We start from the raw sequence: 60,948 nt of genomic DNA, 5'->3' as shown, positions 1-60,948 counted from the left end.
AGCGTAATAGGTCTCCAATGATTGAACCAATAGTAAGCAAAAGCGATGCACAAAAGTGGGATTGTGGCACATTGCTAGTATTCCCACAAATGCCAAATCCATGTGAAGCTTGTATGATGAAACACCAAATCCATGTGGACAAGTAAAACTGGTAGACATTTTTGCAAGAGGCCAGCTATAGAGCTAAGTCTCCACTTCAACCTCTAATGTTGATCTTTGTAGAAAGATGCCAACAACTGTGGGTGGTTCTTCCTAGTTCGTCTCATCCACAACTGTAATAGAGAGATGTGGATATATTTTAAAAAGTTTTAAATTGATTGTTATGGGGATTTCACTTCAAATACAATTCATAGCCTACTATAAGGAGTGAATGAGGGATGTGGATTAGGTTATATTCAAGAAAAATAGATTCACTAATATCTTCTAGATTAAGTAGTTAATACTAAGGTGCATATTTTTAACAAGAGTTACAGCAAACTAATCAAGGGAATGGATCCCCAATAGGCCTACTTTGGTAAGAGACATTCAATAGAGTATTTTAAAACTTTTAAAAAAGCTTGTTCTATAATCAAACAAGACCAAGTGGTATCTTAAAAGTTATAAATACATCTTTGGGGTATAAAATCATGAGGCAAGAAAGATTGTGGTGAGTTGTGATATGATATTCTTGGAACACTCCTGTCGAACGAATGATGTTGTCTCCGTGTTATATCCAATAGCGAAAGGATTGTGTGCACCCGTTCCACACAAGAGATTGAATATGAGGATGAAGACGATAAACGAACATATAGTTAAAGAGTTCCACTACCCAAGTGGGTAAATTAGCTACACTGACTATCCTTGATGTGCCACCCAAAGGAAGCGGTTCAAAGAGATAAAAGAGTAGGCAATTACCCCCAAAGGAAGTCGTTCAAAGGGAAAAAAGAGTAGGCAACTAACTCCAAAGGAATTCGTTCAAAGGGATAAAAGAGTAGGCAGTTAACTCCAAAGGAATTCATTCAAAGGGATAAAAGAGTAGACAATTACCCCCAACAAAGGAAGTCGTTCAAAGGGATAAAAGATTAGACAATTATCCCCAACAAAGGAAGTCGGCCCAAATCTCACATGCCACAATTTACTTATGCCCACATTAGCTTGGACAACATCATTTGTTGGCATCTAAGATGATTGCACCGTCCCAATCAAAGTAAACTCTCAAGTCATGGTTAGTGTTTTGTTGTGATGGAGAGCAAATTCCTTTTAATGTCTTGTACATAGAGAACATATAAAATATTTTTACTAACATAAAATAAAAGAGATAGTACATGTGCCCTTGGTTAGAAAAACTCTCGTAATGACATATCCTACAACTTGTAGAGATATATACAAGTTTTTCTAGTTAGTTACATGTGGAGATGCTCCATTGTTGATAATCCATTATCCATCAAGTGCAGCTAAATAGTTAGTCTTTACACATATTTCTTAAATTACCATAAACAGCTCTTCATCAACTTCAACACTATTACTAGAGTCCTTCTTAGTGGGATTCAGAGTGTCATCTTTCTCATATGCTTATCTCTTCTTTCATTCATTTTGGATATGACTAGGTTTATCATAGATGACCTTCTTCTTCTTGTTTTCCTTTGAAGAAAAAGGATTACACAGCCTTTAGCCTTGTCTTTCTTTGTGCTGGCAACGAACGTTGTCTCCCCATCATCTCGCATCTTATCCTCTAAAAGAATCACCCTAAAATTATTTAAGGTAAGGGGAGTGTCCGTGATCTAATTATTTATAATGTAGTAATAACACCATCATGCTTTTGGGACAAGACCCTTATATACCTATATAAGGGAGTGTCCGTGATATAATTATTTATAATGTAGTAATAACACCATCATGCTTTTGGGACAAGACCCTTATCATGCTTTTGGGACAAGACACTTATATACCTATATGGAAGCTCTTGGTTCGTTGTGATTTCAATAGCTGCCATCTAATCACATAGGTTCTTAGTCCTCATTGAATTGCTTTGCTGCTTTTGCATTAGATAGCTTCTATGAGGTAAGATAATCTCAATGTTTTAAATCCTTGTCTCATTATTCATATTATGGTCCTACTGATACATCAACTCAAACAATTCCATGGAACACATTTTGGCATAGAGGAGAAGGGATGCACAATTGAATCATCATGGAACACAAACTATATGTACCCCTTATCCTCTATGCCAAAATGTGGTTCAATGAAATTGTTGGAGTTGATGTATCAGCAAGATCATATATTGTAACCAACATCCTAGCTATCTCCTCCAACTAATATGGAGACAAGGTTTCCTTTATCTTAAATGTTCAAAAGTTGTAGTTGGTTCCATAGAGATTTCCTTTATTTCTTCACATGGAATATGATTTAGCGAGAGAAAATACTATTACAAACCAAGCTAACAACTCATGGGAGCTTTTGTGTGAGAGCTTAGATGGCAATTTTGAAAGACATTGCGATGGATGGTATATGCATTGTGAAATAAAGGACAAAATGCAATGAAGGTAGACCTCAAAGTGATGATTTGAATATGATGAATGCTATTAAGCTCATTTATATATACTACCTAGAGCTAGTAAATATAGAGAAAGTAACTTGCCAAAGATATTTGTCTATAGCCCAAGCTCTGATACCAAATTGCAACTAGTATGAACATAAACAGCAAAAGGTTCACATGGAAAAAGATTCATAAAGATAGATAGATGGAAAATAAGGTAATTATCATTGCAAACCAAACTTACAATTGATGGCAAGTTCTCATCCATACATGATTAGATATCTAAAAAGATGTTGAGTCTAACTGGACCTAAATGACCACATCACTCAACTAGACTAGAGTGAACAAGAGATCTATGGTCTAGAGGTAGCTTTAAGCCTAGTCAAGGTCATCAAGGTACGTGTTTTGAGTTCCACAAGAAGATTTCCCTCTTAGTACAATCTGATATGGTTATATTAGTCTACATTTGTATTTAGCTTATTAAGCATGACATTAAACCTACCAAAAGCCATCTCTTAACCATCCAAATAAATAACGTTCATACTACTCGTACTTCAAGAAAATTCTCCTCATAAAAGAAGCTTCACAATGTAGAGCTAGCAACTACCCACATAATCAAGATGATGAGAATAGAGCATTGATTTCCAACACATATGTCCGGATTTTAAAAAGAGGTATGGGGAGAAAGGTGTTCTTTGCTTGCAAGCACATATACTATATTTTCTTCCATATTTCAAAGCTCCATCAAAATGGGAATATGTTCATGCATTAGACTATTGTGTCAAATACTTATGTTTGTTTATACATAGGCCAGAGTAGGAGCTATGCTTGAGGATGTATATACACGCCTATCCTTTCTTCTTCAAATGTTTAGACTTTTTTGGCCTATAGCTATACTAGAAGGTATGTGTTAGGATGCATATACCTCTACCCTTTCTTTTTTTGATTGTTTACAGATTTTGTGGCTAGGAATTGCACATTGATTAAGTGTTACTGAATTTCAAAAACATGCTTCCGACTAAAAAGGCTCATCTACTTGTGACTCAATCTCACTTAAAAGCCTACAAGGAACTCTCCCATGGAATAAAGATTGATACACCTCAAGCTTTCTTGTTCTTTAAATAACTATCTAATGTATTTTTCTTAATGTTAACTACTATCGGCGGCGGGGCGGGGGCGGGGGCGGGGGCGGGAGGGGATATACCGGATTCTCCAAAACAATTTGAATGGAATGCTCATAAAAAATATCCCCTTTAGCCATGACATAAGCTTAACTTTATTTTTACTGATCACAATGTTAAGGCTAACACTCTACTGGCTGAAGCTCTCAAATTGGCCGTTTATCAAAGTTGGGCCGAAGAATTTGGGAGAAGTACAAGACATGGACAAAAGACACACTGAAAGTAGCTCCTCAAGGAATGAGACAAAAGTCATGGCTTTAAATAAATTTCATGCATCCAACATAAGATGAGGAAGCTGAAGAGGAGGATCACGTTGAGCTTTTCTATGCAACTCGGTCTTTCTTTACAAAAGTGCATGTTATATATAGGTTCACTTGTGGGCCTCTCCATTCTCTCTCTTACTGCCTCCAATGAGGAGTAGGAGGTGGTAATAAGACAGACTTATATTTGTTGATTTGTATACATATTAATACAAACTTTCTCCATAGTTATAACCACTTAGCTTTCAGACATCAACATAGGTATCAAGACAACTACATTTCACTTGGACTTTGCAAAAATACAAAACAAAAATACACAACTGTTGACTTAAATCATATGCCTTTGAGAGGGGGGGGCACACTCCCTAAGGCATGTTTTATAAACTCAGAGGGCCCTTGGGAGTAGTGAGATATGCTTTAAAGCCCCAGACACAGATAAGTTAACTCTAGACCCTCATAGAAAGGCCTTAAGGCCAACTTTTGAATGCAGGGTCATGACTCATAATACACGTGGGCCAACTGAAATATTACTGTCTCCTACACATTTTTGCATACTCTGAATTATTGAAAATGATAAATGCATATAAGTCTCAACTCGTGGTTTAATGTAAGAGCCACATGAAAACTTTCACAAATCCAAAATGGTAAACAAGTTCAAAAAACAAAGGTGAAACTAGAGTTCAAAACCTGGACCTGCGTGTTGGCAAGCCAGGGCATTGCCACTCGCCCCACCAGCATATGTAATAATATTCATCTCATTTTTTTAAAAAAAAAGTGATAAAACACAAAGGGGCACACCGCGGGCGCATGTGGGGTGGGACTGGTACCATCACGGCCATGACCTGTAGAACTCGGATGAGCAATCTTGCCATCCAAACCCTTGCTACCACCCTAAAATGCCAGGACTTATGTATATCCAGCCTATGACTGGCCTGCAATGTCATGAAGAATGCCAATCAATGAGTCAAGGCCTCGAAGAAAGTTATCATCCAAAGCTCCTTGCCCTGTGAGCACATGTGCAAAGTCGACGAGTTTCACAGATGCACACATATTTGCTTGAGAACCACAATGAGTGCAGTCACTCTCATACATCAGGAGGATAGAGCTCGAGTAGAAGTGGTACATGGTCTGCAAACCAAACCTGTATATACACCCACATGAAAAACAAAGGAGGTTAGATGGAAATGAGGAAAAAGCGTGCAAGGATTGAGAGTAGAGAATGGCCTTAACCCGAGTCGTGCTTACCAGCTTCTCAACTCACTGAGCTGATTGATTATACCTTCTAGACCACCATACACTGCAGATGCATAAGCTGAATCTGGCTGCATGTCATCTGTAGGATTCAAAGACACAAACTGCTTCAACACAGTTTGAACTGAATCAACAGTCAGCATTTTGCACCATAAATGACCGGGCTTCCATGTCTTTGTGGTGCTTGCATCATAAACCTGCAGAAGTGCAGTTAAACTGCTCAGCCTCCTGTTATCACCTTCTCTTATCTGACACCCCACTTGAAAGATGACACACCTGCAAACCAGACACCCGAAAACCCAGAGCTTTGGAAGTGGTCTCCGCATCTTTCTCCCTACACTCATAGGCACTTGAGTCAGATTAAGGATATTACACAAAAAATTTATAAGATTGATAAATTCTAAGGGAGAATGTCCGCAATTTTCATCTCCAGAAGATGCAGATTCTTGAACCAAAAAAAAAGGAGGTCTGGGTTATTGATGTTGCATCCAAAGAGAGAAGAAAGGTGGAGGTAGGTGCATGCATGCGTGTATATGTGTTGGGTTTGTGCCGTCCATGCCTGTGTTGTCAATTTGCAAGTAAACTCACATGCACTTCGCAACGTACTGGTCGCTTGCTCCAGGATACCATGTGTGCGCTCCCATCTGCACAGAAAGATAACACAGCAGAGCACTCAGTTTTTTTAGAAACTTTCTAGCAGATCTTCTAGGGTTTATACAGACATCTCCCCCACCCACTGGACAGGCAAGAGCAGCTCCCAACCCATAAGTGATAGGCGGGTAAATCTCCCCTTTGATCAGGTGAGAGTCATGTCTGTAAAGACCCTAAGTAAGATGTAATTTTAATATGGCCTATGAGGTTTGCCCATATCATAGCCATGCTAGCCAAGTCAGTTAAGACAAGACTCTGTAGTTTTACAATCACATTTTCATCAGCATAATAAAAGTCTTCCACAAAACTTTCCGAAAAAGATTGTAACTTTCCAGAGAAAGTAACCTTAATATCTATCACACAAGGTCGATGAAATCGGTGGGTCAAATCCTCCAACACGACATGATGTGCTGTGAATGTTAAGAAAAAAAAAGCTGACACAAACAGCATTGCTGCAAGAACAAAGATTCTCTTAGGCTGTTTACAGCTGAAAGGCACATCAGACTGGAAAACTTTCAACCAAACTGTGTTTTCGTGCATTTAGGATATCAATAAGTCCACTGCCATCAGAGGCCTCAATTTCCACTGTGCCATAGAAGCAAGCGAAAAATGCCTTCACACTGCTAGGCACACCTTCATCCGCCCAGAACTGCTCATAGAACTGCCTTTCCCTCTCTCCTCTTTCACCAGCCTGCAATGGTTTATAGAATCTTCCAGCACCATCTACGAGTGGCCCAACTTTTCCAACTGTGTAACATAACAGCAGTCTTAGAGCTGGAAGGACCCAATTCAATAAATTCAACAATCCACATATATCCTAAGAGTTAATGACTACTTAGAAAGAGAATTACCTCCAGCTTGGTGGCCAGCAACTTGATTAGCTGCTGGTCTAAGCATTATACTGCACATGGCGTGAACCCAAGCACAGTAACATCACATACAATACTGTAAGTAATCCATCACAGCTATTGATACTTATTTTTAAATTTTAGTAGTATCGAATCAGATTAATTATCTCATGGAGCTCACCCTCCTTGTGTTTTGGCTTTTTTGGTGGACCTTTTTGTGCTGACCCACCGGCTTCAGACACTCGCACAAATTCAGTTGCTTTCGCTTTTTTCCTCTTTTTCTTCTTGTTCTTCACCTCCACAACCTTAGCTTCTTCTGGCCCTTCACCTTCAGTCTCCTACAATGTTTAACAGCATATGTGAGAGGAGAGTTAGATTCACAAATGTTACTTCATTTTGATTAAGAATGCTTATAGTGAATAAATGCGTATGCGAGTCATGAATGACGAGAATGAATTCAGAATACCTTGTCACTCTCAGAAAACGTCTCCACATGCCGTACTTTCAAAGGGGTTGAAGAAATGCCTACAATGAAAGTTCGTTTCCCAAGCCATTAGTATAGTCTGGTAATCCTATGATAAAACTGAACAAATCTGAGACTAACATTAAATAGTTCATGGCCCCAATAAGTACCATGCAATGTAGCTTTTGCGTTCTTGACTGCTGCTTCGACAAGAACTGGATTCAAACTTGTTGTCCCCGATGATTTCTCGAGCTTTCTTTGTAAAAATTTGGCCAATGCAGCAGCCTTGTTAGTTGCAACAGGCCCACCAGGATGCGGAACTCTTCATACAACCGTTTAAAATCAGTTTCGTAATTCAAATACATTGCCCTAAATTGCAATCTTTAGTTCCCAGTCCCCCCCCCCCCCCCCTCTTCAATGAATCGGGAGTTAAATCTCCTAATCCTGATTTCACTCATATGCGGCCCGCACACCCTACTTCAGCCAATAGACTACTGCCTGCAAGATCTGTGTGTCTAGTTTACGAGCCCTACACCCTCTAGTAAACTATACACGTAAATCTGTATTCTGATCTAGCTTGTGGGTTTTAAACAACAGGCGGTAAGTGTGACTCCAACACTTGGTTTATTTTTGCAAGAATTATTGATTATTTTCTGTTTTGCAAGTACACACTTCATTAAAGTGTGGGCAGACACTTTAAAATTGAGTTTGGCATTTTATTAATTCCGGCGCTTGGGATCTTTTAAATAGGCTCCCTTTTATCTATTGTGGTGTGGCACTCTCCTATGGGCACCCTCCCACTTATTCACGTATGGGAGAAGTGTGGCCATAGGCAAGGTGGCCCAATGAGCACCACCTTCCCAGACTATGCATGACTCCTCTCTCCCGCAGTATGGTGTGCATCTCTATAGGAGAAGAAATGAAGACATCGCCTGCTAAAGAACAGTCCATAGATGCTGTTCGTACCTCATCCTGAGCACATCCATACTATCGTACACCCGTGCCAGCATTCTGTACATGCGTACACTAGCGCCTTGCTGTATGTACAGTTGTACAGTCCGTACAGCTATGCAATACCAGCTTCATTGTTCCCTAAAGTCGACCAAAACCTCCTGTACCGGCGGTCTGGCTGTGTGTACTTCCGTACAACGATGACATTGTCAACTTATGATGATGTTGATTGGAACCTGAAAATCTGATCGTTTTACGTGAGCCAACTGTCCGAGTGGAAGCGAAGCTCATCCAGTACATCCTTGCTTGCATCCAAAAGAGTGAAAATTCTCCTCCAAAAAGTTTTGCCACTTCATCCTCAGAATCGTCCAACACGTGCTCCGATGTAACGCTCCCTCCATAAGGTCACCTGATACACAAGCTAAACACACAAGGTTAGAACACATAGAAGGGTGCATGCAAGCTCACCACCCAACCATAGGTCTCATCCGCAACCACCCCCAAGCCAGGGGCTAAGGTTCCACTCCCCACAGAGGCCAAGCCAGTCAGCCAACCATAGGTCCGATGTAAAGCTCCCTCCATAAGGTCACCTAATACACAAGCTAAACACACAAGGTTAGAACACATAGAAGGGTGCAGGCAAGCTCACCACCTGACCATAGGTCTCATCCGCAACCACCCCTGAGCCAGGGGCTAAGGTTCCACTCCCCACAGGCCAAGCCAGTCAGCCCTCGCATCCCATACCACCAGAGCCTGTCCTAAGGGACCCTCGGCAAGACTACCCATGATCGTGGTCTAGGTCCAAACCACACTGAATCAATAATGACCCAAGACTCACTTATATAGCGCTTACTACTGCTATTTATTAAATCTGAACCTTCGCAACTTGAATCCGCCTGCATTTCCTAATCCCAGGGCTCTCCTAACCCTACTGGATTAGTCCCTAGCCCCAAGGGTTAGTGTTAGGTACGTAACATTCCTCCCCACTCAAGACATTTCCACTCTTGGAAATAAATAAAGGAGAATCTAGCTACCTGCATCAATTGTCTCTGAAACCTACCTGTCTATCAAATCCACGTAGCCATATATCAAGGAACCATCTCAACTGAAGCTGATGTTCCTCTAGCATATGACCGTGGAAACAAGACCAAAAAAAACAAAATCGTCTCAGGTCCTTGAAGAACATAAACCATCCTTCAATCCTCCAACTCCTCTGGAATTGGAGGCCTAAAATCACCGAGACAGCAATCTCCTAGCTAGCTGCAACATCATACCCATCCTTTCCACGATCTGGTATATCCTCGTACCTAGGGGAGAACATACCTCCCAATCAAAGACTCCTAAAACTATCAGGCACAACAAACTATGTCTCCATCAAGCTATCAGAGTCTCACGGAATGTGGGTCTGTCCTTATTTATGTGTGTGCGTGCGTGTGTGTGTGTGAACCACCTCTAGAGATAAATTGTGTATAAAATGACGTCATTAGCTGTGCCATGTGTGTCACTGCAAGAGTCAAAGATAAAGTTCTCCACAGCCTACAAAAAAGCATGTACTTGTGAAGTTGGTCATCAATCAAATCAACTTTATTTGAGTCATGAAACACATTCTCTCTCTCTCTCTCTCTCTCTCTCTCTCTCTCTCTCTCATAGCTCTTATCTTTGTTTTCTTTTGTACCATGATGAGATTGCATGGACACTATTGTATCACTTTTGGTCTCATAGACCCACTGTGTTAAAACCCTGAGATCTCTCTAGGTAATTGTTATGCATAAACATGCATAAATCAAGCGTAAACTCATCCACCCAATCATCCCCGAGCCCAAGGGATACACACATGAATTATAAATGAAATACATCATACCTCTACCTTGATGTCCCATTCCATCAAGAGGTATAACTCCAATCCAATAGCATGTAGCTATAGTGTGAAATGGTAGGTGAGTAGATATGGACCTCTACACAAGAGACCATAGCCTAAGCCTCCAAGCTCCCAAGCCTCCCTTGAGTGTGCCCCATGCCCCTATTATATAGGAGGGTCCTTAAGTGACTCTTGACTCTCCATTTCCCATGTGTGACCCTTGGATGCCTGACCCTAACCTTAACCCTTAAGGTTAGTCCTAACCCATGCTCCACTAGAGCTTGTTCCTATGCTCCCAAGCTCACAAGCCTAATGTAGGTTAGTCTCCTAGTATATGCACACATAATGTATATATAACATACTTCCTCTCTCAAAACATTGCACTCTTGCAATGAAAAGAAGGAGAACTGCGCTGAACAATCTCAACTGACTCCCAAGTCGAATCCTCAATTTCCCTATCTTTCCACTTAATTTTAACCTCAGGGATTAGTCAACTAGAAAGTTTCCTTTCCCTGAATTCAAGTACCTTATCAAGTTCATGTATGGAACATAGGATAAATCTTCGACTTCAACAAGTTCTTGAGGAGTAACTGTGTTATCCTCACCTCCCAGTTTCCCTTTCAATCTATTGATATGAAAGACCGGATGAACTCTAACATGTGGAGGTAGTTTTAAGTTCAAACGCAACCGTGCCAATCCGATGTATAACTCGAAAATGAACCACAATATCTAGGAGATAAATTCGAGCATTTTTCTATTGACAAAGTCTGAGAATCTTTAGGAACATTAAAATAAACCAACGCTCTTGGTTCAAAAGACCGAGATGAGTGTGATCTAGGCAAAACCTGATGAGTCCATATAAAACTTGAAAAACATCCAATAAAATCCACCAAAACAAATCGATCAACTAACCCATGATAGAATTTGTCTTAGGCTTAAGAAATTAAGCACAAACCACACTTAAACAAGTGCAAAATAAATTATCATGAAAAAGTGTCAAAGGTGAAACACACTTTCAACTTAGATTATAGCCATTAAAAGAAATTAAGGAACATGTCCAAAAAGAATGGCTAAACAATGGTAAAAAATCATGAAAACATCGTTTAAAATTAATCCAAACAGAAATAACTACTAATACGAGATACAATTATATTAATAATATGCGAATAACCCGCATCTATCTAATGTCAATACGAAAAAACGTACTTTAATATTAAATAACCCTCGAAAATATTAAATTCTTAAGAAAAAAATTATCATAATTTTTTTTTATTTTTTCCTAAGTTTCTAGGACCTCAAAATATAATAATTTTGAATTCCACCAAACCTATCTTATGGCATTCCAAACCTATATTTTTTTTTAAAAAAAATTAGCAATTTAATTTGTCAAAATACCATTGATATTTTATAAATATCAAATTTTAGGATTTCTAAAAATAATTTCTAGAATATTCCTAATTTTTCCTGAGAATCACATCTTTCACCAAATTTTCAATTCCATCCGACAATTCTCAAATCCAATGAAAATTTATAATTTTACTGGATTTTTTAATTTTTTGGGTTAAAAAATATATTTTTAAAGAAATTTGAATGGTCACGGGCGTCCGAATGGACACACCACATGCCAAACACCAATCCCATATTTTTTCGAATTTTAAAATAACCTTTGTCTAATTTTTTAGTAATTTTCATGAATTTTTTAAACTTTTTAATTAACCCCAAACGCATAAGAATACGAACGGTCAAAAAATTTCGAAATTCCAATGGTTTTCCCGGAATACGGAAAGCCAACAGTTTCGAAAAAATGAAAAGACAAAAAAAAATCGAAATGTGAAAGATCAAAAGTTTCGGGAATACGGAAGGTCAAAAGATTTTCCAGAATTCGGAAAGGGAACAGGTTTCGGGAAAACAAAAAGCCAAAAGGTTTTAAGAAAATAAATTCTAAAAATTTTCAGAGAAATTTTTTTCTCAAAATTCAGATTTTTCTCTCTTTTTTAGGCTTTTTTTAATATTTTTTTAAAACAATTTAAAAAGGTTCTTTTTTTAAATAAAAAAACTCATTTTTAAAAAAATAATAATAATAAATTTTAATAAGCTTAATAAAAAGCTTATTAAAAAAAAATTTAGGGAGGGTGGCGATTTTTTTCGCCGCCTGCAGCGAAACCCTCTCCCCCCCGCGGTCTGCGGAAAAGATTGAGAGAAGGAGAGAGTGAGAAGACTCCCTCTCTCTTCTCCCCTCTTTTCTCTTCCTTCTTCTCTCTTTCATTCTCTCTCCTCCCTTTCTTCTCTCTGTTAATCAGAGAGGTTAATTTTTAATTAATTTTCTTAATCATAATTAATCATAATTATAATTAATATTAATAAAAAATATAATTTTTTAAGAGGTGGTTTATAAATGCGAGAGAAAATAGAAGAAAATTCAGAATTGAGAGACAAAGAGAGTCCCACGCACACGGGAGAGCATTTCATGCATCAACATGCTGCCCTCTACTGCATTTCAGTAGAAAATCGACAGAAATTTGATCGCATACCCGCGGAAAAACCTGCAAAAATATATAAAAAATGTATTTTTTATCATAAAAATGCTCTAAAAATTTCTTAAAAATTCTAAAAAATTCTAAAAATTTAGGAAATCCATTCTACCAAAAATATCCACATAAAATATGTGGTATTTTCGTAAAAATTTCCATTAATGCTTATTTTAAACCATAAAAAATAGAAAAAAATAGCGTTAAACTCACAGAATTCTCAACAACGTCGATTCGTCCATTGAATAGTAGTAACACGCGTTCCAATCGCCATATCGACGATCCACGTGCAAATCATCAACACAAATCAACAAAATAATATTTTTATTAGTAAATATTAAAATTTACTTCAAAAAAAATCAACAACAATTAACTAGACATTGCTTTGATATCACTGTTAAAACCCTAAGATCTCTCTAGGTAATTGTTATGCATAAACATGCATAAATCAAGCATAAACTCATCCACCCAACCACCCCCGAGCCCAAGGAATGTACACATGAATTATAAATGAAATACATCATACCTCTACCTTGATGTCTCATACCATCAAGAGGTATAACTCCAATCCAATAGCATGTAGCTATAGTGTGAAATGGTAGGTGAGTAGATATGGACCTCTACACAAGAGACCATAGCCTAAGCCTCCAAGTCCCCCAAGCCTCCCTTGAGTGTGCCCCATGCCCCTATTATATAGGAGGGCCCTCAAGTGACTCTTGACTCTCCATTTTCTATGTGTAACCCTTGGATGCCTGACCCTAACCTTAACCCTTAAGGTTAGTCCTAACCCATGCTCCACTAGAGCTTGTTCCCATGCTCCCATGCTCACAAGCCTAATGTGGGTTAGGCTCCTAGTATATACACACATAATGTGCATATAACACACTGGGTCTTTTGAAGACGTTTAATATAACTTTCTTTCTTCCCTCCCCCACCCCCCCCCTCCCTCCTTCGCGCTATCTCTATATCATCAAACTTGGATCTTGGGACACATCCAAGGTAGACTTGCAAGAGAGCAAGGGCGCCATGAGAGGCGCCGTCTAGTGAGTCTTGAGCCTTGAGTGTGTACGAGGCCCTTGAACACTTAGCTTGAAGGCTTTTGAAGACAAAGATCAACGGTTAAGGCTTTGAGAAGGGCTCGTGATGAAGAAGACATGGGGTAAGGCTTGCTAAGCACTCATTTGGAAGACCTGGGTGAAACTACAAGGGATCCTATTGGTGGAGGATTCTACAAGTTGTACTTTGTACTCAAATTTGATTAAATTAAAGAAATACCGCAAGGGGCACCACTGCGATTTGGGGCCAATCGGTGTCTATGTACTATTTGCAGGAGCACTCTAGCTCCCCCTATTTGTTTTCCTTTTCGAGGTCCTCAAAGGTGTTGAAGTGTTTTGTGTGCGAGTGTTTGTTTCACCGCTCGTCAAGTTTCTGAAGGCCGGTTTCAAAAACTCCCCCACCTACCGATGCTCCACGCACCAAAGAGGGAAACCATGTTGTGAATCCATGCAACAGACCGTCTCCAAAGTCTTTCGTCATGCCCAAAGTAAGATAAGTGTGGGTTAAACACCCCGAACTTGTTTTTACAAGTGAAAAAAACACAATATGTGCTTTTCTCTAAAAAACAATAAGGTGCTTTGTTTAAAAGAGGTGCCTAGATTCCCGAGAAAAAAAAAGAGGCACCTGGACAAAATTAGTCCCCCGTTCCACGTTTTATTTAAAAAAATGAACACATGCTTTTTTGCTTTAAAAAACGTGGAGCTGTTGCATTCAAACCCTAGGCAACTATTGTTTAATAACTAGCCGCCCTGCACTTCCACATGTGTCAATTTTTGTCCACCAAATGCACACCTACTACTTTTCAAGTCCCTACACGCTCCATCTGTTGTACGGCCAGGTACAACCTCTGTACAGCCTCCTGTACTAGTGTTGCACGTCCCTGTACAGTCCATGCCTGTCCTGCAGTCCTGCCCGACCATGTGCATGTCACCATTTGGCCGCCCAAGTGGACTTTCCCTGTTTTGCGCCAAGGTACGGAATGCCAAGGAGCTTCGTGTCACCTGTACTAAGGCCAGAATTCGTGTCACCCATGGGAGGCCAGTAGTGTGGCCAAGACATGGATCCCACTGTCAGGGACCCAGTTTAGGCGGCTGGACCTGTTTCTGCACCGCCTGCCGTACGTGCTGTACCTACTGTACGCTGATGTACCTATATCCATACTAGCTACTGTGTGCTGCTGTACCTGATCCTGCACCGTTTGCTGTACCCATATTGCACCTAGCTGCTCTCTACTGCCGCACTGTACACGACCAGTATCTACAGCACCCAACTACTTTTGATGTGTACGTGTTGAACACAACCAGCAACCACAGCACCCGACTGCCTTTGAGCAGAAATTAGTTTAGACTGGAGTTAACCAGATTTGACATACCAACTATTTGATTGAGATTGGAAACACAAAAATAAAAGTCAATGTTGAAGCACTATGTAAACGGAAAGTTTTTTTTTTAATAACTACAAAGGAGTGTCACAGATAAGTACCTTGCGACAACCTTCACTTCATTAGAGACACATGTAGGTAATGGGGCAAAGCGGCTGCCTCGAAGTGCTCGACGCTCGTCTTCTGAAAGATTATCAAGTTGGGCAGAGGCATCATCAAGCTTGATTTCCCTCATCTAAAAAATAGAAACACGACAGAAAAACAAGAATTTAAATGGCCTAAAAGTAGTCTCATTCCACCTCATTAAACAGAACACAAATTCAAAATAACAACAAGGCTTAATAGAGGACAAGGAAGAACCAAAAAAAAAGCTATCCAATATATGTAATTACCACATATAAGAAAATTAGAATTATAATTTATAAATGATTGTTGAAATGAATATGCATACGTTTCAACAAATGCACTTCTTAAAATGCTACTAAAATTGCAAAAGCTTTAAAAAAAAGAAAAATTGCTTCAACATGTGAAGACAGCCCAACATCCTCAGACTTTGAATAAAGCTAAAGTTGGTGAAATTGTTGAAGAAGGATACAAATTGTACCAGGCCCATGCCCCTTTCTTCCTTCCTTTCACACTCTCTTGCTTTCGTTCCTTGTTTCTTTACTTTCTTTCTTCCTTCCTTTCTTCTTTTCACGTGCACCCACTGTATTAAAGTGCCACGTGTCACCACTTGGCTTCCTAATCATTCCCATTGGGATGCAAGACATAATGTGCATCCAAAAGCTATGTATGCAAGACATCTTGAGGTGCTGGTATGACTAGCCATGGTGTTCTTTGATGCCAACATAACTAGTAGGCACTCACTAGAGTTGGGGAAATTGTTGAAGAAGGATACAAATTGTACCAGGCCGATGCCCCTTTCTTCCTTCCTTTCACACTCTCTTGCTTTCGTTCCTTGTTTCTTTTCTTTCTTTCTTCCTTCCTTTCTTCTTTTCACGTGCACCCACTGTATTAAAGTGCCACGTGTCACCACTTGGCTTCCTAATCATCCCCATTGGGATGCAAGACATAATGTGCATCCAAAAGGTATGTATGCAGGACATCTTGAGGTGCTGGTATGACTAGCCATGGTGTTCTTTGATGCCAACATAACTAGTAGGCACTCACTAGAGTTGGGGACTCTGCTGGTATGACCAGTATTCCCTTGGGCTCTCCTAGTATGACTATAGTACTCCCATGTCCAGTATGACTGGATTTTGCTAGTATGACTAGCATGCTCTCTACCTAGTATGACTAGATGTCTGATGGCAGGAGTGGTGTCCCACCAATATTACTGGGAGCATACCTATTCAGGTACCCTAGTATTACTAGAGCCCTATGATTTGGTACAAGTTCAAAGAACGGGAGATTTCCAATGTGTGCATTTGCATCACTCATGTTTGTGTGATGACTTACTAGATTTCATAAATGAATGCCTTGTTTTCATAAGCTCCATGAGATGTTTTGGGTCGGTCTTGTAGCATCGGGGATGCTGAATTACTAGCTACAAAACCATGTGGGTGCCTTATCTCTTGACAAGTAGTTGGTATTTTGCAGGGCTCCAAAGTGAAGCCAGAATTCAGCCAAGAAGCCATATTTGGGACTTGGTCAAATTTTTCAGTCTTTTGTGTTCACAAACATTAATAAATGAGTGTGGGAAAGGCTCTTGCCTTCATTTGACAATTTGAAATGGCTTTTCTTGAGGAGGACTACACCAAAAAGTCCAAACTCAGACAGGTTAGTCACCATCTTAAGGCCACTGCTAGCTCTTGGTGGTTAGCGGAGAAGCTTCTTGGTATTGCTCCCAAGACCTAGGAAGGCTTCAAAGCCACATTCCGAAAGCAATTTTTGCCTCCCAACTTTGAGAAGAACATTATCAAAGAGTGGGACATAGGGAACATGAGAAAGTGCAAGTATATCATACCCACTTTTAGAAAGTTTTCCTCAAGGTTTTACCTTTTATGTAAATCTCGGAAGTGGAGAAAATGCACGAGTTTGACGCTGGATTGCAACCAATCTTCCACGATGAACTTGAGCTCTATCACATGCCACTGTTCAGGAACTTGAAGCCTCATCTATGGCTGTAGAAAAGGTACATGTAAAGTACCTTACAGAGAAGATAAATGCATGCCTTTAGAAGGACAAGAAGGCTGGTCTCTATCTACGTAAGTCCCGACAACAAAAGAGGCATGACGTGTAGGCTGTAAGAGCCAAATAAGGCTGAAAATGCCCTCATAAGGCAAGACAAGCTTGCTCTTGTATCCAATATTCAAATTAAAAAAATAATGAAGAAGGGTGTCTCCTCGTACTTGATTTTTGTTAGAGATATAGTAATGTGCATGTGGATCCACTAGATGTTAAGCGGCTGAATTTTCTACATAGTTATTGCAAAGTCTTTGCCGGCCAACTTGCCTCTAGCTAGGCTGGAAGATCACACCAAAGAGTTGATTCTTGGTAGCTCACCTCCTAACCAACTAGACTATCGGGTTAGCACGAGTCAAAATTTACTAGCACATTCTTTGATGACATCTTAGTCTTTTCAAAGCATGAGGAAGAACATGCAAAGCATCTGGCTATTGTCTTTGAGAAGCTTTGGAAGCACAAGCTCTATATCAATGGCAAGAAGAGTGAGTTCTCTCTCTCGGAGATCCAACACCTTGACATGGTCAATAGATTGATGGGCCTCATCTTTAGAGATGCATAGAAAATTTACTAGCACATTCTTTGATGACATCTTAGGCTTTTCAAAGAATGAGGAAGAACATGCAAAGCATTTGGCTATTGTCTTTGAGGAGCTTCGGAAGCACAAGCTCTATATCAATAGCTAGAAGAGTGAGTTTTCTCTCTCAGAGATCCAGTACCTTGACAAAGTCTCCAAGAAGGGTGTGCACATGGCTTCATTGGGTTATACCCGTACTACAAAAGGTTTATTTGGCATTTTGCTCATGTGGCCTCTCCTTTACATCCATTGACAAAGAAGAGGGCTGTTCACAAATGGGGCTAAACTGAAAATGATGCTTTCATTGCATTGAAAGATGCCATTGTCATAGGGCCGGTACTCTTTGTACCCGATCTCCACAAGCCTTTTTCAGTGGAATGTGACGCATCCGGGGATTGCATAGGGGCTGTCCTAAACCAAGGGCATGTTCTTGCATTTGAAACAAGAAGGCTACAAGGAGTTGAGAAGCATATGGGTGTTTATGAGCAAGAGCTCATGGCTGTAATTCATGTCACGATTGTGAATTAATCTCTCTTAATTACTCTTAATCATTGAAGAGACACCAGTGAAGGGTCACACCATGTCACATGGCTCATCACCAAAGGACACGTCTATTCAAAGAGACGCATCTATTGATTAAAGGACACATCTCTACGTCCAAAGGACATGACTATTCATTCAAGAGTCACACCCTTTCATCAAGGCTGTGCCTCCCTTTTCAAGCCCTATTTAACAAGGCCTTGTGTCTCAATGCAACTTTGCGCTCTAAGCATCTTACTTTTCAATGTTATGTCTTTTAATCATGTCTTATAGATCGCTAATAGGCTGAGAAGTCCTCACAATGGTATCAGAACAAACAAACTCCAACCTGTAGGATGCCCACAGCCAAACCCTAACCCTAAGAAAAATCAGCCAGCCTTAACCCTAAAATTAGCCTTAGCAGGGTTTGTATGGAAGAGCAGGAGAGAATGCCCCGTGCAATTTTGGCCCCTTTGCCCAATTTTGCCTGATTTATGAAATCCCCCAATTTCCTATAACACCAAAAAAAAAAATGATGGCAAGTTGAAGCCTCACCAAGGTACTCAAAGCATAATATTGGCTCTTCTCTCCCATCTTTTCAAGCGCCGGTTGGTGATGGTGGCTCTTCCAGGCTGAATCGTCATTTTTCAACAGTTGCCTCCTTTCGAAGTGAAGCGCCATGATTATTGAAATTAACAAACAATATTTAAAGTCTTTTTTTTTAAGACTTTAAAGGCTTTAAGCCTAACGCCTTTAAGCCTTATAATTTAAGGCTTTTAAAAGCCTTCCAAGCCACATAAGTCAGCCCACCATTAGGCCCGACCAGCGACTCACATTTTTTTAAAAAAAGAAAAAAATGATGGATGCCCAACGCCAGCCATCCGGTTAACGGCTAGCCTCTCAACAAAACAAAAAAAGCGAACCAAACAGCAACCCAGCAAATCAACCACCTTTCGCCTACAGCCCGCAAACACATAACAGGGGAAAAAAATAAAAAAAGAGCAAATGATGCTGCTCTTGCCTCCTTCTGCAGCATGACACCCCTTGGTCTTCTCCCTTCGGTGGAATTTTCAGGTGTTTTCGTTCAAAGTATTGAAAAAAAAAAATTAAAAATCCCACACAACAATGTGGTCTTGCTTTATCTTAGAAACCCATCACTTTATAGTTTTACAGGCACAGCACACCTCAAGCTGCAACATTACTCTTTATGGGCTGAAGACACCTGCCTGCATTCGCTAGACGCATCTCACCATTTGGCAATAAAATCTCCGTCTCCGATGGCTTATGGCCGAGGAGATTTATGACCTGAGCTATCTTCACGACCACCCTCCTTGGGCACCCTCTATGTGAAAATGGCCTTTTTTCCAGCACTTAAAAGGGCCTAAAAAGGGAATTTTTTTGGATTTATTTGGGTTTTTTTTCGTTTTTAGGTCTTGTGCTGCTGGCCGCCGACTACCCCTTTACTAGGCCGACCAACAGCCCACCTCGTATATATAGCATAGCCTCATCATTTAGTCTTCCACCACCTCAGTCACCTCTAGTGACCACATCATATACCACCATCTGCTGCTGCTGCTGCCGGCACCTGCTCTACATCAGCATATCATCGTCGGTGTCAGGTCAGCTCCAGCGTTTTACCTCAGCTTATGGGACAAAAGCCCTCTCTGCTACAGTAGAGTACTTCAGCGTTTTACCTCAGCTCATGGGACAGTAGCCCTCTCTGCTACAGTAGAGCACTTCAGAGTTTTACCTCAGCTCATGGGACAGTAGCCCTCTCTATTACAGTAGAGCACTTCAGCGTTTTACATCAGCTCACACCTTGGAACAGTAGCCCACTCTCTGCTACAGTACAGCATATCAGCGTTTTATCATCAGTTCATATCTTGGGACAGCAGCCCACTCTCTCCTACAGCACATATGCGTTTTTCTTCTACAGTTATCCTCGAGACAGCCCTCTCTGCTCACCATCTCACATCATCATGACGGCAGCCCTCTCTGCTTATCTTCATCGACACCACTCCGAACAGCAGCCCTCTCTGCTCCTCACCACCACTCAGGTATTGCAGCACCCTCGTCACCGAGCCTGCACCACTCAGGACGGCAGCCCTCTCTGCTCTTCATCACCCCTCAGGTACCGCAGCACCCTTGTCACTAGAGTCTGCATCACTTCACCTCCCGTTGCCCACTACCATCTCGGAGTGCCTCTGCATCCATCAACAAGAGCCTTCGACACCGACCACCACACGGAGTGCCTTTGCCTCACATTGACACGAGCCTTTGTCACCGACCCTGCTTCAGCTCCAACCTTGTCCCGGTCTTCTTCTCAAAGTCCCCCCATTCAAAGGACCTCTTGTACATATTTTCACTCACCATAATATATATACTCACTCACCCATTTCATGCTGTGTTGATTTGCTCTAATCTCTTGTACATATGGTCCTTTCGTCCTTTTCGCCTCACATGGTATCAGAGCAATTGTGAGCAAAGGGATTGAAGACCTCAAGAGAACACAGCATGGATCGTCTACCCGCACTCCCAGAGGACCAATTTTTCTCACCAGAAGTTGTTTCTCCTTACTCTGATCTAGACCATATGGTGGATGTGTAATATGCAGCGGAAGTCTTCGTATTGGAGGATCCTGTCACACAAATGCTCACACCGTCTTCTGTATCCTGAGTTTCGTGAGTTTAGCAATCCACTTTAATACTTCAAACTTTAGAGAGATATGAGAGAGATAGGAGAACTGTACACCGTATGGGGTCCCGAATTACCGACTGAAGGGCCCCCTATCCCGTTACCGAGATAGTATTTGCTTTATTATCTTTAAAGAGACTGACGGTGTGACTGACGATAAACAAACGCAAGACCTCTGAAGACCAAGTGTTGGACTGAACTGTGCACTGCTGTAGAAGTACCAAAGATGTCCAATCTCGAGCCTATGCACTCTTCCCAGTGGTATGAGGGAGGAATGCAAAGCTAGGGCTGAGCGAGGGGCTGTTTGGGACTGTTCTAGACTGTATATGAATGCTGTAAATGAATGAGAATGCTGCGTTTTACCTTCACCAAGTGGCTGGAGCAAAACGATGAATGAATGAATGCTGAAAATTGTATGGATGCAGAAAACGCAAGATGGACTGAAGGCTGAATGCTAAACTGCTGCGTTTTACTAATGTAGATGGCTGAATGCTCATGCGTTTGAGGCGCCTAGGGTTGTAGGAGACAAACGCTAAAGAGAGATGGCTGAAACTGCAATCGCCTATGCTCCTGGGGCTAAGGATGGTAAGCGCTTGATGGCTCTCTTGCTGAATATGATGAATGACTAAATGATTATGCAAGGGCTCTATTTATATGGGTTGCATGAGCCAGTCGGCTAGCTACAGAGCTGGCCGACTGCTCATGTCCATAAATAATGCATAAATGATGTGAAAAATGCCCCTTAGGGAGTGGATCCTTACGGTCCTAGTTAGGGACACTTTTTGGTGATGTTCACCTTTTCCAAGAGAGCAACCAAGGACTGTAGATTAGGAGTACCTTTTTGTACTATATGAATATAACTGAATTTCCAGCATCTCTCTCTCTCTCTATTCTCTCTTCATGTCTGCGTTTTGCATCAGATTGTTTCCAGTGGTATTTAGGGCTGAAAGAAGACCCCCAGAGCTTCCGCGTGTTACAGCATGTGACATCCCCTTCTGCTTAACTTGACGGAAGCTGCATAGCCTCCAAATAATCCGTCAATAACGCCGGATAGTCTTCGAAAAACTCTTTGTCGGATAGTCTTCGAAAAACTCTTTGTCGAGCCATACCGCTTCGTGGGTCCCTCGGTCCTGAAACTTCGTGAGGAACTGTCTTTGTCTTTGGCCTGTTGTCTTTGGCCTGTTGTCTTCGGCCTGAGCCATGCTTGAAACGGTGCAGAAGGATCTATTCTCGAACCATAACTTCTGCTTCATCAACAATATCTGGTTCAGCTTCGTCTTTGACTTCTGAAGGGATTGGACCTGCATATGGCTTTAACCAACTGAGGTGAAACACATCATGCATAGTCCAACTCGGAGGTAGCTTTAACTGCATAGACACCTCATTAATCTTCTTCTTGATGGGAAAAGGTCCGAAGCTCTTGAAAGACAACTGACCGATAATGGCGAGAGCTTGATTGCTTTTGTCGCTCCAAGCTATTACTACCAGAAGTGTGTCCGTTCCTTCCAGTTTGGGTTCAGAGCCTTTGACTAATCTCCAAACGTTGTAGTGCATGAAAATGAGGCAAATTTTAGTTCGCCAAGTCGTGAAGTTGGTGCCATTGAACTTCTAGATGGCTGTGAATGTCGAGGCAGGTCGAGGCTAATCCATGAGAGATTGAAGGCACTGTAGAGGCGTAGATAGTGATTGGAGAACAAGTGCTGCAAGAAACCCCAAATTTCTACATGCACAAAACTTTAATTGTCATGTAGATGAAAAGCCCCAAGGTTATGGTATGCTGGAATGCCTAATTGTGCAAGAAATTGAAAAACCCCACTTTTTGAAATTAGGGTTTCAGTTGTGAAATTGGGAATTTCGGCAGAGTATTAGGCAAAAAGAAAAAAAAGGCAATCAACATATTTGCAAGAAAAAAAATTAGGGTTTGCTTGACCTAGCTCTTGTGCTTGTGCAGCAACAGCAGCATCGTATATGCCCAGGATGTCGTCCCAACAATAGGTGCAGACTGAGCAGCGACGGTAGAAGAGGCAAGTGGCGAGGCGAGGCAAAATTGGAGGGTCGGAGCAGTCGGGGACGAAAAACCAGCACGGACGAGGTGAAAAAGGAGGCCAGCCCGCCAAGGCGTGTGGTCTCCCAGCACCGCCCGGTCGGATGGGTGGCTCAGCCAAGGTCCTTGCCCCCCCGCTCCCCGATCTGCCCACTGCCCAGTCGTGTCAGGTCCCCACGGATCTCCTCGTAGAGCAAGACTTAAACCTACAAAACAAAGCCAAACAACGTGAAGGGGATGCAGGCCTGACTCACCACCCAACCATGACAGTCGTGGACAAAACCCACAAGTCCTGGCTGTCCCCACCGAGCCACGAGCTAAGCTGACTAGCAAGATACACCGACCAATCTCTACCCTGTGACATCCCATACCGCCACACGGAGCTACTCTCGCGGGTCTCGAGACTACTGTCGGCCTCGGCTGCATGAAGCAGGTGCACGTCTGCACTAGATCCAGACTCCTAACCGTAGAAAAGACTCGCGAGACTCTATGACCAACTGACTAACCTTGGCCACCCTTTTATAGGCTCTTGGTCGGTCACCGGGCGTCCACACTTGGATGCCCGTCCGTCCACACTTGGGTGCCTGCCCATTAGTCTCCGGCTCGCCAATCAACCTGCCTAGCTCCAAGCTTCCCCAAGCCTCGAAGCTAGTCTTGTGTGCGTGTTGCACACACGGTAGATACACGATGTGCACATGACATACTCCCCTTCCTCTAAGAGCTCACTCCTGAGCTCAGTAAAAACCCAGGATAGTCCCTTTGAAGGATAGTCAATGTCTCCCATGTAGCGTCCTTCTCAACACGATCCTTCCACTTGATCTTGTATTCCATGAGTAGTATATGATGCAATCGTCTTTCACGAAATCCAAGAATCTTTTCCGGTTCGTGTGGTACAAATGTCATATCCTCGACATCTATGATTTCTTGAGGAGTAACTAACTAGTCTGCTCCACCCAGTACTTCCTTAAGTCTATTGACATGAAATATAGAATAAACTTTCACATGAGAAGACAAATGCAATTCATATGCAATTGAACCAATCCAGTGTATAACCCGAAATGGTCCGCAGTATCTAGGGGATAATTTCGGTGATTAACATGTCCGTAAAGTCTCGAAATCTTTTGGAACTTGCAAATACACCATCGTTCCTTCAGAGAACTCTCTTGGTGAACGATGTTTATTAGAATAAAATATGTGTCTGTCTTGAGCACTTCTAATAGATTCCTTTGCAACTTGTAACATTTCTTGCATGTCTTACAAAAAAGTATTGGTACATCATGCTGAAGTCTTGAAAATCCCACGGCAGGTTGAAATTCGTACATAAGCATAAAAGGACTAAAACCTATACTCATATGCTTAGTACTGCTATATGCAAATTCTAACATAGGAAGATAATCTTCACATGAATCTTGTCTTTTGGAGACATATGCACGAAGCATGTCCTCCAAAGTCTGATTCACCCTTCCAGTCTGGCCATCAGATTGAGGATGATCTAAGAAACTCAGATTCAAAGTTGTTTCCAACTTCTCAAAAACAAGCCTCCAAAAGTCACTTCTAAACTTAGAGTCCCTATCATTGACTATGTCCTACGGTAAACCGTACAGTCTCTAAACAATTGACTCGATAAACTGCCTTGCTAATTGCGTAGCTGTAACAGTCTTTCGTATAGGTAAAAATCTAGCCAGCTTTGTTAAGCGGTCCACCACAACCCAAATAGAGTCATGGCCTTGACGTGTTCTTGGCAATCCAGTAATAAAATCCATGGAAATACTTTCCCACTTATTACCTGGTATTTGCAAAGGATGCAACATCTTAGACTCTCTAAATATTTGCTTGACAAATTTGATACTTGAGGACATAATCTTCTAAATACCCTTTCATCTTTGGCCAATAAAAAGTGTGTTTCACTAAAGCTAATGTCCTATGTACCTCGAGTGTCTAGCAAAAGGGGCGTCGTGACACTCCTTAAGAATCTTGGACCTAATGTTTGGGACCTGTGGCACACAAATTTTGTCATTACGGAACAGTAAACCATTCCAAATCATCCACTGGCCACCCACAGCCTGAATGGTAGGCTGCTCAGTCACTAAGTCTTGGTCAATCAACGAGCTCCCGTCCTGGATCCTCTACCAATATGGACCAAAATAACTATCAGTCCTGTAAAGTCCTCTCAATAACTGAAATAAGTCAGTGGAAATCTTGGTGAACGACAAAGTATTCACCTCTCTGATCCGACTAAGCGCATATGCTACACTATTCATGGACCCTTTCGATAGCGTATTTCAAAATCAAAATCTTGCATTAACTCTGTCCATCTAGCTTTTTGTCCTCTCAAATCATCTGCATCACACACATACTTGATTGACTCAATACCACAAACTTGGAGCCATATAAATAATGCCTCCAAACCTTGAGAGCGTAAATGACAACATAAATCTCCTTCTCAAGGGTTGGCCAACGAGATTGAGTGTCATCTAGTTTTCAACTCTCGAAAGCAATAGGTCTACCCTCTTGGAATAGAGCAGCCCCGTTTGCATAGTCACTCGTGTCAGTCTCTCAAGAACATAAGGCCGACTAGCAGTGCTAAGGTAGAAGCTTCCTTGACTTTATCTTTCAAAAGTCTGAAGGCCATATCCAAATCATTATTCCAAGGGATAGGCTTATTCGACTTACGTCGATGACCTTTCAACAAGTCGGTCAACGGTAGTGTGAGCTGAGAGTACTCTCGCACAGATTTCTGAAGAAAAACTATAAAACCGAGAAAATAACGAAGTTGTCTCACCATCTGTGGTATTGGCCAAGCCAAAACCTTCTGGACTCGGTCATAGTCAATGCTCAACCCGTCTTGTGTGATCTTGTGTCCCAAGTAAATAATTTCCATCATAAAAAACTCAACCCGTCTTGTGTGATCTTGTGTCCCAAGTAAATAATTTCCATCATAAAAAACTCACATTTACTTAATTTAGCATACAGTCGATTCTGTATTAAAATAGTCAAGACAATCTTGAGGTGTCTAACATGATCCTCAAGAGTATAACTACAGACTAAAATGTCATCCAGGAACACCACCACGATCTTCCCCAAATGTTCACGAAAAAGATCGTTCATCATTTGGAAAGTGGCTGGAGCATTGGTCAACCCAAAAAGGTAATACGAGAAACTCGTAATGGCCATACCTAGTCCCAAAGGTAGTTCTTTCGACCTGCCTTTCATGAATACGTATCTCGTGATAGCCAGTACGTAAATCTATCTTTGTGAAATACTTCGGTCCGCCGACTAAATGGTCAATTAGGTCATCTGATCTAGAGAGAGGATAGCGGTTCTTGATTGTCACTTTGTTCAGTCTCTTATAATCTACACATTCGCCAGGTGTTGTCCTTCTTTCTCCTAAGTAACACAGGCGTACCCCAAGGTGATTTACTTGGATGGATCTAGCCATCCTCAAATAACCTGCGAGTTGTTTGGCCAACTCATCTTCCTCAGCCTGGCTCATCCTGTAAGGCGGAATGCTAACAGGTTGAGCACCAGGGACTAGATCAATACGATGATCCACTACCCTTTCAGGTGGTAAGCCCGATGACATCTTGAAACGAGTCAAGTAACTTCTGTAGTTCTTTGCTTTTCAAACACACTTAATTCATTGACATCCATAGTAGGTATGAGAAATGATGAAAATGGAATCAAGACAGAGAGGAAAGCAATATACAAAGAAGAATCCATTATATTTCCAAAATCAACTGTATTTACAAGAGGTCCCCGAGAGGGATGTATACAATCACCTAGGATACAATACTGGGTGTTCCTATGTTGAAAAGAAAAAGTATAACTAGACCAATCTATTTGGACCTTAAGGGTCTTAAACCAAGACAGAGAGGAAAGCAATATACAAAGAAGAATCCATTATATTTCCAAAATCAACAGTATTTACAAGAGGTCCCCAAGAGGGATGTATACAATCACCTAGGATACAATACTGGGTGTTCCTATGTTGAAAAGAAAAAGTATAACTAGACCAATCTATTTGGACCTTAAGGGTCTTAAACCACTCGATCCCTAATAGCAAGTCTACATGCTCTAGATGCATAACATAGCACTCCAGAATATCTCTGTAGTCCTGAATCCGACAATAGTTTCTCCACCTTTCGATCCCACACTTGCCGACCAGCAGGTAGGCGTACCTCATAGGTATGATCGCTAGTAGGCGTCGTGTCCAGATCCAATTTCTACACAAGTTTGTAATTAACAAAGTTGTGTGAGCTTCCGGGGTCCAGAAGAATGTGGATTCTATGGCCATTCACCTCTCCACCATAAACTCGAAGATGATCATGCAAGCCAAAAACTTTAGAGTTGAACATACAATAAAAACATGAATTAGTGCGAGAAAGTACAGTGAGACTGAAGTACCTGTCAAAGACAACTAGTTGGCTGCCTTTGTCTTGGGTCCTGCGTTGGTCTTAGCACCCTTCTTCTTCGGGCACTCATTACGCATGTGTCCTTTTTCTTCGCAGATGAAGCAACGTCCCTCCTTCTTGAGCTTCAAAGCCTTGAGGAGACGGTTTTTCTTCACTGGAGTCAAAGTAGAATTCTTCGAAGGTTGGTCCGAAGACTTTCCTTCTGTCGTGCTAGCCATCGGCGCGGAGAACTTTCTTTTGTGCTTGTTCCCCTGCTCGGTTATGGGCTTGGTTTTGGAAGAGACCATGGTATCATCATAGATACGTGCGGAATAAATGGCCTCGTCCAAAGTTTTGCATTTGTTATTCTTGACCTATAAACGGTACGAGTTGGGTAATCCTCTTGCTACAAAGAAACCCAGAAGAGTAGTAGAATCCATCTTCGTAGCTTACATCTGCAAGTCTCTAAATTTCTAGAGGTAGACCTCATAAGTGAGGTTCTGCGAGGTCATGGCCAAACTAGCAAATTGAGCAACTATGTTGTAGTCATCCTCCTTCTTGAGGAAGTCTTTTTTAAAGACTTCTTCAAACTATGCCCGGGTCGTTGGTTTAGGTTTGAGTTCTTTCCACCAGAGCAAAGCTTTGCCCGAGAGGAAACCTCCTGCCAACTGAATCTTTTTGTCATCGCCATATGGATGAAACTGGAAGTGGGCTTGCCACTTATGTAGCCACGTGTCCACAATCTCCTTGGTATGCTGCTTTTGCTCACCCCCAAACTACTCTGGAGTAATGTTGGGGCCTAAAGGAGACGCCAAGGTATCCATGCCCGAGAGAGTAGACAGGGTAGTGGTTAATAAAGAGATGGAATTCTCCAAAGCCTACATGTGCGCGGCAACATGTGCTTGACACTCCATGAAAGAACCCTTGAAAGTAATTTTAGATTTAGTCACAAAATCTTCAAAAAGATCGCCATTGGCAGTCTCGATAGCCGGTAGGTCTTCACGTTCAGGAACGGGTTCCATCTCCGATTCTTGGGTTGACATATCAAAGAGGGAAAGTGAGAGAAAATCTTGGCTGGAAGCAAGAGATGGTGCTAGAGAGCTCGAGGAGATGTGTGGCTAGAAGCCTACTCTAGGCGTGATTTATAAGCCCCCCCAAAAGCGTTTGTTTTTCGTGTGGCTTTTGTCTGTGTTGTTTTTTAAAAAAACACAAGGGATGGCTTTTGTGAAAGCCATGCATAAAAGCCACGTGTTGTTTTTTTTAAAAAAACCACCCTAGGTGTGTTTTAAAAACATGCGACTTTTGTTTTTTTAATCAAAAAGCACTTGGCCTTCGTTTGTTTTTAATAAAACATAGCTTTTGGTTATTAATATAATGCTACATTTGTATAGAAACTACGAAAGGTTTGTGTTTAAAAAACAGAAAGCAACGGGGGTTTTTTTTAAAAAACATAAGAAAAAAAAACAACGGCACTTTCAGCTGCCCACGACCAGCTGTTGACTACAGGGGGTTCCTCGCTGTCACTTGGTTGCGAACAGCAGTGTCAAAATAAAAAAGCCACCTAAAAGCCCATAAAGTCGCCGATAGCCCCTGGTGGATGTTTCTCACGTGTAGCCGACAGACCTCTCTCATCTCACGTTCGCTGATTCACAACCTCCATCTCATGTTCGCTGATTCACAGAGCCGACAGGCTTTTTTTTTCTTGATTCTCTCTTTGCCAAAAAACAACTCTTCACTTGCTAATCAAAACAACCCTTTCCATGACCACAACCCACTTGGGTTCCAACGATGCAACTAGACACAGTCGGCTGAGTGGTGGCGCTCAGCTCAGCATGACTGGCACCCTATCATATGGGGTCCACAAGGTGGGCGACATAATCAGGCGGAGTAGGCGGTGGAGTGGCGGCGACGAAACCCACAGATGCGGCATGAGAACCAGTGCTCTAATACCGATGTTGGATTAGAACCATTGTGCGTAGTGGGCTATGGTGGTTGCAGCAGTATGGCACCCATGGTGATAGCGCGCAAGTGAGATGAGAAAGAGATATAGAGAGAAAGAAACACGTAATGATTAGAATACAAACGATTGATTAGATTGCTTGCTGAAAGAGGTGAGAGGTGATGTGGTGGAGAGTGAATGGAAAGATGTGAATGTGAGATGGCCACATAGCCAGCCACATGTCCACATAAAGTGTATGGCTAGAAATAAGAGGTGCTAAGAGGAGTTTCACATGGGATGCGCATGCGGTGTAGAGAGGGTTCACACACGAGGCTCCAAATATCCAACAAGGGAAGCCTTTAATAAAGTGTCAACCCTGATATAAGACCCTGTTCCCACATAACACATGAGATGCATATATTTTAACAAGGATGAGACCACGAGCAAAGCCCTCCTAGAACTGCAACTTTGTAGAAGAGTGGCAAGGGATGGAGAAGAAGTGGCAAGGGATGGAGAAGTAGTGGCAAGGGATGGAGAAGAAGTGGATGGAGAGGTTTAAGTGGATGATTGACTTGATCCATCATAAGCAAGGGAAACATACAAAGTATGACGGAAAAATGTGTTTGTAGACCAGACCACACATTAAATGTGTATAGAAAGCTTTCCCCAAAAGCACTACAAGAGCAATATAACAGGATTACGATGACGATGATCTCTAGATGATGTATGGGCCAGTGTACAAGGTTGGTGAGGAACAAGAACCAACTACCTTGTAGAGGCACAAAGTTGACAAATAACAAGACTAGAGAATCGCACAAGACCAGTTACAAAGTTCCCAATGCCTCAAACTGACAGGACATTGGAGTGAATGAACAAGATTGCAACCTAACCAGATAGAAAAGAACAAGACTGCTATGATTGTAATATGTGCTTCACAAGCCTATATGCAACAAGAAAACACACACATAACTGACAAATGAACAAGAAATCCCCATGATTACTGGAAGCTGCGAATAGGGTGATTGAGTTAGTAGATAACAGATGCATCTTTTTGTAATGCTGCTTGAAAATAAGTTTCCTGTGAAGCCACAAAAAACAGGAGCACCACAGAGGTTGGCCGTACATAACAAGCTTGTGAAAGGCCAAAAACCAGATCTATCCGTGCACATTGAGCAAAGCATGTGAATTGCTGCACCCTGCAACAACTGCAACAAATCGATGAACTTGGAGCAAAAAGGGGGGGGAGAGGGGAGCAGGGCAGCAGATGTGCATGGACTCAATGGCTGTGAGTCGAAGGGATAATACTGTGTTTCCATAGAGTTATGAGGGCATCTAGTAGCTTGGGTAAGAGCTAACTTGAGTTGGTCAATTCTTTTCTTAAGAAGCTACAAGGTCAAGGACAGCCACACTTTAAGTGGCGGAGAATCTGTACACAGATGGCAACCTTCTGCAAGAACGGGTTGCCTAAGGACTGAAGCATTTAATACATGGATGCCTATGCGCCGACGGGTCAAACCATGCCTAAGCAGGGCACACGAGCAGGTCAGACCAGGTCTACACAGGGCATGTGGGCAAACATGCAGCATGGACACATCAGGTAGACAAAGCAGTAAGGTTCTGCCTCATTACTTGTTTGTAAAGCAACATATTTCTAAGAATAATAGCATGCCATGTGCAGCCGAACAACCAGCTTTAAGTAGCCTAGAGCCAACTTGCAAACACACCTTTCTCAACCTACTTTCCCTCATTATGGCATTGTGATATTGTGAGCAGTCAGGAAGTGCAACCAGAGCAAAAAGTTCAGTAACAACTTCATAAGCGAGATTTCATCTAGAGACGAAAGCTCTAGGATAGACTATGGTTGCCGTGGAAATGATTCTTCACTAGGATTATGTAGTTTACCTCTTATGCAGCCTTGTCATTTGAGTAATTTTCTCAAAATAGTCCTAAAACTTAAAGTGAATGATGCACTTGAGTTAGTTTAAATCTTGCACTGTGTAGCTATCTCTGTTCAAGCATAGTAATGTTCAAACTTTTTAGTTTCAACATTCGGCAAATACCAACTAGAGACACATGCCAACAATATTCAGACTTACACAAGCTAAGGAAACTAACCATAGGTAAGAAAAACCCATCTTCGGATTTGCTTAAACCCAATCAGCAAGACAGATAATCTTGTAATACACTACAACAAGAGATTGGGCTTGGGAACATCAATCATCAACACCACAAAAACTATATTAGTTTTCAAGAAAGCTGAAGTCACAACTAGCTCAAACAAACGATTAACCCAGTCCATGTTTTGTGTGCCCATGACATCTTAACAACACTCACTCTTCACGCAATCGTCGCGGACCTTCTCACTCTTGCTGTTGGATGATAGATGTGGATGGCGGTACACTGGGTGGAGAAAGGACCTAGGGGGGGCATGTGGCTGACGGGAGCGCGGGAGGCACAGCAGCAGGGGTTGAAACGGCAGCGTGGCGTGACGCACAGCAGGGGCTGAGACAAAAGCGCGGGAGGCCTAAAAAATACAAGGGCACAAACCACGCACTCGTCATACAATTAGTTCTAACTCGCCTACACAAACTAATTAATCATTGCCCAATAAATTGTCAAGGCAAACCCCCTTAAGTAATTAAGAATTTTTTACCAGATAAATATATATTCACAAAATTCTAAACAGGTTTGGTCTTTGCATCTTCTCCCACCTAATGGGTGAACATCAGTTGAATGAATGTGCGTGCATGTGTGCATGTGTGTGTGTGTGTGTGTGTGTGTGTGTGTGTGTTTGTGTGTTAAACTTTTTGATGAGGCTCCAGGGCATTTCAGGAAATCCAAATTGTTACCCTTGAAGGAAGAGGATTGGCACAACATTTTATGGCTGGGAAAGTTCTTTCCATCTGCTGACATTGTTCGGCACTTGGATATCCATTAGGATGGAATGTGTCTCACCGAGATGCCATTAGGATGGAATGTGTCTCACCGAGATGCCACTGAATGGGTCATTCAAAAAGTGCAAGCAAAATTAGATTCCTAGCAATTATCTACTTGGCCTCTTCATGTGTCACTTAGAATTATGCAATCTGATCTCTTAGAATTGGAGGTATTTAGAAGCGACGATCGTAGAGCCAGAGGAGTGACGTAGAGCTTTCATCATTGCATGTTAAGGTGTATTGGGAACGTGGCCGGCGACACTAGAGTTGGGGTAGTGGGGTGCATGGGCAACGTACGTCGCGCATGCAGTCTGGTGGTAGGTAAGCATGGTAGACTGGATGCAAGATGTTGGGGAGCTAGGGGATCAAGATGCCCAAAGCTGGGGCGATTGGGTGCAGACGATTCTGATCAAAAGAAGAGGGCTCATGAGGAAGTAGATGAGACTCAAGAGAAGAAGAGGGCTCACGAGGAAGTAGATGAGACTCAAGAGAAGAAGAGGATGCAGTCAGATTTGGGTAAAAGATAGATTACGTCCTAGTACTGCTTTTGTGCAGTCACCCGTTTCCAAGGTATGTACAAGGTCTCTGTCGACCTGGTAAAGAAGCAAGTGAATCTGTTTTCATTTTGCAGTGTTATATTATTCTGTTTTGGTAGGTCCCCCTCTAAATTTGAGCTTGGCAGATGGCTTGATGAAGTTTTGCATGAAAAGGTGGTTCTTCAAACATTTTACCTAGGGAAAGGATTCTTTAATGTTCTTTTCTCTAAAGAGCAGGCTATCTCTAACCTATTTTCCAAAGCTCCTTTGTTTATGGGCCCCAAGTTGGTGCATGCAATACCATTTGATCCTCTCTTTGATGTGAACCATAGCCTAAAAAATGCATGTCCCATCTGGGTTGAGTTGGCTAGATCAGTGGCCTGCATGGCTCAGGGGGAAAGGTACGGTGTCGGTTAACAGGGAAAGGAGTGGTGCGCATGTACCTTATCTGGTTAGGGGCAGCATGGGTGTCCACGTAGCGGTACGTGTGGACCACACAGTGGGCAGCCATCCTTTGGTTCTTGTGCGGCCATCGTACGGGCACCCTGGTAAGTGTGTACGGTTTAAATTTTGGGGCGAGGTCCCCAAATTTGGGGCATCGGCCTCGATTTGCGTGCCGGACTGCCCCGGGGGCAAATTTTTCTTTTGTGTCCAAGATGTTGTCTTGGTCGTTGGGGTGCAGACCGTTCATCAATCGGATGCCCGGTCGTGCATTTATTAAGGTTTAAAGGTTTTCGCTTTTTAACTAAAAATGACTGAAATTTGCGTATAAGCTTGATTCGGTGTCTGTTTTGGATGCTGTAAAATCTTATATTAAATAAAATCACGTGCAGATTCCAAATTTGGGCTCAAGATTTGAAGATTCTAAGTAAAAATGACTCAAATAATAAAATCATTGATTTTTGATACCATAAAAACTCATAAATTTATCTATTACATGGACATTTCTTTATTAGTGAAGATGGGTATGTTACAAGGTAAAATAGAATTAGCTCTCAAGTTTGGTACTTTTCCAGGAGCTTATTTCAAATGTGGTGATCTTATTCATATAGTTAGATTCTGTGGTATTCATCCCCAAGGTAAAGAGAGTGAAGATTGTGAGGAGGTCAGGGATCTAGGGTTTGAGAAGTTATTAGAAGGGGGTTACGAGATCCATAGGGAAGTGTGCCTGTAGAAGGGGGTTGGACTAAGGTTACTGAGAAACCTATAGGAAAAACTAGTCTTAGAATTGCTAAGGAAGGAGCTAGAAGACCTTGAAATAAATCTCCTGAGAAGGGGAAGGGTACAGTTAGCACTCCCTATGATCACAGTCCCTCGATTTACTCTAATCCTTTTAGCCCTTTGGGGGGAATGGATAGTGAGACATCTTCCATGGAGAAGTTTAATTGGCAAGTGGAGATAGCTTGGAAGATGGCCCAGAACCCTGCTCCTGAATGAGACAGGGAATCAAGAGGTGGAGATGGTCCCTATAACTACTCTTCAATGAATAACAAGGTAGAGATGAGGGGATACACATGGAATGTAAAAGGCATTAAGCATAAGAAGAAAAATGCAACCTTTTGGAGTCTAGTTAAAGAGTGGAAGTTGTCTCTGTTGGCTATCCAAGAACACAACCTTTTTGGGGGTAAAGGGGCTAGAAGGGAGAGGTACAAGGATTGGGTAGTTTATCATCGAATAGTGGTTACAGCCATTGTGGAATCTTGGGGGCAATCCTCTGTTGCACATGAGTAGGAGGAGGAGGAGAAGTCGGGGTGTAGGAGGAAGTGGGGGTGGAGAGGTAGGGGGTAAAGAAGTTGATAGTGCAGAAGCATGTGGTGGAGTTGGGGTGGTTGAGGAGGGACCTCAATTGTAAGCTCAGGATGAGAATCAATGCTGATGAGGGTTTAACAAAGTGAACATTGCAAGAAATCACTAAGGATGACTCTGGATCCCATAATCTATAAGATTTGGAGTGAGAGCTATATGTAAGGAATTTGCACTTGCTAGACTTGGGATCAAGTTTGGATCTTTCAGAATCAATGACGATATGAACATAGGCATCATAACTAAAAACCTTGAAACGAGAGACGGAAGGGTTCTATCCAGTAAAAGTCTCCTTTGGATTCATATGAGAAAGCACCTTTGTACGAGAATGGTTGATGATGTAAACAACAATGCTCACAACTTCTTCCCACAAAGAGGGAGGAAGATTAAAAGAAGAAAGCATGGTACATGCCATATCCTGAATAGTCTTGTTCTTGCGTTCAACCACACCATTTTGCTGAGGAGTGTGAGGTGTGGAAAGTTGATGGCTTATACCTTTCTGTGAGCAAAAATTATGGAAGGATTTGGAGATGAATTCTCCTCCATTATCACAACTGACTTGTTGAACCTTCTATACGGTCGCAATCTTGACCAAAGTCACCCACTCTTAGAAGAGGGATAAAAATTGAGATTTTTCTACTAAGAGATAAAGCCAAACTTTGCGTGAGTAATCATAAATAATAAGGATAAAGTATTTGGCTCCTCTTTGGGTAGTAGTCTACATGGGGCCACATAGGTCCATATGAATGAGCTCCAGAATATGAGAAGCTCGATGAGTAGCCTCATGAAGAAAGGCGTCTCGATGTTGCTTGCCATCATGAAGACAAGCAAAATAAGTGAAGTGGGAGGGTTTCAGTGATGTGGAAGAACCTTGACCATCTGCTGAGAGAAGACAATAGCTGTAGAGAAGTATACTTCAGATGCCTGTTTTACCGACCATGCCACAAATCCAAATCCACATGAGCTACCAAAGCATGATAGCTGTGCAGAAGTTGCAAAAAATGAGACTGGGACTCATTCAAAGAGCCACCAAATTCTTGCAACCAATAAAGACCACCTTCGGATGCCTGTTTTGAGTTACACTTTTGGCTTAGAGAGCCAGTTTATGAAAAACCTAGTTTTTCATGCGCGGACGAAACACATTAAGGTACATTACCACTTTATCAGGGAGAGAGTCTTGGCAGGTGACATCGACTTGGCCTACAGCACATAGGATCAGGTTGTTGACATCTTCATGAAGGCCTTGGGAGCTGAGAAGCTTTGCAGATTTTCACATATGCTTGGAGTTCATGAGCTGGAGTTGAGCTTGAGGGGGAGTGTTGAGATGTCAAATTCAACATGAGCTGACACTAACGAGGTGCCTGCATGACCGTTCGACATTTACATCACTGGCGGGTTTGGTAAGTTGGCACTGACACATCTTCGCTAAAGATTCTACAGCTCGACTACACCGACTAGTCCACATCTACCCACTCCTCTTAGCATGTTCACATTATGGACCGCTTGTATATATGCTATTATATGTGTTAGTCACTTTATCTTCTTTGTAGACATCTTTTGGTGAAGAAGGAGAATAATTTTCAACCTCTCACCTTGTGTGTTCTCTTCTATGGTTTGTGTGTGTATGTGTGATTGCAAGAGCTCAAGCTTTCCTCCCCCTTGCATTTTTTCAGCCAAGTCACCCAAGGAGGCATGGGACACCTTGGTGAAGCTTTATGAAACTAACACCAAGGCACGAAAGATTCAGTTGAAGAATGAGCTTTATACAGTGGAGAAGAAAAAATGTCTATGAATGATTATGCCTTGAAGATCAAGGAAATTGTGGAATCCCTTGCATCTATTGGTGTTTCCATTGATAAAACGATGATAAGGTGGAAGTATGTCTACGTGGTCTTGGGCCATAATACAAGGCATTCAAAACGTTTATTCAGACTTGGGAGAATATTCTAAACTTTATAGATTTGGTGTCAATGCTGATCATTGAAGAAAAGAGTTTGGGCAATGACCAATCTTCACAAAACAAGGGAAATATGGAGCAACAAGCCTTCTACACAAGTGTAGGTAGAGGACGAGGCCGAGGCCATGGCAAGGGTGGTGGCGGAATAGGTAATAAAAATTATGGACAGATAAAGGGTCCCATGAATCACAACAGCAACACACAGGTGAAGGAGGCCACTCTAGAGGAAGGGGGAGTCAAAGAGGTCGTGGAAATTGGCAAAGGTAGCAAAATGATACACGAGGCTATTTTTATTATGGCAAATCTAGGCATGTGTAGACATATTGCTATAAGAAAAAAAATGACAGGAGTAGTGGAAAAATGCAGCAAAATAATTATGCATCCTCTAGCCGAAGTAATGAGGACAATGAAAGGTTGTTTGTTATGCGACATGTGCTCAATGCTATGCTAAAAAATGATGTATCCGCATGCAATGAATGATGTATGGTCTAAGGTTCCTCCTCATCCCTAAAAGATGTATAAGCTCTCCTCTCAGTCCCCTGTACTCATCCCCTAATTTATAATGCAAGAAAACATTGTTTTTCCTTGTTTTTGGCATAGAGAGAGAAAATGTTCTAGAGAGAGGTAATTCAATTTTGAGATATTCTTGGATAAAAAGTTTCTCCTTATATTTAAGATGAATTCCCTTGAAACAAAAGTTCAAAAAGAATTTTCCAATGTGCATTAGAAATTAATTGAATATGTATTAGTAGAGACCTCAGCCTAAGGGTCCACATTTTCAAAATTTTTTGATTAAGGTCCAAAGAGTGTTCTAAAGGGCCAATAGGATTAATCCAAGTGTTTCAATAAGACAAATGCAAATAATAAAAGAAAATCCCCCATAAATGAGTAAATTCTCACATAAGATGAAGAGTTGACTAAGTACTAGGTTTATTAGTTAAAAAATGAGGTATATTAGTAGTAAAAAAATAAAATTTTGACACCTCAGTAAGGAGGGAGGGGTCTCATTAAGGAGGCACCTAATTCACATCATTAGTTCACATTTTAATTCAAAAAAATGAGATATTTTCATCTCTCCTCTTTCCTTGAAACTGGATCAAACTGGTCCAAAATGGATCAAACTGAAGCTGGAAGCCTCTAGATCCCAGTTGGACTTGGTTGGTGGCCTCCTTCACCTATAAATAGACCCTCATTCCTTTGTATTTTCATCTTTGTGTATTTACATGCCATTACAACCTTCAAATTAGTGTAATTTTATTATCCCTCTATTTTGCCTCTTCTTGGGAAGCTTTGGAGCTTCACTAATCTTCATCCTCTCTTGGAGATTACCCTCTTCATCTTGGTGGCCAAGCTTTCTCTTGTGGGCTTCACTTCTCTCTAAAAAGAATCAAGCCAGAAACCAAGGGTAAGCCTAAATCAATGGTGTTTTTCTATCTTTTTCAATGGTAATCTTCTTGTCAATCTCTCTAATGCTTGTTTAAATGGAGAAAAGAGGAATTTTTGTTATATTATTTTTATATGTGCATGCATAAAAATTTAAATGAAAAAGAGAAATTTTTACGATATTCTATGTACAAATATTTTAAATATTAAAAGAGAATTTTTTTTCATATTTCAAAATAGGTATTTATGGTATGTATATACATGGGTACTTTTAATTATTTATCAAAAGAGAAATTTTTATCGTATTTTTAATTAGGAAAATGCATAAATTAATTTGGTATCAAAAAGAGAAAATCTCGCCATATTCTGCGTGCCATATTCTGCGTAGATAATTTAATAGGGCATGTGAATGCTTAGGTCCAAACGAAAAAAAAAGAATATTTTTTCTATGTGAATATTCTAAATAAATGAGGTATGCATATTCACAAAAAGGATCATTGGAAAAAGAAATATCCTTGTTAAATTCCATTATTTATGAATAGAATTATTTATAATTCTATTATGTCCAAGAAAGAATGAATTTTCATAATTTTGGATTTTTACCTTTACGATTGGAAATCACAGTTATTTTATCAGGTAAATAGGAGAAAAATCTTTAGGAAACAAATCTAGAATTAAATCCGAGTAATTCAGGGTTAGACCACTCGCATGAGAAAGGTGGGTCAGTAAGATGCCTGCCCATCTCTTGAATTAGAAATTAAACTAAGTCTTGTGACCATTCCCATTTCTTTGTACGAAGAATGGATAACCGGCTGATTTAGAGAAGTTCTCCCTAAGACCCAAAATCGTCGAGAAATAAGTTAGAAATTCGTTGAAATTGATGGGTGGATCACCGAGATACGAGATTCGTGATTTTCATCATACATCCACATCCATTCATTCACATACACATCCACATCCATTCTTCACATACACATTCACATCCATTCTTCCACATACATCCACATCCATTCTTCTCATACACATCCACATCCATTCTTTCTCATACATCCACATCCATTCTTTCACATACACATCCACATCCATTCTTCTCATACACATCCACATCCATTCGGTCACATACATCCACATCCATTCTTTCACATACACATCCACATCCATTCTTCACATACACATCCATTCTTCTCATACACATCCACATCCATTCTTTCACATACATCCACTTTCATTCTTTCACATACACATCCACATCCATTCTTTCACATACACATCCACATTCATTCTTCACATACACATTCACATCCATTCACATGCTATTCCCATTTAGTAGCTTTTTCTACTTTGATTTTCTTTTCAATACAAGAGTATTTCTTGAATCAGTATCCCCAAAACTTCTTGATCGGAATTCTGAATTTCATACCAGAATTTCTCGAATTCTATAACCTTGATCCACAGATCAATTCGAAGGGTCTCAAACTTAGTTTCAGATTTGGCGAGAAGTTTGAGTGTATTTTTCTAAACTGGTCACACTTTCTTTCCTTGAAATCGACGAAAGAGATTGGTCTTGGTCATAATCGGCGGCGGTTTCAAGGTTCGAGTTGGATAAGATTTTTTTGAACTATCTTTCTCGAAAAGGTTTGATAATTCAGTTACTATTTTAGTAAATTTCTTTCTTTGAATATTCACTTAACTGATTTCTAAATTAGTTACGAATTCCAATGAGGAATAAATTAATCATTTATCTGAATATTTCGATCTCAATAGATTTCATGAATTTTCTTTTTACAATCCGTGTGAATATAAAACGATAGAAATTTCTCTCTTAGAGTATTTAGTTATTCATTTATCAAATACTCATAGAATTTAAACATAGAATTTAAGAGAATTCTAATCTTGATATAAAAATTCTTTATGCATCTATTTATGCATAAAAATCAACTTCAATGGGAATAACACTTTTATAAAAAAAATCCTTTTATACATCTATTTATGCATAAAATCAAATTTGATAGGAATAACACTTCTAAAATAAAAAGAATTTCTTTATGCATCTATTTATGCATAAAAATATTTTTTTATAAGAATAATGCTTTTATAATAAAAAAATCCTTTATGCATCTTTCTATGCATAGAAATTAAATTTAATAAGAATAACACTTTTGTAAGAAAAAAAATCTTTTATGCATCTTTCTATGCATAAAAATCAAATTTAATAAGAATAACTCTTTTGTAATAAAAAAATTCCTCTATAAAAAACAAATTTAATAAGAATAACACTTTTGTGATTAAAAATTTTCTTTATGCATCTTTCTATGCATAAAAATCAAATTTAATAAGAATAACACTTTTGTAATAAAAAAATTCGTTTATGCATCTTTCTATGCATAAAAATCAAATTTAATAAGAATAACACTTTTGTAATTAAAAAAAATTTCTTTATGCATCTTTCTATGCATAAAAACCAAATTTAATAAGAAAAACACTTTTGTAATTAAAAAATTTCCTTTATGCATCTTTCTATGCATAAAAATCAAATTTAATAAGAATAACACTTTTGTAATAATTTTTTTTTCTTTATGCATATTTCTATGCATAAAAATCAAATTTAATAAGAATAAGACTTTTATAATTAAAAAATTCCATTATGCATCTTTTTATGCATAGAAATCAATTTTAATAAGAATAATGCTTTTGTAATAAAAAAATTCCATTATGCATCTTTCTATGCATAGAAATTAAATTTGATAAGAATAACACTTTTGTAATTAAAAAATTCTTTTATGCATCTTTCTATGTATAAAAATCAAATTTAATAAGAATAACACTTTTATAATAATAAAAAATCCATTATGCATCTTTCTATGCATAGAAATCAATTTTAATAAGAATAACACTTTTGTAATTTAAAAAGTTCCATTATGCATCTTTCTATGCATAGAAATCAAATTTAATAAGAATAACACTTTTATAATAAAAAAATTCCATTATACATCTTTCTATGCATAGAAAAGATAGAGCTAACTCCTGGAGCTCCGCCAATAGCCCAACATACATACAAGATGCTAGTTCCAGAAGCCATAGAACTAAAGGAGCAGTTAAGACAGCTGCTAGAGCAAGGATTCATAAGACCCAGTGTTTCACCTTGGGGTGCGCCTATTCTCTTTCAGAAAAAGAAAGATTGAATGTTAAGACTCTGTATATTGATTACAGAGGATTAAAGCAGTTAACAGTAAAAAATAAATATCTTATTCCTCGGATTGATGAGGTTTTGGATCAGCTGAGTGGAACCCAAATGTTTACAAACATAGATCTCAAATCTGGATATTACCATATCAGAATTAAAGATCAAGATATCCCCAAGACAGCCATCAATACTCGATATGGGCATTATGAATTTACAGTCATGCCATTCAGACTGACAAATGCCCCAGTAAGTCTTCTTCGATGAAATCCTGGTATACTCCAAGAAAGTCTTCTTTGATGAAATCCTAGTATACTCCAAGAATGCAGCTGATCATGAAGATCATGTGCGCAAAGTCCTGGATATCCTAAGGAAATACCAACTCTTTGCAAAAAAGAGCAAGTGCACTTTCTCTGCTGACCTTGTCAAATACTTCGGATTTATAGTATCTAAGGATGAGATTTCTCCTAACCCCGCTAAAATCCAAGCAGTCTGAGGATTCCTAGGATTAACCGGGTGGTATAGAATCTTTATACCTAGGTATGCTCAAATAGCATCCCCTTTGACTAACCTTCTCAAGAAGAGCACCCTATTTCATTGGACAACTATGTGTCAGAGTGCTTTTGATAAGTTGATAGCTTTAGTAACCAACCCTGTCCTAAAATTACTAGATTTTTTATTACCCTTTGAGGTAGTGACAGATGCCACTGGTTTTGCCCTAAGAGGTGCACTTATGCAAGAAGGTCATGCAGTAGCCTATGAATCCAGAAAACTCAGAATGCATGAGAGGAATTATGCTATCCATGTAAGATTCCTCCTCAGCCCTAAATGATGAATAAGCTCTCACCTCAATCCCCTGTAAAATCATCCCCTATTTCAGAATGCAAGAAAATATTATTTTCTCTTGTTTTGGCCTAGAGAGAGGTAATTCAAAATTGAGATATTTCTGAATATAAATCTTCTCCTAAAATCTAAGATGAATTCCCTTGAAACAGGAGTTCAAAGTAAATTTTCCAATGTACATTAGGAGATAATTGAATATGTGTATTAAATGCCTTAGCCTAAGGGTCCACATCTTCAGAAATTTTTGGATTAAGGTCCAAATAAGGTTCCAATGGGCCAATAAGATTAATCCAAGTGTTGGGATGACAAAAATGCAAAGAATAAAAGAAAATACCCCAAAAATGAGTAAATGCTAACATAAGATGAAGAGTTGACTGAGTATAAGGTTTATTAGTTAAAAATTGGGATATTTTGGTAAAATGATGAGTTTTTGACACCTCAGTAAGGAGGGAGAGCCCCATCAAGTAGGCACCTTTTTTATCACCATTACTTGGCTTTTTTAATTCAAAAAAATGAGATATTTTTATCTCTCCTCTCTTCTAATGTAAACTAGATCAAAAAGGGAGCCAAACTGATCCAAATCTTGTCCAAATTGGGTCCAACTGAAGCTGGCCCAACTGAAGCTGGAAACCTCTAGAACCTAGTTAGACTTGGTTACTGGCCTCCCTCACCTATAAATAGACCCTCATTCCTTTGTATTTTTATCTTTGAGTAATTACATGCCAGTATTATCTTTATTTTTAGTGTAATTTCTATTATCCCTCTATTTGTCTCTTCTCTTAGGAGCTTTGGAGCTTCTCTATTATCTATCCTCTCTTGAAGATTACCCTCCCCCTCGTGGTGGCCAAGGACTTGCTTGAGGGATTCACTTCTATCCAAAGAATCAAGCCAAAATCAAGGGTAAGCTCTAATTTAATAGTTTTTTCTATTCCTCTCAATGATTTTCTTCTTCTCAACCCCTCTAAAGCTTGAGAAGCTTTTAATGGAATGGTTTTCTCTTGAAATCAAGTTTTCCAATGATTCATAATGTTTAATTAGATTAATGCGTCTTTATGCTTAATTATAATGTTTTCTTTAAGAAAATCTCTCTTTTGGAAAGATTAATCATCTTTATGATTAGATCCTTGTTAGAAGGGTGATTCTCAATGATAATCTCTTTATTTTAATAAAAACTCTAGGCTTGATAAGCTAGAGAAAGAAATTAGATATTTTCATGAATTTTAATCTAGTAAAAATGATGATTAATTATTTTTTAGCTTGATTATGAGTAAGAAAAATCATATTAACTCATTCTAAATTGAAAGAGGGTAATGCTAACATTTTTAGAAATGAGGAATGGTTATTTTAGAATAATCAAGAGATTTATTCATAATAATTATGCTTATAATTATATTATGTATGCATAATTTAATTTTAGTCTAAAAGAAGAGTTCCTATCACATTTCCATTAAAAGTATTCATTTTACAATAGAAAATTGAACATTCTTAGTAATTGCAGCGAAGCTATGGTAAATTTTTTTTCAAAAAAAAAGATAAATCTTATTTTTATGCATAATTTTAATAAAGCAAAAAGAGGAATTCCTATCATATTCTAGGTATAGATATTTATGCTAAAAGAATGATTTTTATCATATTTATGGAAAATACTCTTATAGTATTTATATATATTTACTTAATTAGAGAAAAGAGAAATTTTTGATAAATTTTTTTTCATGCATAAAAATTTAGATGCAAAAAGAGGAATTCCCATGATATTTGAGATTCGAACATTTAAATGTTAAAAGAAGAATTTTTGGTATATTCCAAGATATGGATATTTTTACTTATTTAAAAGAAGAATTTTCATTGTATTTTAAGTAGAAAATTGCATAAATTAATTTTGATGTTAAAAGAGAAGTTTTCTCCATAATTTCATGTAGGAAATTTTGGTATATTAAGATTGAGGATCAAATTGATAAAAAGAATATTTTAGATTTTCTATGCGAATAAATCAATAAAATGATATATACTCACAAAATTGGATAATTGGAAGAAGAGTTATTTTTATATAATCTTGTTATTCTCAAATGGAACTATTTTTTAAAATTCTATTGTGGCCAGGAAGGAACTATTTTTTTAAATTCTATTGTGGCCAGGAAGGAATGAATTTTCATAAAGTTGAAATTTTTCCTTACGGTTGGAAGTCACCGTTAATTAGAAGAAAAATCCTTAGGAATCAAAGTTTGGATTAAAACGAGTAATTTATGGTTATAGACCCACGACCATGAGTATGGTGGGCCAGTAAGGTACTTGCCCATCTCTCGAATGTGAATCAAGCAAAACCTCGTGACCACCAATTCCAAATCTTTGATACGAAGAATAGACTACCGGGGTTGAATTAGAGAAGTTTTCCTTAGACCGAATTCATCGAGAAATGAGTTGGAACTTCATTGAATTTGATGGGTATATTATCCTGATATGAGATTCACGATTTTCATTGAGGAAATCTGGATTGTGAGAAAAAGAGTTTTGAGGAATCAAACTCAACGGGAAATTCTTACTTGCATAGAAACTCTGTTTTTGAAAAAGGAATGTTTTACGCCAGAATGCTAGAGGAAGTATTTGGCTTATGATTTAACTAAGGAGAGATTTGTTGCAAAGCTGGTAGGGAGTCGTCAAAGGATGTCGCTCCGCGGCCCGGCCGAGGTCTTGACTAGCCTCATGGTGCGCTTCCGCCGGTAGTATGATGGGTGAGGACCGAGGAAGCGGTCCCTGAGTGAAGTGCTAGGACACCTAAGTAGGATCCTAGAGGGTTCTGACTAGGTGATGCATGGGCTCGCGATTGCTAGGACACCCATGCATATGTCGAGGAAGATATTGACGGACTCGAAAGGAATTACCTATGTGAACTGGAATTTAGGATTGGATCTCGTTGGTTGACTAGCTGGTCTTCAAACGGAGAGTCCGGATAATATTTTGTAAAACAATGGACTGGATATTTTGGAGGATTATGATCAGTAATACTATGGTTTCATTAAAAGATTGCTTTAAGAACAGCCGAATTTGTAAAAAGGCAATTTTATATTGGGTGTGTAAGTGGTGTGACTACCTTGAATTTTGCTTGAAGCGTCGGCTAGGGGGCCTGGGAACTCTTTTCCTTGGTACCCGGGACAAAACATAACCAATTTTTTATATAAAGGGGTTCATACCAATACAGTGGTTAGGGCTAATTGGAGTTAGGCTAGATCCATGGATTCCTGCGATACAGTCCGATACGTCAAGCTATGCTAGTTAGAGTAAGTCCCTAGAAGATTCTTTTTCTGTGTGGGAAAGAATCAGCGGGTCGTGCCTCGCTTAAGGGGAAAGAAAACGGTGATTTCTACTATGAACCAAGTGCAAGTCTCTTCCTTGACCTGGCCATGCGACCTACGGGTTTGGTCGGATCAGATTGGATAGTTAAGACCTTGACCCGTTAGATAAATCTCCCGTTAGATGATTTTCTTTTGGTAGAATCGCCCATGGCTTACGGGTGAGGGAAGTTTTTCTGGGTTTGGTTTCGGAGCAATCGCCGGGCTAGTCTCTTTTCTGGATATTTGCGAGGCCCCGAGTGGTTAGCAAAATTAAAAATAAGTATCCTATCCCTAGGATTGATGAACTTCTGGATCGGTTAAGTGGAACCCAAATGTTCATGAAGATAGATCTCAAATCCGGGTACTACCAGATCAGAATCAAAGAACAAGACATCCCAAAGATAGCTTTTGATACTCGCTAAGGGCATTATGAATTCACAGTCATGCCATTTGGATTGACTGATTCCCCCCCAGCGACGTTTAATCACCTCATGCAAGATATTCTCAGAGAATACTTGGATGATTTTATTCTTGTTTTATTTGATGACATCCTGGTATACTCTAAGAATGCAGCTGATCATGAAGATCATGTGTGCAAGGTCTTGGAAATCCTAAGGAAGCACCAATTCTTTTCCAGATTTTTCCCAGACCTTTTGAGGTAGTTACAGATGCCAGTGGTTTTGCCTTAGGCGGTGCTCTTATGCAGCAGAAAGGTCATGCAGTAGCCTATGAATCCAGAAAGCTCAGAATGCATGAGAGAAATTATGCTGTCTCCATGACTTGGAGTTACTCTCAGTAGTATATGCTCTGAAGTTATGGAGACATTAGCTCTTGGGACAGAGATTCACCTTGACTGATCATCAAAGTCTAAAGTGGATCTTCACCTTGACTGATCATCAAAGTCTAAAGTGGATCTTCACCCAAAGGGATCTCAACATGCGTCAAAGAAGATGGATGCAGGCCCTTTCCTCTTTTATGCTTAAAAATCAAACTATAAATTTAAATCATAATTTTAACCATAATCATAAACTTAATTATGATTATCTCACTAGATTAAGCTAATTCCATTATTTCTCTTTTCCCAAATTGATAGGATAATCTATTTCTCATTTAGAATCAATCAAAGTAGTTTTTAACTACTTATAAATAATCTAAAAGAAATAACCATTATTTTGTTAACACAAAATCATAAAAATACCATTTTCTTAATCTCTAGCTTATCAAGCCTAGAGTTTAGCTTTGAATTAAGAGACTATCATTGAGAAGAATCATTTTTCAAGGGATTTAGCCATAAAGATGGCTATTCTTTTAGAGGGAGAGATTTACTTAAAGAATGCATTACAAATAAGCATAAAGATTAACTTTATCTTAATTAAGCATTAAGACTTTAAGGGAAATCTCACTACAAGGGATCGGGCTCATACCCGCGCTCCTAGCCGCTAAAAATGACTTGTGGGAAAAAAGTAACGGGCCCGTGTATCAGCACATGTATCATCGCGGCCAGAGACATGTGTGTAAAAGCGCATGTATAGGAATATCAGACGCGCTGATACACGGGCGTATACATGCATTCTGTTAGTTCAACTGCACTTAGATGCGCTGATAGGAGGGTGTATACACGCGTTTTGTCATTTTAGCTGCGCTTATACACGCGTATTTCACAGATTATCCACGTATGTACACGCGACTTTTCTAGAGTTGACGCATCTATACACGCACATTTCACAGAGTATTCGCGTATATACACGTGAGTTTTTGCAGAGTTGATGCGTCTATACACGTGAACAGCAAGCAAAAAAAAAATAATCTAGAGAGTGCTATTTGGTAACCTGAATGCTGTTCCAGCATTCCAGCACCCAATAACTCTCTGGATTTTTTTTTTGGTGCATTGGACCATCCACGAGGAAGATTTAAGACAAGAACGACATGAATGCATACATTGTCAATGCACGATTCAAGACAGACATGAATGCAATACTATTGATCCACGCTTCAATATTACTATCAAAATTTTATGTGTACACATATATACAAGGGAGTCCATATGTCGAAGTAGCCCATGGCTTTAGTTACAAAAATATATATACAACCACATCCTCAATATGGAATGTGATACTATAAGTCTGAGTACTACTCAGACCCAGATGATGACTCGGTGCTCCCTCCATGATCAGATGAGCTCACATCGATCGGAATGTCCGATGAGTAGTGCTCACGTCCACCCTCTACAGTGGCGCGGCGGGTGGATCATCAGCACCTTGTGCCCGTTCAAGTAATATATAGTATATAAGTATATATATATGTAATTCAATAAACCAAAATCATTCGTTTAGAGTTTTAAAGTACCTGTCGATCGTATGGTCTCATGGCCATCTCAAACTGCGCATCCGTAATACATCCCTCGGCTCTGAAGATGGCCCACGTGTCACGTGTGCTATGCCGGCGAGCATACCCAGTATCGTAGGCTGTGGGCTTCCTCCCCGTAACCCATTCACTGTATCATAATCAACACAATTTGTAAGATTAAAACAATCATAGAATCAATGAATTAAGTAAACAATCAAAGAAAGTGGCAAGATACTTACGAACTCTGCCTCCCATGACTCGACACCACCAGATCCGAAATGCGAAGATCCAATGGTCTCCATCATCTGGATTCGTCGTGCCTCCACATGCTGCTTGCTCTTCACGCCACACTCTGCTCGTTTCTTTGCCTCCTTCCACTCGCATTTGTGCGCAGTGGTGGCAGGTTTCTCGGTAGGATAGCCACCCGCAGAGCAGCAGCAGCTACATTTAGCCCATCATCGTACGCGAGTTTCTTAAGGTGAGATCTTTTATTACTTAAGATCTCCCTTATTCGTGTCCTTCCCCATATTACTAAAGATCTCTCTTATTCGTGTCCTTCCCCATACATCCGAGAATGTTGCATGTGGGGGATTGGGGTACCGACTATGTACAGCATCTATCACCTCCCCAACTAATCGGCTATTTTGATCTTTAAATCTAATAAAACAATTTCTATACAAGTTTGATACTACCCCACGCATGTACTCCATTACCTCTTTCCCCCTCGTATCCATCACTATCCCGCCCCTATCCGTCACATCATAGCAGATCACTCCCTCCACCTCTCTCATCTCCTCCTCATCCTCACTGTCTCCTCTAACTCTTCTCCCTCCACCTCTCTCATCTCCTCCTCATCCTCACCTGTCGACCGTGTGGTTGGGACAAAGGATCAAGTGTATGTGTAACCGATGTCAAGGATGCATTGTATGAGCGCGTCGAATTACCTTGAATCACATCTCCATGTATGGAGAATGGAATCAAATAGGTTTAGAGGTGAGTAGATGTAAATTGATAGTATTCAAATGACTCATGGTATCCAAATTAAATTAATGGAGTTGTAATATATATACTCTAATTGAAGCAGGATAATTGAAGCAGGATGTAGTACCACACCCTAACATGGTGCCCTACGCGTGGCGAGAGCACGCAAAGCGTCGATGAGATGATGCTGGAGCTTCGGGATCTATTGTGAGATGAGTGGGAAAGGGATGACAATAGCCCTGCACCCCACGAAGTTGTGGAAGAGGAAGTGTTTGATGATATGGTGCGGTATCTTTTTAGGGATGATCCCAAAGGTATGGACGACGATGATATGGAACAAGAGCATCTTTACAAGGCTTCATCAACACCGGTTTTTGAAGGGTGCACATTCTCTATTTTACGTGCTTCACTTGAACTACTCAATATACAAACAGTTTATGGATGGAGCAATGCAATTCTTGACGCATTATTGAAGTAAGCATTCTAACTTGCAAATTTGAATTAGTGGTTTAGGGTTTAGGGTTTAGGACTAATTGATGATATTGGATGCAGGCTATTATCAAACATGCTTCCAAAGGGAAATAGACTATCCACCTCAAGAGACATAGCGAGGTGCTATGTGACATCTCTTGGAGGATTGGATTATGATTGCATACATGCATGCGTCAATGATTGCATTCTCTTTCGTGGGACGCATAAGGAGGCTCGACATTGTCCCACTTGTGGTGGTGAAGCAAGGTATAGAACAGATGTGAAGAGTTTTGATGTACCTCGTAAAGTCTTGCGACACTTTCTTATAATTCCTCGCATCAAACACATGTTCAAGTGCAAATCCATAACAGAGCTCATGTCATGGCATTCCTCACATCAATCGGATGATGGCATGTGGAGAATTCCCGCAGACACTCCTGCTTGGAAGCATATAGATGAGTGGCCCAGCTTTAAAACAGAGCCCAGAAACTTGAGACTTGGCCTAGGTATGGATGGAGTGAATCCATTTGGTTTCAAAAGCACCACATACAGCGTGTGGCCAGTTGTGTACAACCTTCCACCATCAATGGCGATCAAGAAGGGACATCTTATGTTATCCCTTCTAATTCCAGGGAAACATAAAGTCCAAGCATATGGATGTTTATCTCGAACCGTTGATTGATGAGTTGGAGGAACTATGGAGAGGTGTTACGGTGGTGGACATTAGTAGGCCTCCCTCCTCTCGACACTTCGACTTAAAAGCAGTGTTGATGTGGACAATGCATGACTTTCCAGGATACAGCGATTGTTCTGGTAAGAATTCTAATTACCTCCCTACTCTAATACTATTGGCTATATTAATTATAACTATTAATTTTATTATTCTAACTTTTATTTATATTTTAACAGGTTTGAAAATATCGGGTAAACATGCATGTCCTGTTTGTGGCCCTTCGTTAGTACATGAGTATGTTGACAGTTTGTGTAGTAAGACCATATTCGATAATCATCATCGATTTCTCCCGTCAGATCATCCTAAATATGTTGCTAGTAAGAGTAACATTCCTCCACAAACACTTCGTGCAAAAGATTGGAAGCGTATTTGGGAGTCTACAAATATTCTTCCTCCAGATGGCATGAATAGGTATAGTAATGTTTTTCAATCTTGTTTTGTGTAGTCTCTAATTGGATTAAAGATCACATAGAGCAATTCCTTGTGTAGGTACTCCATTTTTTTCGGCTACCATATTGGACCCATCTTAAGATCAACCATCTTCTTGATCCCATGCACATCTTCAAGACTGTGGGATCTGGTATTTGGGAACATGTTATAGGTAAACGAGACAATGTTAGCGTACCGGAGGACTTGCGGGTCGCAGGACGTATGCGTCAAGCTTGGCCACGAGAGGAGGGTGGGCACGTTCGTCTTCTGCCTACACCATGGATTATATATCAAAGAAAGAGGAGAAGCAGGTAAAGCAGGCCATCACCACTTTGCGTACTCCCACTGGATGCATGAGATCATTGAAGGGAGCCTTTACAACCACTAAGAAAAGAGGCGTTGAGCAACCATATGGGTTGAAGTCCCACGATTGGCACAAGATGCTCCAAGTAAGTGTTTTCCAAGTCTTGTACATTGAAATTAAATTTTATAATACCATAAACCATATATACATGTGCTCTTATGTGCGCAATTTATACTACTACTAGCATTGACCATTGTGTAAATAAGAGTTTGAAAAAATGTATTTATAAGATGGGCGAACTTGTGAGGTATGTAAAACCCATGTCAGATCACCCTTCATTATACCTTGCAAAATGAACGTGCATGAGGTATAACGTACTATTCATTTATTTTTCAGATATGTTAGTTCCAAAGCAATTGATCCAGCCACGTTGGATGATGCGCGTGTTATGGTAGTGGAGGTGGTTTGTTTGGTAGAGGAGACTTTTCTGCGAACCATTCTCACAAGTCAACTACATCTCATTGTGCATTTAGTGGACGAAATTGCTTTATGTGGCACTGTGCATGCACGTTGGATGTTCTTCCTAGAGTGCTTCATGAAGACCTTAAAGACTTTGTGAAGGTAAAGTGCAAGGCCCGAAGGAAGAGCATTGGTTGATACAAGAGTCTCTTGTATATATTTTAGAATTTCTTGGTCAGGTGGACAGCTCTTTGCCATGACTATGGAGCAATGAAGAGGACTTGAGGATGACCTCTCTTGTGCCTCAAGGAAAAGGACAGAGTAAAGTAATTGACAGAACATTGATTGATGATCTTAATTTCACTTGCATCCTTAATAGTGATGTGATGAGCAGATGGGTTATAAGATATGAGGATGCAAAGACAAAAAGGCAAGCAGAAAGAGCTCTCTTTCGGAGGCAACATGGCTCTCGTAAGGTGTACCCTAAGCATCTAGCAACACTTCCGAATGATATCCATGTTGATTGATTGCATGAGGAAATGGAGAGAGCAGAGAGCGACGAGGGGCTACATATCACGGTGGAAGAATGGGAGTATGCACGAGGATGCATGTTAAAGGTACATAGAACTAATGTTTTGCATTAGTTGTAAGTGATTTGCTTTTAATATTTATTCACATTTCTTACACAAATATTGCTTCTATTTTGGTCTAGTGCACTATGTTCAATGCTATATGGTGTGAAGGCAAGCATTTTCGAACACAAAGAATTGATGAAAAGAGGAATACACAAGATTGCGATGTCATTAGTAGCTTTGAGGGAGCTAATGAAAAAATGAACGATTATTGTGGCACAATTCAAGACATATTTAGGCTTGACTTTCGTCGGTTCTTTGTGTATGTTTTGGATGTCAAATGGCAAATGAACGTGGTGGAAAAAGGGCCTAATGCAACGATAAAATGCCATGCAAGTGGCTATGTAACTATTGACTCTATAAAGTTTTGGCAAACAAAGAAAGATAGGCTCGTATTGCCACAACAATGTGAGCAGGTATGCATTTTTTTACTAATGTGTTTCATGTACATATATATCTAAGCTCGCGTACCCCTTGACTTTTGATATACTAATTAATTACTGCAGTATGTGTATTTGAGTAGGTTATCTATCTGCCAATGGTGCATGACATCAAATGGTGGTACGTCATCCCTACTGCACCACGTTCCAAAGTGATGTATAATACATTCACTGATATGGAGCATATGGAGGATGTAACAAGCCGCAATGAAGATGATGTCGAACATGCCAATGAAGATGTTGTGATCGATGATCAAGAAATAAGAGATGATCATGATAATGAGGATGAGCATGCCATTTCTCATGATCATGAGAATGACCCTACCATTGAGGATGATGGTGATGTTGATGAGGATGATCAGGACATCGATACCATTAACAATGGACATAATATCGACAGTGGAATAAATTTAATTGTAGCCTTACAAATTGATCAAATGGATATTGATGTTGATCGTTTGGCAAGGATGGATCTTATTGAAGATGAGATCGAACCCTAACCAATCCATCACTGTAGCCTTACAAATTGATCAAATGGATATTGATGTTGATCGTTTGGCAAGGATGGATCTTATTGAAGATGAGATCGAACCCTAACCAATCCATCACTGTATCGTTCTAAATTGATGACATTTCTATTGTATATGTTGTCTTTTAATTATCTCACGATTTATTTTTGAATATATTTCATTGTTGTAAATGCATGTAGTGGGATTGTGTAATGATATATACTGTAATGTACTATGAGATGGTTTAAAGAAAATAGTTTTTAATTTTGTAAAGAAATTTAGTTTTTCTAAATAACGCGTGCATTGATGCGTGTATTCATTCGTGTATTGATGCGTGTATAATTGCGTGTATATACACGCGCTTATACACGCGTTGGTAGACATGTTACTTAAAGTTCAATACACGTGAATTTAGATGCCAATATACACGCGCCCTATTCAAATACATGCGTGACCATACACGCCCCCGTAACTTATCGCGTGTATGGAATGCGTGTATGGTAGCAGTGTCTTGTAGTGGCTTTATTTGAATTAAAACAATTATTTGAAAAGCTTCTCAAGCTTGAGAGGGGTTTAAAAAGCTTCTCAAGCTTGAGAGGGATTGAGAAGAAGAAAGTCATTGTGAGATAAATTGGAAAAAACCATAAAAATTGATTTTACATCCATGTTTGGCTTGATTCTCTATTAGCAATGAAGCCCATGACCAATCAATTGGTCCACCAAGAGGAGAAGAGCAACTCCAAGAGTTGTTGTAGAGAGAGAGAGCTCCAAGCTCCCAAGAGAGAGAAAAATTTAAGGGATAATAGAAAATATGATTATTTTAATATAATACTAGCATAGTATAGCTCCAATATTTTTTTACAAATGACTGAGGGTATATCCATAGGTAAGGGAGGCCACTAACCAATTCCAACTAGGTTCTAGAATTTTCTAGGTTCAGTTTAACTCAATTTGGATAAGATTTGGACGAGTTTAGCTCCCTTTTTTATTTGGTTTGATCCAAGAGAGAGGAGAGATACAAATATCACAATTTTTTTGAATTAAAAACCCTTCCACACATGTGAAAAAGGTGCCTACCTCAAGAGTCCCCCTCTCCTTACCAAGGTGTCAAAAATGCATCATTATTCTAAAATATCTCATTTTTTAGTAATATCTCATAATTTTTAGCTAATAAACCTTGTACTCAATCAACTCTTCATCTTATGTGAGCATTTACTCATTTTTGGGTATTTTCTTTTATTCTTTTGGATTAGTCTCATCCCAACACTTGGATTAATCTGATTGGCCCATTGGAACCTTAATTGAACCATAATATATATTTTTTTTGAAAATGTAGACTCTTAGGCTAAGGTCCCTTATACACATTTTCAATTAATTCCTAATGCACCTTGGAAAGTTCATTTTGAACTTCTGTTTCAGGGGAATCCATTTTAGACACTTTTATATCCAAAGATATCTCAATTTTGGATTATCTCTCTCTAGGCCAAAACAGTGTAAAACAAGATCTTTCTTCTATTTCAGAGAGGGAAATAATTTCAAGAATAGAGAGGGGAGGTTCTTACACCTTTACACCTCAAAAGCTCAAGGGAGGAATCTTACATCCTACCCCACTTAAAAAACACGTGATGTCCTCATCTCACACAGCCTAGAGGATAATCTCTTCAACCTTAAGATCCAACTGATTATGGGGTTCCTTGTAGTCTGGTCATGTAATGAGATGTGAATGGATGTGGATCTGGTTAGATGTGATGTGGATAGATGAGATGTGATGTGATGTGGACTTGGGTAGATGTGAATGGATGTGAAGTGATGTAAATAGATGTGAAAATGATGTGAATGGATGTGAAGTGATGTGAAAATGATGTGATGATATGTGGATGTGATGTGGATCTCAATGAATGTAGATGGATGAGAATATGAATGAGTTATTCTCTGGTAATGAGTTCTGTATGTTCTTCTTGTTGAAATATACAAGTGAATAGGGTGTGTGTGCGGGAACAAGCCCTTGGCAAGAGGCTGTAAAAGAGAATCTATAAATGTGAGAAAACCTGTGAAAAGGTGAGAAGAATCTACTGGGAGAGAATAAAGGGTAGCATGAGAAGATTTAGGAGGTGTGGAGATATTCTGGAAGAGGTGGAGAGAATCAAGAAAAAGAGGTGGAGTGAATCAAGGAGAAATCAGTGGGATTAGATGCTTGGATGTAAACTCTATAAATTGAGGCATTGGCCTAATGAGAATTTACTGGTTTTTGATTATCCATGCCTACATTAAGCTATCAGTTAAGGCATTGGCTTAATGAGAATATGTTGGTTTTTGATTATCCATGCCTACATTAAGCTATCAGTTAATTACTCACTAATTACGTTAATGATGTTGATTCTAGTATTTGATCCACCATAGCTCATCACATTGCTGTAATTTTAACATGGTATTAGAGCTAAGCCTAGAATCCATCAAGTTTATGAGCCCATTATCTAGTTAATTAGGATTAGTAGATAATTAGGAAATAATCAAATTTTTAGTTATTTTTCAACTAGCCTCTGTACCCCTAGCTGGTGGAGGAGCTCTATCTCCTTGTGCACATCAAATTAGGCCCATTGCTTCTAGCCACAAATAGCCATCATCCCCATGATTCAGCCCATCAAGACGAAACGTCAAACCGCTGAGACGGAAGCTCTCGATTTTCGCTAATTAGTGGGTACCATTTTTCTGCAGCAAATCAAAGAGTTCTATTTCATCAAATCAAATCAGCCTAATTCCTCTTAGCCTCGGGGGTTTTCAAGCATGCTCTACAAGCTGGTAAAGTCAGAAATTGATTTGATCAAGTCTAAAGTGAGATCCAAGCTCTTCATCAAATCTGCACAGCAGGTGACTTTGGTAAAATAGAGATTAAGCATTCAATCTTGTGTTTCTTGGCTTAATCCTCTACTAGACTAATTTCTATTGATGGCCTTGAAAGGATTTGAGCTCATTTGAACTCTAAGGCCCCAGATCTGGGCTCCCCGCATTCTCTGTTTTTTGCACACAAAACAGAGGATTAATTTGCTAAATCAGTTGATTAATCAGTACTAATCACTGTATTTTGGTACAATTGAGGGTTCAAATTAACCATTAGGTATCTGATATAGATTCCTATAACTTCAAATTGCAATTCGGAGTTGGTTTGATACTCTAACCATTCCGTACAAATTGGTTACCCTTGATTTAATATAATTTCTGGTAAAATTATGTTGATAAATTTGTGGTAATCATCATTTTGTATTTAACCCTTGGTTAATGCTTGCAAATCACACTCAAACTCAAGATTATTCACAGCCAGAGTTGCATTTGGGAATGTGCATATAAGAATGAATGCTATATGCATTATGTATTGGGCACATTACATCAGTGTAAAAATGGGATCAGACACTGCCCTTGTCTAGAATAAGGCAAGAGGTAAGACCTCCCGCCCAATTGGACTTGGTTAGTGGCCTTCCTCACCTTTAAAGATACACTCAGTCATTTGTAATTGAATATTGGAGCTATACTATGCCAATAGTATATTAAAATAATCATATTTTCTATTATCCTTTAAATTTTCCTCTCTCTTGGGAGCTTGGAGCTCTCTCTCTCTACAAAAACTCTTAGAGTTGCTCTTCTCCTCTTGGTGGACTAATTGATTGGTTGGGGGCTTCATTGCAATTAGAGAATCAAGCCAAACTTGGAGGTAAAATTATTTTTATGGTTTTTTTCCATTTTTCTCAATAACTTTCTTCTTCTCAACCCCTCTCAAGCTTGAGAAGCTTTCTAAACAATTGTTTTAATTCAAATCAAGATTTCCTTTAGAGTATTTATGCTTAATTAAGAGAAAGTTAATCTTTATGCTTATTTGTAATGCTTTCTTTAAGTAAATATAAGGTCTATATATCATCCTTCCCTGACTTTGGTAATCCAAAGATAAAATCCATAGCAATACTCTCTCTCTTTAAAAGAATAGACATCTTTATTTGGTAAATCTCTTGAAAAAGGATGCTTCTCAATGATAGTCTCTTAATTCAAAGCTAAACTCTAGGCTTGATAAGCTAGAGATTAAGAAAATGATATTTTTATGATTTTATGTTAACAAAATAATGGTTAATTCTTTAAGATTATTTATAAGTAGTTAAAAACTACTTTGATTGATTCTAAATGAGAAATAGATTATCCTATCAATTTGGAAAAAGAGAAATAATGAAATTAGCTTAATCTAGTGGGATAATCATAATTAATTTTATGATTATGGTTAAAATTATGATTTAAATTCATAGTTTGATTTTAAGCATAAAAGAGAAACTACTATCATATTTTCATTACAAGCTTTTTGTTCTTTCGAAAAAAGTTGAGAATTATCAGTAATAGCAGCGAAGCTATGGTAAAATTTTCAGAAAATAATACATATCTTATTTTATGCATAATGCTAAAAGAGGACTTCCTACCATATTCTAGGATTGGACATCCTATGCTAAAAGAATGATTTTCATCATATTTATGAGAAATAATTTATTTGTAAGTATGCATAATTATTTGATTATGAGAAAAGAGTAAATTTTAATAAATTTATTTTTATGCAAAATGAGAAATTCCCATGATATTTGAGATCTAAGTAATTAAATGGAAAAAGAGAAATTTTTAGCATAATTCAAATTATGAGTATTTATCAAAAGTGAAATTTTGAGCATTATTAACATTATTGGGAAATATGGGTAGAATTGATTTTTGTAAATCCCATGAATCTTTTACTCAAAAAGAAGAATATTGAATATATTTCACTTGAGAAATTTGAGAAAGAATATGAAAATACCCATCAAGAAAAAGTACCTTTAACTAGGCCATGCAATTGGCAGAAACTTAGAGAAGTCCCATCGGTATCGAAAGTAGAAAACGGTACTAAATGTGAATGCGATGTGAATGCAATGTGATAAGATGTGAATGCGATGTGATAAGATGTAAATGCGATGTGATAAGATGTGAGTGGATGTGATGAGATATGGATGAGATATGATAAGATGTAAGTGGATGTGATGAGATATGGATGAGATGTGATGTGATGTAAATGGATGAGAATGAGATGTGATGATATGTGAAAGGATGTGGATGAATGTGATGAGCTGTGAATGGATGTGGTGTGATATGGATAGATGTGGATGTAATGTAATGTGGATGGAATGAATGCGATGTGATAAGATGTGAATGCGATGTGATAAGATGTGAGTGGATGTGATGAGATATGGATGAGATGTGATGTGATGTAAATGGATGAGAATGAGATGTGATGATATGTGAAAGGATGTGGATGAATGTGATGAGCTGTGAATGGATGTGGTGTGATATGGATAGATGTGGATGTGATGTAATGTGGATGGAATGAATGAGATGTGACGTGGATGGATATGAATAAGACGTGATAAGATGAGGATGGATGTGACGAGATGTGAATGAACGTGGGATGTGAATAGGTGTTATGGATGTGACGAGATGTGAATGAACGTGGGATGTGAATAGGTGTTATGGATGTGATGAGATGTGAGTGGATGTGGTGAGATGTGAGTGGATGTGGTGAGATGTGAATGTGATGTAATGAGATGTGAATGGATGTGATGTGATGTGGATCTGGTTAGATATGAATGGATCAGATATGATGTGGATAGATGAGATGTGGACTTGGGTAGATGTGAATGGATGTAAATAGATGTGAACGTGATGTGATGATATGTGGATGTGATGTGGATCTGAATGAATGTAGATGGATGTGATGTGATAATAATGGATGAGATGGAATGTGGATATGCTGTGATGTGATTGATGAGATGTAATATGATGTGATTGGATGAGAATGGATAAAGGACGATGGGAATACATATGAGACTAGATGTGGAATACATATGACTGGATGGGAATACATATGACTGGATGTGGAATAAGCAATGTGAATTCATGTAGAAGAATGTGGAATAACGAGAAATGACGTGGAACAATGTGGAAAGATGAGAGTTCATTAGAAACTGTATTTATGAAACCTATTTTTAAATGACTGTTTTATGTCAAGAATGTTGGGGAAGCATTTTGACTATCTTGTGAATGAGATCATGGAAACCTAAGTGATAGAGTTGTAACAGCTGACATAGAGTCAATGGAGGACCTCTCGCACGCGTAGCAAGGTCGGTCGACGAGGTCTTGACCAGCCTCAGTTCGATTTAAATGGTGAGCTTCCAATACGGTGGATGAGGGACCAAGAAAGCGGCCTATGAGTGAAGCGCTAGGTGACTTGCAAAGGAGCCTAGAGGGTGCTGATCATATGGTGCTCGGGCTCTGGGTCGCTGAAGATACCCACGCATGCATCGAGGAAGAAAATGGAATAATGATTAGAGTTGTTTTCTAAACTCAGGTATGGATCTGGTTGATTGGCCTTTCTGGTCCTCAACAGATGAGTCCATGACTCTTTTATATGGATCTGTTGATCTTGCTGATCTTCAACGGAGAGTCCATCTAGATTTTTCTTATATGATTATATTTCTGAGTACTATGAGCTAGGAACTATTGAAAAGGCCCCTGAGTGAATAGGTGGTGAGCGTTCTGGTTACCAATGATGTCATAGGTACACGGATAAAGGAATGATTGCAAATTGAAACTCAAGCTAGATATTTTGGAGGATTATGATAAATGATACTATGGTTTCATTAAAAGATTGTTTTAAAGACAGCCGAATCTATGAAACAGGCAATTTTATATTGGGTGTGTTAGTGGTGTGACTATCTTGAAGTTTGCTTGAAGCGCTGGCTAGGGGGCCTAGGAACTCTTTTCCCTTGTACCCGGGAAAAAACATAACCAAATTTCTAAATGGATCCTATCACTACAGTGGTTGGGCGGTTGGCTAACCCATGGGATTGGATGGGGTTAGGCTGGACTGATGGATCCCTAAAATGAGACTCAATTATGTTATGTTATGATAGATGAAGTAAATCCTCGATAGTCCTTATTCTATGGAAAAGAATCAATGGCTGTGCCTCTTGAAGAGGAAAAACACGTTGGTCTGTATGATCCAAGTGCAAGTCTCTTCCTTGATCTGACCATTAGACTTATGGGTTCGGTTGGATCAGTTTGGTTAGTGAATACCTTGACTATGTTAGAATAAAATATCCTAGAGGAATCGCCTATGTCTGTTGGGTGAGGGAAGTTTTCCCGGGTTCGGTTCTGGAAGAACCGAGGGATTAGTCTCTTGTCCGGGTATCCATGGGCGAGGCCCCGAGTGAGAGGATTTGCCCTACGCAAGAAGTGCTACTTCCGCTACTAACACTGTAAGATTCCTCCCCAGCCCCTCAAGATGTCCAATATCTTTTAGAGAGAGGTTATTCAGATTTTAGATATTTTTGGATAGAAAAATATCTCTTCTTGTTAAAATAAATTCCCCCAAAACAGAAGTTCAAAGAGATTTTTAGAATGTGCATTAGAAATAAATTATAATCTGTTCAAAAGGCCTATCCTAAGGGTCCAAATTTTTTGAAAATTTTAAATTAAGGTTCTGAGGGGCCAATCAGATTCATCCAAATGTATGGAGGAGATAAATTGAAGAAATAAAGAAAATCTCCCCCAAAAATGAGTAAATACTCACATAAGATGAAGAGTGGACTAAGGACCAAAAGAAATACTAAAAAAATAAAATTTTGACACCTCAGAGTGGGGATTCCCCCTCATGAAGGAGGTGCCTATTTCACATGTGTGGTGGAGTTTTAAATCCTCAAATATTGAGATATTTCATCTCTCCTCTCTCCTAATTCAAGTCGAGTTCCAAAAAGTAAGCTAAACTGACCCAAAAATGGTCGAAAATTGACCAAACTGATCTGGAAAATTCTAAAATCAGTTTGCTTGGTTAGAAGCTCACTTTTCCTATAAATAGAAGCCTCCCCCTTTGTAGAAGCTTAATAGTATTTTATGCGTTGTTACTTTACTCCACCCTAGAGCCAAAAACGGTGAATTTATTGATAATTCATTAGTTTTTGACCTTTCCCTCTTCAAAAGAATTGGTGGCCACTCTTGTTGCAAACAAGAGTAGATCCCTCAAACCATCAAGCCAAAGGAAAGTTCACAAAAATTCAGGTAACTAGAAATCCTACTTTTTCTTTAATCCTTTTAATGGTTTTCTAATTTTTATTTTCTTTAAAATGAAAAAATGATGTTATGCCTTGTTGGAAAGGCTTTCCCCCTCTCTTCATTCTTAAATTCAGCCTTTCTTTATCCTAGATAAGTAATCAAATTGTTAGAATTAAACTTTTCATATTGTTTCTCTTTTAAAAGTGGAATTTGATTAGTTTAGAATGCATAATTTTTAAGTAACTTGAGGATAGAAAAAAATTGAAAAATGGTCAGCCA

The 60,948-nt window shown here is 39.5% G+C and overlaps 1 protein-coding gene across 8 annotated transcripts; it reads right to left on the bottom strand.

The window, feature by feature from the left end:
* Positions 1-4,500: 4,500 nt before the first annotated feature.
* On the bottom strand, positions 4,501-31,427 carry LOC147621352 (inositol polyphosphate multikinase alpha-like). 8 transcript variants are annotated; one of them, XM_086824078.1, is made up of 11 exons: positions 18,779-19,055; positions 15,045-15,178; positions 7,340-7,491; positions 7,173-7,231; positions 6,888-7,044; positions 6,492-6,605; positions 6,204-6,310; positions 5,796-5,851; positions 5,484-5,541; positions 5,202-5,404; positions 4,501-5,097 (listed from the first exon to the last, which is right to left on the bottom strand). In XM_086824078.1, exons 1-11 carry the CDS (start codon positions 18,902-18,904, stop codon positions 4,878-4,880), a joined length of 1,386 nt encoding a protein of 461 aa, XP_086680204.1. In that variant the 5' UTR covers positions 18,905-19,055; the 3' UTR covers positions 4,501-4,877. The 8 variants fall into 8 exon arrangements, with proteins under 8 accessions (XP_086680204.1, XP_086680206.1, XP_086680207.1 ...); XM_086824080.1 differs by lacking the exons at positions 5,484-5,541; positions 18,779-19,055 and adding an exon at positions 31,407-31,427 and having other exon boundaries at positions 5,202-5,483; positions 6,204-6,265; positions 6,408-6,605; XM_086824081.1 differs by lacking the exons at positions 5,484-5,541; positions 18,779-19,055 and adding an exon at positions 22,848-23,183 and having other exon boundaries at positions 5,202-5,483; positions 6,204-6,265; positions 6,408-6,605.
* Between the last annotated feature and the right edge of the window lie 29,521 nt (positions 31,428-60,948).

The sequence above is a fragment of the Cibotium barometz genome, chromosome 30 (assembly GCF_041138505.1).
Source record: "Cibotium barometz isolate CiBa-2024 chromosome 30, ASM4113850v1, whole genome shotgun sequence".
Lineage (NCBI taxonomy): Eukaryota > Viridiplantae > Streptophyta > Polypodiopsida > Cyatheales > Cibotiaceae > Cibotium > Cibotium barometz.
The sequence above is the reverse complement of the archived record's forward strand: the minus strand, read 5'-3'. Positions and strand labels throughout refer to the sequence as shown.

Bases quoted from the DNA above. Each gene is read 5' to 3' on its own strand.
- LOC147621352 (XM_086824075.1), bottom strand. From the start codon at position 18,904: ATGGCGCTTCACTTCGAAAGGAGGCAACTGTTGAAAAATGACGATTCA. The intron at 15,179-18,778 runs GTGAGGCTTCAA...TCTATTTTTTAG, and splicing joins ATTATGCTTTGAGTACCTTG to ATGAGGGAAATCAAGCTTGA. The intron at 6,266-6,407 runs ATATCCTAAATG...CATTCACAGCAC, and splicing joins TGATGGCAGTGGACTTATTG to ATCATGTCGTGTTGGAGGAT.